The following is a 72,089-nucleotide window of genomic DNA, read 5'->3' as shown; positions in this document are numbered from 1 at the left end:
GCCACCTCTTCTCCAAAAAACTGGAGAAAGTCGTACCTGACAACTCTCCCAAATAAAAGTGTTGGAAGCTCTCTTTGCAGCAGGTGAAGGAAAACGTTAGTTCAGGTAAGCAATCTGTCACAGATCTGACACAAGCTCCAGCATGATAAAAGAAGGCATGAGACAAGTTGTCTATGCAAGTGTTTGTACTGTCAGCCAAATCCATTCTTCACATTGCATGAGTTACAAAAGAAATGGGCAAGGTCCAGTTTTGCTAAGCGATGCATTTTGATTGTGATAGTGTCACAGTGAACATTTCACTTCAGTGACACATTTGTAAAACTTGAAATCTGAATTATCTGTCTTTGCTGCTTCTTTTCTATAACAGTTTCCAGTGTCACCTGTGTACTGGCTTTAACAATCAACATTACCTGCCACATTCTAGGGTCACTAATTATCACTTCGTTCTGCAGTTTTACAACGCAAAACAAAAATCTGAGGAAAAATAAAAAAGTAGCTTATGAACTCCACAACTAGGGTAAGTTTTAATATCATGTATTAGTTTCTTTTCATTAGATTCTAGTGGAGACAATATGATTCCAGGAATGTGTTTGGTCCAGAAGTTTCAATGTCACTGAAATCCTAATCTTTAGAAAACACTGAAAGATGAACTTTGACTGTATAGACCTTTAAATAAAAATAGCACTTTTACTAATGTATTCTTCCCAAGTGCCTGCTTCTTCCTAGTATGTTTCCCATCCTAATACTGTATGTTTTTGCAGCTGGCAGTTGACACTGCCAATGAGCCTTTATGTTCAATGTTATTTAATATATTCCCATCAGAAAGCTATTTTTACTATTCAATTTCAGTATCTTCTTGAAGTGTCTTGCATGTAATGTTCATATTTTAATTTGCATTTTTTCCCATAGGATAAGTAAATAAAGATTCGAACAACAATACTGAAAGACTTTAGGCTTGTTTGCTGAGAGAAAGAATTTTATGGAATGGCAAATGGCTTTGTTTTACTGAAAATAAAGGAAACAATGTAACTTTATGTTTCAGACAACTATACTGGAGATAACAGACACAGCAGCATCACAATGGGACATTTGCATTTAATTTTATAGGTATGGGTAAATAACATGCTCTGTTATCATTACAAATGGTAGGATGAAAAGTTCTCAAAACATTTGTCCCATTCTACAGAACAATCGCTTAAACAGGTAAAACTGCCCCTTCAAGAGGCAGTCTGCATGGATCTGTATGCACATGCCATTTTTCCATGAAACTGGCATTTCTGGGCCTAGCATTACATGCGGTGGCTAAACTGCCACCCATTTTTCTCTTAATGTTTCAGCAGCATGCTTGTGAGGAATCACACATCACATAGTTCTGTGTTATGCTGTCACAGGGTGATGCAGTGGGAACCTTCAGGCTCACATCTGGACAAAACACCAGCCTGGTCTACGGCTCAGGACCATTCTTTGTGCCAAGGGCATTCGAGTTCAGTGCTCTCACAATCCCTTCTAGATTTTCATACATACAAAACTCAAAATACCTAGGAAGATGGAATCGGTTCCACCTGGGAGTACAACAGTGGCACAGACTACAAATGGTTCTTTCATTCACACTTCAAATATACTTTGCTCACGAAACTGTAATTGGAATTTTGTTCATATTGCTCACAAAGCTCACAATAGCATGGGCTGATTTACAGTGTTTGAAGAGTGGATACCATTTACATATGTTCGCTCAGGACATACCTGCCATTGCTGCATTACAGTAAGATGTAAATACCCTTTCTGTTATAGTCTACTAAATAAGCATACTCTGTCCCTTCCCCTGGACTGAGAAAACTTTTATTCACACACAACCAGTATAAAAATACTGTGACCTCTTTAACAATCTTCAAGCCAATACTTTCTGCTGAACTGGAAAAATAATCTTATGTGGCTACAGAAATAATGTTTGTGTTTTATCAGTGGTGTTCCCGCAAAAGGCTGGATTATCTGTTTCACATCCATTTAAACACAGGAAGGTTATAACAGGGCAGACAGCAATCTGCACTTTATTGGCTGGGAAAACTGACCTCATAAATCTGATTTGATACATCTGTCCTTTCAGCTGTCTGCATATATGCCCATGCATCCAGTTGGCCATGTGCCTGCTCAGTGGTAGATCAGCTTCTGTGGCTACTGCACAGAGGATTTTCCATCTTCCCTCTCTGCTACAAAAATAAATATATTGAAGGAAGTGCAGAAAGGAAGACATGCTTATGGTTGCTTGAAGGTGCTTAAGATACTGTTATGATGAACAGTCAGGAAGCCATTCAAACTGCCTAGAACAATGCTGATTATGTCTATCCATCTATTTCTGTAAGCAGACACTGATACTACCCTCATTGGAATAGTTTCTGAGTACTCTGGAGAACCTAAGAATGGAGTACACCACTACACAATGTTGCAGGTCATCTCAACACCTTACAGCTCCCACTTCAACAGCAAAAGATTGGTATCTACCACTTGAACCCAGTTAATAACATCAAACTCTCAAAGAGACCAAGTTTCAAGCAGGGAATGAAGGATCAGAACTGGCACTGTGTAACTACTAAATAGGTATTATGATGTAACAGCTGTTCCAGGTACATGAATTTGCTGAACTGCATTTATGGGAGTGAAATGTTTCAGTTTGTTTACCACCAAAGACACATGAAGCCTGGCGCTCTGCAGCCCAGTGCAGATACATAATAGGGAGCTTTTTGGAGGGATTCACCAGCAGTCCCTTTTTCCTCCAGTGTTCTGCCCATTGCATGATTTAGGACTACCCATACAGGCTTACACCATCTGTTTTCCATCAGTAAACCAATTTAATATAATTAGTGAGTATAAGAGGAAAAAAAAAGCACACATTTCGCTCATCGCCTTTTCAAAATGAAGACTGTCAATCTATTTAAATAAAAGTCCCTGTACCAAGAGGCAGTTTCTGAAACAGTTCATACTAGCTCAAGAACGTGTTCGCTTCTTTCTTTTAACTTCCACTAGTCTTCAGAAGCCTTGATGTGAAACTTCAGAAGTGCTGCTATTATACTCTACTGGAAAAGTGACACTATATGATAGAAGTAGGAATAAATTAAAAATTAAATATTGTAATTTTAGAACATTTCCCTCCTGCCTTATATTTTCTTTTTCAATAGACACACGAGTAATTTAATGATTGACAAATGTTTCTGTTCCTAATATCTGACTTCGTTGCTAGATGTATCTAACTGCAGTAAAATACATAGCTAAGAAGCCTGGCATCTGTACTGATTTACGCTTGTTTCAGACTCAGTTGTTTAACTTCATAGTGGCAGAGTAGGGGATTAAAAAACAGATTAGCCTCCACACTATGGATGGATTTGGCAGTCCAGCTGCTTAGAAGGAAGGCAAGGAAGAACAGGTTCATGCTATCGATCCAGTTTTCTGCTATGTGCTGAGAGGATACAGCAGTTTGATCTGATTTTACAATGACTCCACCTCTCAACAGCTCTTCTAGTAGTACAGGATAAGGTAAGAAGATCATGGGAACAGCAGCTGATAGAATACCCACCCATTGATTTCTTCTCCCTGCTTATTCCCTGTGTTTTAACTGAATTTTGTTGTTCAGCATTGGTTTCAGCCTGTGCTTTCCAAGTCAACTAGAGTACAAAGTAAAGCAATGGGAAAAATCAAATTCTTGAATTTTGTCCAAATGGAATTGGACAAAAATAGACTCAAAGATTCTCATTGCAAATTTGACTCTGGAATGAAGGTTGTGTTGGGTTTTTTTCTCTGTTTTGGGTTTTTCTCCTTTTCACTCAGCTCTTCCTTGCAATAAGGGCAATGTGAAAATGAGAATGCTGGGAAAGAGAAATTTTCTTGTTCCCAGCAAGCAGGTTAAAAAATTAAAGGAGCTGGAGGCTTTGGAGAACTCATTTTTGACACAGAAGTCACAGAAGAAACTTAGCAGAGTGGGACAAGTTTCTGTCAGTCACCTCTTACATAAATACTTTGTCCATCATGCTAGAACTTGGTTTGCAGTCTCGCATCAATGCACTATGTAAATGCTAATAATTTTAATGCTGGACATATAAAGGCATTACGATGTTAAATATAATTCTAAAAGAACGGTAGACATTTAAAAATAGAGATGAACAGTTCACTTCTACTCCAGTACTGGGCAGAGTCTTTACACGGCCTTCCCCGTGCTCAAGTTAAGCTTCCATCAATAACAGTGTTTTCTACCACCTTGAGAACATGGTCCTGCATCACTCTTTCTTTCTGCTTTACCTGCAAGAATCTAGGAGTGAAGATTTACAAACACGGATGATGATTTGTTTGACAATTTACTAACAACCAAGACTATGGACGATAAGCTCCAATTCAGTACCTCCCTATTCGCCAGTGTCCCATGCAAACTGCAGGTAACTAACCTCTTTAGGAGAGCTGCCACAAAAGCATAGTTTCATTCCAAAAGGTCAGCATGTGAACAGTGCTGTGCACTCTTTCAAGAGTGGCTAAAGAACTGATAGGCCACACATAAACAGAAAATACATGGCTGAAAAAAAAACCCACACTCACACGAATTTTCACACTGACCACAAGGCTGTAGAATGACTTAGTGCCCACTCAAGAGCTGCATGCATAAAACCAAAACTAGAGCTGAAGAATAAGGGAGGCACTCTTTGAATATCCTTTAAGTTACCCTGGACCTCCAGAACTCCTTAGTAGCTGTTCTTTATAGGAAAACATTAAGCATATGTATTACGTGAGATTTACATTTGAGTTCTGCTCTTAATATAGTAACACTTATAATTACTAGGTTAATTTCCCAGAATTACTTTAGCCATCCAATGGCTTGCATTTGGAATGATACAAATTTTGGAAAAGCTTATGGAATGACAAATGCAACGTAAAATTGTATTTGCTTGTCCTGAGGAGAATAGTAAGAAATGGAAAACCCAAAATACCAACTCTCCCTTCTTGCATAATAAATAATAGTTTTAAGACATAACGTGGTTCAGCATTTCAAAAGAATCACAGCATAGCAGAAGAATGGTGCCAAGACACATCGCAAAATGGCAAGAACTCATGCAGCGCCAAGCCTTCAACACTACAGATCTTGGATATTCATGCAGAAGCCAGGCATGATGCTACCCATAAAGCAGCTACACATCCACGTCTAGTCACTGACTACACTGCATCGTCTTTCAGAGTACAAGAACGAAGGCAAAACGAGGCAAGAGCCTTCAGCAATACTGACTATCTGCACATTTTTCTTAGCAGCCATCACAGGATGGACAATCAAAACTCCTTTTTATGGCAATGACTGCTCTAGTCTTATCTTCATGTTTGGAAAGAGGCTATGACATGTGCATTGCACTAAGGAAAGGAGCAATAAGATCAATACCCAGGTTAGAACCAGTAACTGTCTCTTGTGTGGGGATTATATGGTCTAAGTGGGGTTCTTCCTGTCTTCCAAAAAGGGCCCACAGGAGTTTCATAACCCAGGCTCAGGATGAGCAAGCCAAAACACATGCCTGCTCCCACTGCCTCCAGAACAACATTCTCATTGAAACACTCTGTACTTCACCAGACGGGAGGCACTGCTGGCAAGGTAATTAACCCATTGATACCAGGCATAAAATACTGTGCAAATCTCATAGTGGTAATACATCCACTTCATCCATAGTCTCCAATTCTTCAACAGCATGCAGAGTAAGGTTTTGTTTGCTGAGCACTACATGACTGCATTATATAAAGCTGCTGCTAGCAATATCAAAACATATTAAAAGTTTAACTAAGACAATGTGTTTCAGAAGAATTTGCTTTCTTTGGAGCTGGAATGTCCCCATAAATAGGCATGATCTGTACTAGACTGAGCTGTCCAATGATCTGCAAACACTGCACATCGTGTCCTGGAGTAAACCCTGCTTTCTTCAAACCCAAATTGGACTCCTCCTGTGCATGCAGAGAGCATTTTCAACTAAACCTGCATTTTTATTTCTACTGTTAACTTTCACAGATGTAATTTCAATTTATAGTATCGCAAGCCTACTGACAATGCCACCAAGCCCCTTCATGGTACCCCGGGGGGGAGGGGGGAGGGAAGTGTCCGTGAAAATCATAGCTGTTCCCATTTTCAAGGCTTCATCCACTACCCTGCTTTGCCCCAAAAAAAGGTTTTTCTTCCTCAAGTTCCTGCCTCTTCCTGCTAGCCTGCTGAAAATACTATTATTTACGTAGATCTGTGCAGCATACAGAAATATAATTCAGCACATGCACATTTTTAATTTCTCCCTGTGCCATCACAGACTTGTGGTTACTCGCAGCCTTCTGATTCTCCTGAGTGCCCCTCTCCCCATCCCACCTGGCCTCTCACCACTACTTCACCTCATGCTCTGCAGCAGCCCACATCTCTGCTACAGCTCTTCCACTATTTCTTCTTAAAGCTTTGTATTCCCCAGTCTCTCCCACCTCGCCATTAATACTTGTGGTCCCGTATTAGCGCACAAGGCAAGAAAGTCCACGACACGTAAAAGTGAGTCACCTGAGAGCTTCGCTGCTGATACAGGTTGAGGGATTTTAATTTTGCAGACTCTGAGAAGGATTTACCCAGCAATATAGAAGTGAAAATCATAGTGAAGACGAGACAACGTCCATATTATTGAAAGAAAAACTCAATGTATGAGTGTTACAGTTCTTCCAGGGGCTGACTCAATGCCTAGTTTTCCTCATAGCAAAACTGAAAAGCTGTGCCTTCATTCAGTTTTCAACTTAGAATACTTCTCACACACAGTACTACACCTTTTACTGCAGGACAACTTAACATACATAAGCACTCCCACACTGGCTCAGTCCAAGGGTAGTTCTGGCCTGGAGTTCTGTCTCCAACAGTGTCCAGAAGATGTGCAGAAAACAAGTGCAAGAAACAGGGCAAGTGCAGAGCAATTTACTCTCTGATACACCCTCCCAGTTTACTGCCTTTTTTAGTAGTAAAGACAAGTTGCAACACTGGCAGGGACTCCCAGCTTTTTACACTTTCACTGTTTCTGTTGTTGTTACACAATACAGAGCTCAGGTCCTGGAAGAGAAGTATGCTATGAAACACTTTTAGAGCACTGCATTAAACACAATCATTTGCACTTCTTTTCGGCCTTCCCCCAAAGCCTCTTTAAGATTTATCACTAAAGACAAGAAAATACTGGACACAGAGATGGTGAAGAGTAAGTCCATCCTCTGAGTCTTCCAGTGTCAGGGCAGGATCCCTCCAACTGAACTCATTCTTTAAGCTATTTTAAAATGCCCCATCCTCAATAGTCAAATGCATCACACTCTGAGTTTGATGTTAAGCCTATGTTCCTAAATTCACAGCAGAACTTCCCACGACATCCTTTGAACCTCTTCCAGATAGTAATGAAGGGACTATAGCTGAGTGCCGAAGCTGAGGGACAGTCATAGCTAGACACTGAAATTTTTCCTTTGTGTGTGCACATATACACACAGTGAGAGAATACTTACAAATGCAGGGGATAACCCTCATGCTTTAAGATAATATTCATATTCTGATATCTAGCAAGAGAAAGGCAGTTTAAAAAACTATTAGTGACGACTGCCTAAAAAAATGGGCTCCTACCAAAAGAGACAGAACTAGCTTCTCTTAGGAATATGGAGTGGTGTTCAGTAGGGTGGACCGGTGTTCAGCCTGAGACATAATTCTGAAAAAAAACCTGCAGTCAAGGTCTGATCTTACTGCCGTGAAAGTAGAAAGGCCTCGTCAATCTCTGCAGAATTTGAAGCAACAGAAAAACTAGGAATCAGCCTGAGAAAGTGATAGCACTGCTCTTTTCAGTAATAAAAGCCACTGCAGAAAAGAGACATTTTACACTTCATTGTTGTAAATCTGGTCTCTAGGTTTGGACAGTTTCTTTCAATCATGTTATACAAGCCTATGTATCCCCAGACAGCGTCGGTCTCTTCAAGTACATTCTTCTTTTTAATTAAAAGACCATTTTGAAAATCAAATTGCCCTGTGACAAGAATAAATGACAGAACAGCAGCTGTAGTGATTGGCTTTTAAGGATTTGCATAATACAACACTAATGAGCTGAAATATACTCTTTCAGAATATCAGAATGATTTCTTCACATGGGCAAAGGGGTTCTTTGGTTTTTTATGAACATTTAGTGCAACAGCTGGTTTGACTACTGTGGACGTAACAATGGTTTTATCAGATGTCATGCCTGCTTGCAAATGTCAGACATTTCAGAAAACACGTATGCCTCAGAAATCTCCTACACAAACACTGGGGCACCTCTCGTCCTCATGCCTCATCCGCACGCATCCTCAGCATCCACATGCTGAGTCTATGTGCATTTCTAGTCTCAGGAAGAGCATAGTAGAGTTAAAAAAGGTTCAGAGAAGGGCATGTAAAGAGATTAAGATGATGAAACAGCTGACTTACGAGGAGAGGCTAGAAAGACTGCGGCTCCTGGGACTGGGCAGGAAGAAGGTGGGACATGATGGTTTACAAGAAAACTTCTGGATATTGTTGCCACAAAATGTTGTGGAAGCAAATAGTGCCTGCAGGCTGAAAAAAGAACCACACAAGTTCACAGACAACAGGTTCGCCCAGATATAAATGGAATTAGGGTAGGGGTGTGCTTTCAATGTCCCTACTTCAATGACTGAGTAAATATTATCTCCTGCTGCCACTTCTGGGAAAAAAGTGCATTTTTTATTAAACTAATTCTGCTGTAGTCACTAAACACTCTTTTCTGTTCCTAAAGCTTTAATGGAAAAAAAAACCCAAACACCAAAATCAGTACATTTACCACAGAATACAGACTAACTAAGTTAATGCTTTCAGGCATTGATATGTAAAGTGTGAGCAACAGTACTGTTTTCAGTTACTGCCATGCAACTGTGCTAGGAACAGAGAACCATGTTTTACAGCAACTCCTAAGTGTGCTCCTCCTTGGAAACACAGAGAAGCACTGGTCAGGGAGAATCCTGCAGATGGGATTCTTTTTCAAAGACTGAATTAAAATAAGGAAATTAAATCTTGAATGACTGGGAGGCAACCTGTGGTTGTCCCCAAAGTATGCCCTCTAGCATGGTAACTGATTTATGGTAAAGTACAGGTAGCTTGAAGACTTTTACAGGGTGTGTTTGAAGAAGCTCGCTGATATTGTAAAGCTTGTCCTGGTACAAGAGCTTGGACAAATCCTAGCTGAACTTTAAAGCAGCCAGGTAATACCTGTTATCACAGAGTAATTGCTAAGTTTACCAAATTACTTTTTTTACCTCAATTCCATAGCTTGGCAAAATTTTGCTAGTTAGTACTTCAGTCTCCTCTGTTGCAGCACAAACGTTCCCTTCAAAACTTTCAGCAAAACTGGTGTCCCTGAGACAGAAGTTTTAGGCAGCATGCTTAAAGAAGAAGAGGTGGACCAAGCAAGCTGGACCTCTTATGACTGTGTTCAGACCGAAGACCAGGAAAAGATATTTAATGAAAAGCCTAATTGTACAGTTAAAAAAAAAAAATACATCAGCAACTTAAACGCCAAAGTGTTTGTCCCACCTCCTCCACAAGATTTAAGCAACGAGGCAACCTTCCCTGATAGCACCAAGTTCTCCTCTTGTGGTCTACTTTACGACACAAAGGCAAGGGGCACCCTGAAATGTTTTAGGGCACACTGAAAAAAGAACATGCTTCTGTGGGAGAATCTTTGGCGCAGTGCTCATAGTTTCTGTGATGTTCCAAAGCCACTTGCTATTCAGGGCCCCTGAAGCCTCCCTGAAGAACAAGTGCAACATGCTGCCTTGTGGGGATTACCTGTCAGTCAGACTCTGACACACATCATATTCAACGTGCCTGTGCCTCTAGTGAGACCAGCTGCTGTATATGATGATTCAGTACCGCAAGCCTGAAAGAAGGAAGAATTCTGATATGATCTTATGTCATTTGCCCACTAACATGGCAAAAAGGATCAGATTATAATACTAATCCTCTGTGGATGTAAAATCTCTTAAGCGGCTGCCAACTGCCAAAGGTCATGAGCAAAGTATGGCTGGACTGGCAAATTATTCTCATTATCTCGGTGCGCATAATGCACATGTGATGAAGCCAGACTTTGACAAGGAGACATCATTTCTATTAGAGCATGGCAGAAGAGCGGTAGAGAGCAAGAAGAGAAAGCATGAGGCCCGTTTCATAGATCAGAGCAGAGAGGAGTCATTCTGCACCAGAGTCGATAATGCCCTCTGGTCCAAAATCCTTTGCAGCAAGCAGAGGAGCAATGCTGGACGCAATGGTTTCTCAGAGAATCTGCAAATGATAGCCTCACTATCCAGCAACAGGTGACATGTCCAGACCTCCTGAAGAATGGTCTCATTTCATGCTGATACTGGGTGAGTGAGTCTTTAAACAGCTATGAGCTTCACTGACAGTGCTAATAACCCTCTGAAAAAGGATATCGCTGTCAGACTCCGTGGATCTTAGAAATAATGCTAGCACAGTGTTAGCAGCTTATAACCAGTCAAAACAACTCCAACCCGAAAACAGTGGAAGCATGCATTTTACTAGCTCTTGAAATGCTCCTGTCACAGAGATGAATATGAAAGGTACACCAGACCATGTGTGCTCCTTATAAAACTGCATCAGAGGAGCTTTTCTCCACAGAGAGAGACCTCATACAAAAGTCCATAACTATTGAACTCTGACTGACAAACTCTTTATGGTTTCCAAGGAGAATTCAGACTTCAACTCAAGACTGGTTCAGCCAAGTGCAAAAAGCTACGTCCCAGGAAAAAATTTTGCAGCTCCTAAGCATAATACCTGAAAATTTTTTATCCTCTCACAGAAGAGCATGGAATAAACATCTGAGTGCTGATTTTCAAAATCCATAGTTCCTTGAATATTTTAAATAGCACATACGCTCTCATTTGACCCTCACTGCCAACCAACAGCTGAGTGTTAATATAAAATGTATTCCAACAGAAGTGCAGGCCTTGTGTATTCCAGAAATATTTGTAGCTATTATATCTTTCCAAACAACTATCAGACAAAACCTCTGCTAGGTCTGAAGAGTAATGTTTTTCTCATAGCTCTGCTCTGTCTATATGTCACTGTGATTAGAATTATATTCTCTATCTGTAACAGCACTCGAACAATCAACAGACATTTCACTTTTAGTAAGCTCAGGCTTTTGAAATGTTTTCATTTACAGTAAAACAGTTTCTTTCTACTGCGCATTACAAAGCTAACCAAAAGAGAACGAAGTTTCATACAAATCACTTCCATAATTCACCATAAACGAATATTTCTAACCACTGCTTTGTTTGAATTGCAGTGTATTGGAAATGCATCATGTACAGATCAATTTTCCAACACACTCCAGCTACATTCTGTATATGTTATTGACTCAACTGTGCAGTCACGTGGCAGAAACAGTTAAGAAAATATTTACAGGAGACTGAGTCCTACAGTAAATCAGTAATGAATTTGTTTGTCTGACCTATTTATTCATGATCCATAAGTGAGCTTTAGCTTTTTTCTAGTAACTTCTACCATACACATAATAATATAGAGTAATGCTACAAAACTAACAAAGACAAAATTGACCACTTAATTCCTGTATCAATTTCTTCATTTTTTGTAACTCAGACAAGAAGAGAATTCGCATTGTGATCATTCCTTCCAACCTCTTGATTGACTTCCACTTAGCCAAACATGTGTAAGCTTCCTCCAGATGAGTATTAAGGGAAAAGTTTAATATCTCTTCACATTCAGTTTAGCCTTAGGAAGAGAGCTCTCAGACAAGTTTACGCATGATAGCTATCATCTATTTTCTGGAAATTTTTAAAACTGGAAATGGTAAATATTCTTTTAGGTAAAACAGACACTGTCTTACACTTCGAATGCCTCTTTTGAAATGCTTAAAACTTTTCCTGCATTCACATCAAAGCACCTCCAGGACAGCTGGCGGAAGTAGGTTATTTTTGATATGTCTTTTTTTATGTAGTGACTTAGTATTACAAGTAGTACTTTTTATGTAGTGACTTAGTATTACACACACATGTAAATACGTGTCTCTGAAGAAAATAAAATCATTAACCTCATCCCATCTCCCTACACTTTTAAAGGATCTCTGAAAATTGTTTGATGCTTTGTGGGCCCCTTTCTCAGTGACCCAACACCTCTCTGAAGTGCCAAGATTTTAGGAACAGCAGCTGTACTCACCTGTGTTACTTTCAAACCCACAAAGATTTCAGAAATAAATGAGGACTTTCATAATTTTGGGTAGCTTTTTTCTCAAACAGTCCTGCCTCTAAACAGAAAAGCCCAGCCACTTCTTTTCAAATGCTTTCCATGAGACCTTCAGCAGCCAAAAGACACTGGCAACAGGAGGAATCCACCTACAGTCTCCATGCTCTCTTACCATCCTAAACATACCATATAAGCATAAGGCACTTTTTTTTGTACATTGTGCCTCCTCCACCCTCCAGCTGTCTTGGACAAAAGTGCCACTGTGGAAGGAAGAGGCTGTGACGACCCACAGTTGATGTTGTGGGGCTTAGGGCAACACCAAACTCAACCTAGCAGTCAGAGCAAACAGCCCTACGGTCAGGAAAGCACAAAACATTTCACTGTAGCCATCACCCTCAGCAGTGCTGCTCTTCATTTTGGTCTGAGCGCTTTTGTTTTCCTGATATGAAATGTGTTACTGCACTACATGGCAGTACTCAGGCACACACTGCATTGATTTACTGTTAGGAGGAACTGGAAATACTGTTTAAAGAAGCTCATACAAGAGATCACTGGAGAGTTGAAATTACTGTAGTAGAGACAGAGACATAACTGGATGCAAATCTGTAGAGCATCAGGATTCATTAGGTCTGTGCTCACAGAACCTCTCTTTATGCAGCTGCTTCTCTGATTCTAGAGCACATCTTTTCCTTACTCAGCCTAACATTACCAGTCCCTCATCTTCTAGGCAGTGACCTGCCAAAGCAAGAAAATCCTCAGCTCATGGAGGATAAAAGTTCAGCAACCATGCACGTAGTAAGACTTTCTGCTTTAAATCTGTGGTTCAGACCACTGCTAAAAGAGGAAGACACATGGCCTCTGTGCAATGCTTTCAGCCAATCAACTCGGAGCATAGGTGTCCACCTGGGATTAGGCATTCTTTCGTGCACTGCTCGTGTGCCTGTAGGGCCACACCTACTCCAAAACCTAGAAACGGTGTTTGTTTGCGTTACATGGGAACATAAGAAAAGAGAATACAAGCTAGTGCTTTTTCCCAGGGATCACCGTAGATGTCTTGCTTGCTTGCTTATATCAGACTGTTAGTGTAAACTCAAGAGGTACAAGAATAAGGTACAAGAGGAGGCTTTCTTCAAGACAGAAGTCAGTGCTTGTCATACAGATTAAGTACAAACACATTAAGTACAAATTACTGTGTCCAAACAAACTTTTGTGACCATAGAAAAGAAAGAAAGAAAAAAGAAGAGAGTTTTTTAAGAAAAAAACAGGCAGCTCTTGTCAAGAAATCAGTTGTAGAAATGCTGAACACAACTGTGCACTAACTTTTTAAGTAGAGAGGAGAAAAAAGCCTATCTTTTTATATCTCTGTTTTGATGCTGTTTGATGCAGTCACAATGGCCTATAATGCTCTTTCAAATTTTCCAGCACAAAGTCCTAATCTGAGGATATTATAATGAAGCGAGACAAATGCTCAACGCAAGAATAGTCTGGCATTTCTGCAATGAAATCCGAAGCTGTGACCAAATCCCAAGGTCAAGTTCTACAGGCATAACTTTCAGAAATTCTGATGGCTGGCTATGTAAACGAAGACATCACACTTTGGCCTGTGACTGCTATCAAGTGTAGAAAGCATTTTTCTTTTACAAAAACAAAGCAATCTGCATAATCCTGGCAAATTGGGAAGGTAATCTTAGCACTTGCATCAAGCATTTTTTGCTGCAATTTCCCTAAGTATATTTCAGGCAATTTTAAGTGCACACTGATAACTGTAAATGTAACAAATGTAACATGTAGGGGATGTTATCACTTCAGGTGGTCAGAAACAAGTCTTGGTTCTTTGTGAATAATTCCGACGGTTGCAAAACAAGGGACTCCTGAATAGTCCCTTTAGGCGCCTGGGCCTTGGGAGAACAGGTATGCAAACTACAGAGATAAAGAGGCTGCAGGATAATCTGAAGACCCCCGCCGAGAGACGCCAAACAAACATGTGCGACGGACATTACCATATATTTATGAATTCTCGGAAAAGCCATTACTATGATAAACATTTCTTGGAAATGTAATTAATATGTATGTTAACATAGCATAAATACCTAGTAACTGTGTCTCTGCGGTGCACACGTTTGGAGGAGAGATCCCCCGTGTGCCCGGCGCCGCAATAAAGAATACCTGCTTAATAGTCTGCCGACTATTGAGTCTTCAATTCCGGCTTTTCACGGCATCAACACCACCTCCAAGAAACATTCTAGCACTGAAGCCACTGTTCTCTTGGGCGCTGTGGGAAAGAAATTTAAGGTTTGTCTACTAGTTTTAATAAAATATGAAGGTATGCTTGCTTCAGGTTCAGAAAGCAGCCTGTCCATGTGGCAAATAAGAAACATTATTATCTCAAAGCTACTTTGCCTTCTGGCTCTACGCCTCTGTGTAGAACCTTCCAAACATCTTTCCCTTCCCCAAAAGATTCTAAGGACAAGTCTCTCCAGATGGCTGCCCTCTTCTGGATGGAAACAAAAAATCTTTGATTATTTCCACATAGATAAAATGCAGTGGTCTGCTTTTCAGTAGAGGACAATGTAAATTTTTTCCTTGTGTCTGTGTAACCACAAAGGTTACACTATGACAGAATGAGAACTATGACATTTTAAGGGGCTGCTTCATAATTCTCTACATAGTTAGCCAACTTGCTTTTTGTTAGTATCTTATGAAATTTTTCACTTTTGTGTTTCTTTCCTATATTTATCAGTGCTTAAAACACGCTGTTGTTTCCTTGTAAAGTACTTAATCCTCCTCCACAAACATAATGGAACACATTTCCATATCTCTTTGCTGCTTAAGGTAAGCTTGTTAAACACAGAATATGACGGCCGTAAGGGCTCCTGTATCTTTTCCTCTATCCCAAGTCAGGGTCAAATATTTCTTTGGTGTTCTAGATGAGTGTTTGGCTGACCCCTGATAAAGACAGCTGATAATGGGGACCGCACAATTTTCGCAAGGAACCCAGTCCACTGCTTCACCAGTTAACTATTAGTGCTCCCATAGTTTTGTTTACAGACTCATGACATGAGCAAAGGGCTCTACGGATGATTTTCAAAAGGACACATTCATGAGCAAGCTCAGAGTTTCCTTCTGTGAGCTTTCATCTTTAAATTGAGTGCAGGGATTAAGATGCAAAGTAGAAAGGCTGAAGACAAAACGTCCCTTAAAACGGGTTTCAGTTCTTGACAGTGGAACCAGGAAGTTGGAGGTTTTTCTCAGTATTATGCATGCGTAGTCATACAACCAGTGCACGCTTTGAAACTTTCACTGCACATCTGTGCAGCACTGCATGGACTAGGCACCAAGCCAAGGGCTGAATTCCTACGAGTCTGTGCAGCTCCCACACGTTTACAGCACTAGGACCCAGAGGGAGCTTAATTTCTGTGAGTCAGTGCAGCTAGCTGAGCCCTGAGAGCAGTGAATGAGGCTGGAAAGGCAGAGGGAATGTGAATGGCTTTTCTAGCTTGGGAAAGTGTCTGCGGACTTGGGTGCTACAGACTACAAAACAGCTTGGACAACACTTCGGATTCCCTGTACGCCCAGCGTCCAGTGATACTGCTCTGAGGTGAGTGACCCCATAACAGTCAGTTTTCACAAAGCAAGTAATGTGCCTGTTGCAGCAGTTGTGGAAGTTTGGTATCTTCAAAATTAGCCACTGTGGTTTTGCTGTACAGTGATTTTTGCTCTCTTGAGGAGGAACAGATCAGATGTCTGAAATACAGAGTGCTCGCTGCTTAAAAACAGCATTTGCAAGAAAAGCGTGGTCTAGTGAAACTGAAAATTGCATCTACTAACGCAGGTTAAACTGCATGCACATCTGGAAGGTGTTCACAAAGCATTCGTGTTTATACTTAAAGCTTGAAAATCATCTTTATTAACAACAGCTTAATCTTAGAGAAACATAAGTATTCTTCGCATTCTTTTTATCCAGGTATATGAGAACTTAGTTTTATTTGCATCGCACAGCAGTTACACCTATATGAAAATTCTTTACTCTTTGTTCTGAATATTAAGGCTTACTTAACACTTTCCTTTTTTTTCCCCCTATGATAATTCTGTGATAAGAACTCCTTTCTTTCTTTCTTCAGTAATAGAAATAAATACGAATTCCGGTAAACCAAAGCATGACTGGCCCAAGGCAGAAACCTTTTAGCTACAGGCAGAGCAGTAGTTTATTAGAGACTGTGTATCCTCTAGGACGTCGACTTGGAAAAGCTTACAAACTCCCTGCTGCCTGCCTGTTAGTCACACGATGGAACTGACAACGTTTATTGATTTATACTGGGTGATAACACTGTTTTATCTGATACGTGAGTCAGAGACAAAAATGGGGATCCCAGTCAGGGAGACAGAAGGAACTTGTATGCTGAAAACAAAAAATGTTTGTGCTTCAGTTGCTTTCTTCACTTTAAATTCTCCTTATATGCTCAAGAAGTTTTAGAAAAACAGCGAAAGTGAGCGTGCTTGTCAGGCTGGTTTTTCCAAGTTGTCACAACTTCCAGGTTGCATTGTAACTCTTAGACAGATAATTTATGGATGTTTTCACGCATTAGAGTATCACAATAAAGTCTTTTGGGCACTTTTTTGCCAAGCCAAAATAAAATCTGACAATTAACTGCAAAAAGATAGAGAGGAAGCTAACTTGCCTGTATGTTCATACCCTTTGTGCTTCTGAGCTGTTTCAGACATTATGGAAAATAGGCTTTTTAAAATAACCCTGACAACTACCATGTCAGACATTTGTTTTAAACTCAGAAGGTTACAGTATTTTCTGCAATTTCACAGAGAGGTTACAATGACAGAATAAAGAACCAAATAAACTGGAGTGTTCACATAAGTATGATAAGAAAGATTTGTCATTTAAATATATTAGTAATTATGAATCATTTTCTAAGACATCTCAACCAGGTCTGGAAAAGAGCCCTCCTGATGAATCTGTGCAGCAGAGTAATAGTGATTTCACATCTCAGTGAATCCCAGCCACTCACCCTAAAGGGATCTGTCAGTCTCACAATAAGGTAGTAAAGGAAGTAACTGTGGCTTTCTTTTTCTCATCCTCTTAGCTGAACAGTGTCCATTTTCTCAATCAAAAGCTTAAATTATTTTTGCAGATGTCTTCATTTAAGTTCAGTGGAGAATTACAAGCACAAAAGATCATTCTGTCCCACATGCTAAGTAAACAATTGCTACATGGAATAACTAGGCAGTCTATGTAATCACCATAAGATGTTAATTTTTAAAATCTGGTTAGAAAAATACCTAAAATATGTGTTCAGACTAGCATTTTCAAGTGTTAAAATGTCTTTCTTTAACAGCATCCCAAAACAAAGGTCAGATAGAATACATTTAAAAACTAGATCATTTCAATCTATAGAATAAATCCCACAAATTCCCCTACTGCTCCATGGCTTTGGCTATAAAAAAATGTTCCTTTAAATGCACATTCTATTAATTGGTTTTCTGTTTCTTTACATAATGCTTTTAGGACTAACAGAATATTGAATACATATTAATTAGCATTAAGTGAATTAAAGGCATATGGAAAAAACACTGGTAGTTTTAGGAAGTTAATGTAATTCTGCCTTTTTTTAGCCTGTATTTTAAGAACAAACTCTGCTGATAAAAAAATAAAGGCTTAATAAAATTAATGCCTTCGTTCCAAAAGATTCAATATTCTCATACCAAATTCAGTCCAATAAAATCTAGTGAAACGCAACTCCTTTCAAACCCGCTACAGCAACGGTGACCTCTGCTGGCAACTGCCCTCTCATGAAAAGAAGTTTTAAAGGCTTATTGAGAAAGTGATCATGAACTAAAACATTTATTAGATCAGATAATACACTTAGAGAAATGTAATGTAACACCTCTTCCTACGAAACTTGCCTCATATTAAAGAAAGTGAAAGGTACACATAACAGTGCTACTACAACTGCATTTCTTGCACGGTAAGAAGGAAATTGTCCCGATGCCGATTTTGACTTGAGCCCGGTCACAGAGGCCAATGTATTTAACAGCATTTCTATGACAGAAGCATCTCCCACTATGGGACAGATGTCCTATGGAAGGCGTGTTGCTTTTTCTCCTGAAACAATGCCCTTTGTGTAGCTCTGCTGAATTAGAATCAGAATCACAGAATGGCAGGGGTTGGAAGGGACCTCTGTGGATCATCTGGTCCAACCCCCCTGCCAAAGCAGGCTCACCTAGAGCAGGCTGCACAGGACCGCATCCAGGCGGCTTCTCAATACCTCCAGAGAAGGAGACTCCACAGCACCTCTGGGCAGCCTGTTCCAGAGCTCTGTCAACCTCGGAGTAAAGAAGTTCTTCCTCGTGTTCAGATGGAACTTCCTATGCTTCAGTTTGTGTCCACTGCCCCTTGTCCTCTCACTGGGAACTACTGAAAACAGTCTGGCCCCATCCTCTTGACACCCACCCTTAAGATATTTGTAAGCCTCTTGAAGATCCCCTCTCAGCCTACTCTTCTTCAGGCTAAACAAGACCAGCTCCCTCAGCCTTTCCTCACAGGGGAGGTGCTCCAGCCCCCTCATCATCTTCATAGCCCTCCACAGAACTCTCGCCAGTAGTTCCTCAACTTTCTTGAACTGGGGCGCCCAGAACTGGACACAGTAGTCCAGATGGGGCCTCAATAGGGCAGAGCAGAGAGGGAGGAGAACCTCCCTCAATCTGCTGGTCACATTCTTCTTAATGCACCCCAGGATTGGCCTTCTTGGCAACCAGAGCGCACTGCTGGCTCACGGTTAACGTGTCATCAAACTCATTAAATATTTGCGCGTGTGTGTATTTATACCAAAAATTATGTGGCCAAACAAAGCAAGATCCTTTTTGCTGTTGCCAAGAGATCGTAGTACCTATTAATGTGAGTTATGTGCACTCTCATCTGCCTGGTTCCTCTAATACTAAAGTTATGTAACTTAGTAACTTCGTGGAAAGAAAATCTCAGACCCTCGATATAAACCTATACTGTCCTCACATCCTGAATACTGCTTGTAGTTCTGGTCATCATTTACATCTCAGAAAAAGAATAAAGTAAAACAAGAAAAGGTGCAGGATGATGACAGGCCTGGAACATTTTCCGTATTTAGAGAAACTAAATATGATTAAATTATGATTTCTAAGTCTGGAAAAGAGATGACTGTCCTTAAGATGTTTAATGGAAATCACTGTTGTCTTGTCTCCCAGTTCAAAAATCCAGGAGCAGGAAATAAAACTAGCAGGTGGCAAGTTCAGGGCAATCGAAAGAAAGCAGTTCCTCTCTCCATGCATAATTGAGCTATGGAACTCCTTTCCACAGGATATTGTAGTTTGCATGAGTTAAGAAAGTAATCAGACATACTAAAAGCAAAGACACTACCTGTGGTTCAGGATGTCTTATGATTCAAAAATAACTGCTGAGTGGGAGAGGACACCAAGAAGACAATCACAATGTGGTTGCCCTATTCGTACACCACTCCCTAAACATCATCAGCTACTGCAGGAGGCAGAATACTGACCTGGATGAACTTCTGTTCTAGTACAGACAGCCCAACATTCTCCTCAGTGTTTCAGCCTGTCAAACACTTGACCTACCCTAGCAAGAAGAAAGGTGACTATGTAATATTTACCATGGATTGCTAGTTTGCTGATGAAAGAATGGTGATTCTGGCAAAACGAAAAGGTAAAGAATGCATTCTTTTTTATTTTTATTTTTATTTTTATTTTTATTTTTACTTTTATTTTTACTTTTACTTTTATTTGTATTTTTATTTAAGAGTCAGGTGTAGGCATGTGGTCATCTAAGTTACCACTGCAGAAAGAGATTAACACTGAGATTTACAGCTCTTCAGGCAAATCAATGTCTAAATAGATTATGACTGAGATACTGGAGGAAAGGCCTACGTAAGTACACAAGTGGTTGATCTTGTGAAATTCACTGAAATATACTGCAAATGGGAAAACACCATTTTATCTCGTACCTTTGTGGCCTGTTTATTTGTGGACCTTATTTGAAAGTCATTATTGAACTCAAATCTTTTCTAACTACTTTCACTAAAAATATTATACATGCATCGAAGTAAAAAGTAGCATGGGAAATATTACATCATTAATAACACTGACAATATGCCTTGCACTTTGAGAACTGCACCACCCTGCAAAATGCAACAGTCCAGAGAATGGCAATGCAAATAGTGAAACCTGAACACTAAAAACCGTTGGCATATTCCAAGGTAGAAAGGCAGAGACATGAGAAGTCAACCTGACTTTGCTAACCTAGCCCCAAATGTATCTGACTTGCTATTGACGCATTACATGTGTTTTTCACCCTGTAGCATGCATAAAGAAACACTACAATTATTCAGAACTTCCTGTGCATGAGCGTGGGATTTTGGGCCCACAGATTTTGCTTCTCTGAGATTATTAAGTACTTGCAAATGAGTTACTATGTACTGGAACACTAACACCTGACACTTATAAACAATTACGGGGACACAGGAGAAGGGATGAAATCCAATTTAATGGATACACAAATGAAGACATAAGACGCTGACTGCATGGCCAGAGAGTTGGGATGTCACCAAGGACATACTGAGCTGGCTACAGCAATTCACTAGTTGGCACACCTCTGAATGCATTAGCTCCAAATGAAGCACACTGCACAGTTGCTTTCATGTGTTTAGAAGAATGAGAGGCAGAAAGATACAGTATTTGACTACCTTCAGGCAAAACGCCTGTGTGATTACATTCATGTGAAAGACATTTAGATTACATCATTACTGTACAGCAGGAGAAAATATGCAAAGTGCTGCTCAATATTTTGAGCCTCCATACAGCTATTAAGATGAAAATTGCCGTATGCATGTAGAAATCAGGCCCTGATTCCTAGGCTCCTGCCTTTACAACAATGCTTTGAGATTTTATGGCATAGAAGTTGACACTATCAGACCTCCCAAATCAAGATCTATCAGGCTCACATTCTCTGTTGCTGGGATCAGTTTTATCACATGAACATAGCTTCCACATTTCATAGTGGTACTCCCCAGCAGAAACTGTGAGATAGTGATAACACATAGCAAAAATCCTGAGGAATTGCCTGGCCTGGACTTTACAACACAAACCCTAACAGAGTCTCCTCTCAGTCTGACAGTCCCTACAAATATTTTCTGAACACAACTCTGATCACTGTCAGAAATCATACCTGCAGTAACTGGAACACTTGATGTAGTTCAAGGTTTCTTTTGTTCAGGGATTTTCCAAAACTGAACATCGAACACAGACCATTAAACCGATTCCAAAAAGTCTTTCCCTAATTTATGTTCCTGGCTCCAGAATCAAATTTCCTGTTTCCATAGGGTCCATAACAATGTGCTAATAAAAGGTCAGATTCTGCTCCCATTGACTTGTTATGTATCAAAACTCCCACTGACTTCAGTGGGAAAAGATTCAAGCACAAAAACAGAAAAAAATCAAACAGAAGGTAAGACAATTTCTTTGACTTCATTTTGGGCCTTGGGATACATATCATTGAGAAAATCACAATGACCGTTTATGTCATGCAAATACGAAGTTCATTCCAGGAATAAAATGTATGAAATGAATGAATAATCGATAAAAGGAATCTGCTTCTTACACTCCAAGTTGGTCATTTATTTTGAACTGCCATGTTTGCCAGAAATGTTGTTGTGTTAAAGAGTATCCAACAAAAATTGTTTCCGCTCAGTTAGTTGTTAACTGCTCAGAAAATTAATATAAGGTTAGACTGTTTCTGACAGTTCTGACCTACACTGAGTAAATTAGCCTAGCATAAATACTGCTGGGAAGCAGATTATTTCTTCGACAATTTTCTACTTGCTAAGTATGGCTTTGCTAGTCTAAAAATTATAATTTTGATTTTGTCCTATTCTTAATAGTTTCATATTTTTTCCTGTCTATTGTATAGGTATAAAGGTGACACAGATTTTTTTGTGGTCTGGTTCACTGACTTACTTTGATTGTCTTTATTTTCCTTTTTTACACAACCATATGCGATCCAGGCTCCTTAAAAAAAAAAAAAAAAAAGGAAGATTTCTTCAGAAATTTTTGTGATGGAAATATGCCAAGCACCTCATTGCTATATATTACTTTGATTATGACATATTTAACAGCTCTGGTTCACAGAATATGCGGGGTTTTATTTTGAAACATATCTTTTATTTTTTTGAAGCCTTTATGTGCTGGATGACTCAGGTATGAAAAAAGACCTGTGCTTGTTCACAAAGAGATTTGCCCTGTGGTGAATGACACAGCCTGCATTTTCCAAAATGCATCATTTCCTGCCCATTATTTTATGATCCTTTCAAGCCGCTCTGTGTACCAGCCCCAGACCAGCAAGGTGTTCAAGGTGCATGCATTACCACAGCCATGCAAATTGCTCATTTGAACTATTCATTGCTTAACACGTTTCAAGAACAACTGACAATTCTGATGAAGGTAACTATAAATTCAGCCCTACTTAGGAACTGTACGTCCACTAATCATGAACATGATTACACTGCGGCCTTTAGGGAGGCTCAGCAGGGCATGTCAGCTGTAGTGGGTCAGCAGCCAAGAATTAAAGCTGTGCAAGCATGGATGTCTTTTGTCACTGCAGCTGTCTATATCCTCAATTTTCTGGTGCTTTCATATTTCAGACACAAAATTAACATTTCTACACAGCAGCCTTTCAACAATGGCATTTTCCCCCATTAATAATGGGCAAGGGGTCACAGAATAGTCATCTCTGAAAATGTACACATTTTTCATCTTATTTAGATGTATGAAGCAAACTTTCTAACTGCAATTGATGGTCTGCTACACTGCAGAGTGTGCAGGCAGCTGCTGTTGAGAGTTCTGTGACTTCATAGGACAATTTGCTTCAGGGCAGGATGATCTACAAAAGAAAGGGCAATTTTTTTTCAAAAGCAGCTACTAATTTCCAGTTGCACTATATTTGTGTGTCATATTTAGTGCACACTGAGCAGGTTCCGACACATCTGAAAATTAATATGGAGTTTGGGAGCGCAACAGCTTTGGAAATTCAATCCCAGGAGCTGAACATTGGGCATTTAAAACCCAAGATCCACAAATAATGTGTTCTATGCAGCATTTGCTAAGAGAACTATGCTAACTTACATTACATTCTGTATCAGCTTCTGTTTGCATTTCTGCAAGTCCCTAGGAAACAAACTGTACATGCTGCTTTTGTGTTTAGTCCACTTGTTCCTAAGGTTTTAGTAAGTTAGAAACAAACAAACAAAAAAATGCTTTCTAGTAATTCACATTTAGCAGAGTTTCATACTCCATTCAAATTTTACTGCTGTTTATCTCTACAGATTTCAAGGAATCAAGTACACTATGAGTGTGCAGTGCTCAAAGCCTATGAGACAAATAAATACGCATCTTATCTTAAGGGTATTTAAATATTCTGAATTACATTAACACATTAATTCTTTTGAACTAAATATGCAGTTGGGTACAGATTGTTGCTTTTACATTGTATAGCTACATTTCGTTAAATTCAGCTGATTTTCAGATTCTCTAGAAAGGCAATGTATTCGCAAGTAACCATTGACTTTATTCTGTTTTATACTAATATATCAAGCTTCCATAGGTTTGCTTGGTCTTAATTTCAGTAACCCACGTACAGGCTTATTTCGCTTCCATTTTCTACCAGACACCTTGCTGGACAACAATGTTGCACGCATGCCCCACATGGATAAAGGGAGTACTCCTTACTGTCTACCCTGCCCACTGACAGTGGTAATGCTTTGCTCTCCAAAAGTTCAACCTTTCTGCCTGAATTAAGAAAAACTCTTAAGAGCCTTTTGTGGTCAACAGATATATGTTCCTTATGTACTGGTAAGGAAATTCCACATCCAAAATTAATAACATAGAGGGTATCTTAAATTTTCCATGGCTTCCTGTCTTTTTTTTGTGTGATAGCACTTTATGAACACAAGTAGAATTATCGACACCACCTACAACATCATGTTTTACAAGTTTGTTCAGATTGCTGATCACCAGAAGATGTCACATTTGTACACTTTCCTTTTTGCTTCTGATCTCCTAAGAATTCTTAATTAGCAGGAAAAATAAATGCATAGTTACATGAAAAAGTGCATACTTTTTTTTTTCGCCATTATTGCTACCATCTTCACACATCTAGAAGAGGACTAAGTTTTGTGTTGGACCTTCAACATAGAAAACACTTCAAAATGACAAACATAAACAAATTTTTGTTAAAAAAACCCAGTATACAGAACTAATTAAGAAAGCCAGTTATACACGGTTCCCTGAGAGGAAGATGGCCTTCAAATATTGAGAAGTGTAGAATCAAAGAATAAATCAAATTGGAAGTGACCTCAGCACATCATCCGTCCAGCCTCCCGCTCAATGAAGGATCTAGGTACCGTTTACTAGAAGAATATGATTGGGTAGTCAATAACAAGCAGCCAACTTTCTGCAATATTATTTTCTTGGATAGATGTGATCAATGCAGAATTCTGGGGATGAGCAGAGCACAGCCATACAGCAGCTCTTTAAGGAACTCAGAACCAAGGAACAGCATTATGGGTGACATTCAGTCTCCTAGGTAAGACTGGAGCTCCACTGACAAAGAATGATGTCCACGTGATGGTAACGGCCTGTATTTATTACTGTTTTGACACCTACAAGATTTTTCATATGAGAAGCCACCCATTCTTTCATTAGTCAGTTTGGGGGGTTGTTTTAGGGGTTTCTTCTTTGCTTTTCCTTTCCAGCTGGCTGCAGTTCACAGTCATCAGCTTTGGTATTGTCTCTTTTTATCATGCTGCCTTTGACCAAAAGTTCGGGTTAAATGCTTCCACCACCTATACAAAAGATACCTTTCACAGGCTAGATTCTTTCCTCACTATTTGGCTGCTGTATTGGGGATTATGCCCAACGCTTCAGCTCTCCCCACTACCATATTTTTGGACTTAAGCAAAACAGCAAAAGTCCAAAGGAGCTTAAAATCATGGGCAGATTCAGAAGGCTCAGATGCCTGGTGCCTCTTCCACCACAAAAACTAAGTGCATCAAAGGGAAACACCTGATGACAGGTTCAAAAACAACAGAAAGCAGTTGTTCGCACACCATGTAGTTAAGCTGCAGAACTCCTAGTCTCAAGATATTTTGCTGCTAAAAATGTAAATGGATTCACGGAATAACTAGACAGGTACGTGGAAGGGAAATATACTGGAGATTTTAAACACACAGAAAACCGCTCTGGCACAGAAAGCTGATCATCCAAACACTGCAGAAGGATAGGAGAGTGGCTGGGCAAGTACCACTATATGCTTATCTTGCTCTTAGACACTTCCTTAAGGATCTTCTGCTTGCCTCTGTCAGAGACAGGACTGACAATATGAACCTCTCATCTAGTCCAGCACAGCCATTCTTATGGATTGATAGTACTGATAAACTATTATGGAACATACAGGTACAGGTTTGCCCTAACACAAATTCTCTAATCAAATGGACCTCTAACACCGTAGCTTTTATTTTGGTCAGGAGCTCTACTATCCCGCATTTTCATCAAACGTGCAGAAACATATTATCTTTAATATATTATCTTTATGTAGAAACCTATTAGCTTTAAAATTCTAACCTTATGTCAGATATGATCGACACTCAACAATTTCAAAGGTCAGTGGGTCAACGGTTCACAAGACAGTGTCATTTCACAAGTGCCTTTTCTGTATTAAAACAACTAAAACTAGGTGATGCTCTTTGTTGAATCCAGTTTTAAGTCTACACAGCAACAAAGAACTGTATACTCAGTTATGTATTGCACTTGTGTAGTAGCTCGTTTTATTTACAGAAATGTCAAGCCACAGAAACTAGGCATGCTTTTATTTTCCATGTCAAGAATCCTTTCCATTCCTCTCCTTGTTATTGGTGTTTCTTATCAATGCCATAAATATTCAACATCTGTGGTTTTGTTCTGCCTAGATCCAAATCCTCCTTGCCCCAGTCATTGTGCTAAACTGTCCCCTCATAATTTTCTCAGGCACAGGCTGTAAACAGAAGAGTGTAAAGGTTCACTGCTCAGGCTCACATTCCAGGTCACTTTATATGTGCCAAAAGTGTGAGTTTCTGGCTTTGCCAAAGGCATGCAGAATCACATGATAATTAGAGGGACTTTGATCCATGAGCTCTCCCTAGATGCACATTCCTGCACCGTAAATTGCCTTTGTGAAGCCCTGTGAAGGACTGTGCTAAAGACCACTTTTTTTCTCTGTGTGTTTGAGGGAGAAAAGCATGTGGCCCTTTACTTCGCACTTCTCCCACTCCTTTTCTATCTGAAAGCAAAGAAATTAGAAAACTATTTAATGAACTGTGGAGTTTCTTACCTTTGTTCAATATTTCCATTTTTTAAAAGAATTCAAGTAATTTTAATTCAGTCTTCAGCACTTGACCCATGATTATGCCATCACTTGAAACTGAAAGGAAATACTTTCTAAGAAAATAACACATTTCCAATGCCACAGAAAAACAGATGTAATATTGTTGGCCAGATTTAAAGTTCACCCCTCTACCTTTGAAATAAAACAAATTTACAAAAGCTTGTTTCCAAGTGACATATATTTAAACTCTGACACTGTGCACAGAAACTAGGTACACACCTAATCATCAAAACTTCCCTCTGGTTTTGATTTTAAGCAGGCAGAAAATGATCTTGTAAGGTGTACACCTTGATAATCTGCTTTGAACCTAATATTAATCCAAAAAACACCCCACAGAAGAGTGGAAATATGCTAAATGCAAACATAATACACCTCTTCAAAAAGATTTTAAAGTCAGAAACCTGCTAGACATATTTTTTTAAAAAAATCTTATTTTTCTTGTGTTAGACAATCTAAAATTGTCGTGTATTCATCATCTGATGAAAATTGTAGCAAAAATAGGCAAAGACCAAATAAAAATCTATACCTAACACCATGATTATGACAGCAATCTGTAGAGTTCCACTCTTCAACAGCATTTAGGATTTTCATACCATAGATCACATCTGGCTACAAATGTCATGTTTTCTCTCTTTCCACTATGTGCTCACGCATACTACCTTTCGTACAATTCAGAATAAAATTGCTTTCCTGTAACTGTTATGATTGTTCCTGACGATTGATTCAACAGACAAAAGCATTAACAAATAATACTGTAATAAATATGATGAAGTGCAAATCAAATATCCAGACAAAGGAAATATGTGGTTACATACAGTGTTAAGTCATATAATGACAGGAATTTCAAATATGTCAGGTTATTTGAACTAATTGATATCAGCACACAAAGCATGGAAATACAGATGTGAAATCAGACTTTTCTTAATGCTTTTTGTGGAGCTAGAGAATGTGTAAAGTCCAGACACAGTATGTTGTGCTGCCTGCAGAAGAGTGCCAAAGACTTTGTGAATGTATTCACTTGGTACTTTACCTACTGTGCAAATTTTTACATTTCCTAAAAGATGCAATTTCTGTTTTTCACTATGGGAAAATATTTTTAGCTATTCTGTTCAGGCAGCTGTTCTCATTCTGTCCTGCACACTGCTGAGTGATTGTACTAAACTGAAACACAAACTAGAGTCATAATTAGGTGGGCAAAGAATTATGCATTTTATTATGCTTCCTCTATTGTGACTAATGACTAGACAACAAAGGCCAAAACTGTATCAGATAGCTCATGTGTATCCCTAGGAGGTTCCTAGCTGACCACAAGTTGTAGGTGCAGTAATTAAGCTTTGGAGTAAATGTGCCAATTCTTTACGAAATCCAAATACTGTTCTTCACAGGGCTGAACGTAAAGGCAGAAAAAGAAGCAATTTTTGGTTTATGTTACCCAGCACAGAAAACCAGAATTTAAAAGTAGTATTATAAACTCTGAGTGAGTCAGTAACAAGTTTTACTCGTTCATAAAATGTCCAGTGTGAATTTGGAATGAGAATTTATATCCCTTTCCACCTTCCACACTTACATGGGGGAGCTCTAAATTACCTGTTCTAGAAACAATGCAACATGGATTCGTGGTAAGGCACAAAGCAGAGGAAACAGAACTGAAGTCTGAAGAAGAGCTCTGACAAAACCCTTTAACCTCTTTCTCCTATTTCCTTCAGCTTTATTTCACTTTTCTCCCAGCAATGCCATCATTCAACAAATCATAAAAAAAAAAGGAAAAGGAAGAATCTTCCATTTCCAGCATTTGTGTTGAGTGAAGCCTTATCAGCATAAGACAAATTTATCACCTTGATCCACTGAAAAAAAAAAGAGAAAGAAAAGTAATTGCTTACCCAAGATTCTACTACCTGCTTTGTAGTCTGTGCTACATAGTATAATACAACCAGATGAGAAAATGTTTACTCCAGGTGCATGATTTGCAGCCAGATGTCTGTGTTCTAACTTTCATCTTTATATGATTGGTAATTAAAGAAGACTACTGTGTCATATTGTATTGGGTCACAAAATTATTATTGAATATATTAACTGTGACATCGTATTAAGGCATTAAGTGTGCTCGGAATTTCCCATATTACAAATGTGATGGAATAGCTTCACATGACAAATATCAAATATTCATCACAGCAAGCAGTCAGTAAAATTGTGCAAGCATGTTGGTGCAGGAAAAAAGATGATTCATTTACAGATGTGCTGATGATAAATTTTTCATTATTGCACACAACATGGGGCATATCAGGAACCAAACAAGTATTTAAACTACCACCGTTATTTTCAACTGGACAAACTCTTGCAAAAAATTTGGCATAACCTGTCTTCAGCTCCTATTTGAAACAATCTTTGCTTGATGAAAGAAACAAAACTCACAGAAATATCCTTTTGGGATTAATTCTCTAAAAATAATAGCTGAAAAACATACTGACTTATCTCTGAAATACTTCATTTCCCTTCCAGGTGTGATTTTTGCTGCTAGTAGTAATATTTGCAAGAGATTAGATAGCTTGGCATTATTTATCCTCCTAAAAGTTTCTAAAAACTTGTTCTAATTCCTAGAGGCTCTGCAAATTATCTGTCCTAGAAACAAGGCAGCATTGCAGCATCATTCAGAAAGAAAAATGTGAAAGAAGGCAGGTGCCATGTTCCAATCTGTTAATCTGTACATTACAGTGCCACCTAATGTAAACCTATAAAATGGAAATAAAGTTCTTCTACTTGGAGAGAGCCCTAGTGAAAACTCCAAATTATTGCAAAGAACAATGCAAGTTTTCAGGAAGCAATCAACTGCTTGACTGAGAATATCCCTACTTTTTATTCTATCTAAACCTCTTGGGTGGTATTTTGAAACATCTGACTGAACTCAGTCACTCAGTCTTGATCATGGTTTGGCATTTCTCTCTGTGTAGGCCAATCCATAGGGAATGCCATTCATACCAACACTGAAGTACAGCAGGATGAGTCAGCTGATTCATCAGCTTTCTTTTTTTCTTATTAAGAAGCAAGTATTTGGCTTCCCCAACTACTGAAGTGATCACTGTCTAGCTCATGTTATAACTCACATAGTTCTGGTCACCCCTGCCTCACTTTCTAAGAGAAGGGAAGGAACATGTAACCTACGATCCATTACACAGCTATATGACTGATGAACACAAATAGCGATACTGCACCCAGTGTTTTCTATTCACCATAAAATCCTTGACATATGGGGGAGAAATGTTTCCATTCCTGTTGCTTTCTGATCACGATTTGTCCCTAATTTGGAATCAACCATAAACTCAGGGTTTATGGGTTCTGACAGTGGTATCAAATGCTATCTAGACAAGTAGCTACTGAAACTAGATCACCCGTGTTTTGCTAAATAAATTTAGCTGCTTCCTTAGCTAGAACATAACACAGAATCTGCAGATGAACCATGTGTCTAATTTTCAATCCAAAAATTTATTGAATGTATTAACCAAGTTAACGGAAGAAAAAAAAAGCTTCTTGTAAAAAAATTAAGTAAACCTGAAGCTTTTTTGTTCTTTAATAGGTAAATCACAACAGAAATGCAGCCAACATACAGGCAAAGTATGTGATCATTGTCATTAAATGCCTACAACATAAGTGGACTTCATGACACAGTTAAACAAATCTCAGTTCAAGGCACAATGATTTTAGATAGACAAAGAACCATCGCTCTCCCAGTTTCCCAATAAGCAGGTCTCCAAGCATGGAAAGGTTGCCAGCTGCGGGGAACAGTTTAGAAAGTTAATGACAGTAAAAGTGGGTTTCACTGGAGATGGTAATCCTAACTCCAGTAAGCACTGCCAAAGGCGTGACATGAAGAAACAAGTACTATTTCAAGCAGACTGCAAAGCCAAGGCAAAGATTAACATCTGTCAGAATCAGCCACAGATTAGATTCTTAGTGATCCCTGAATGCCACAAGAATTCAGAAGGGCTAAAAGGAAATTTGAAGAAAATAATCATGTATCTGTGGATCTGGTTTGTAAATTTAAAATACCTTTCCCTACATTTCAGCTATGTATTTTCAAACAGCTGTGTGTGATGTAGCTCAGTATTACCAGGCAGACGAGGTATATCTTCCAACTTACTCACTGCCAAGCTTAGTCTTGTATGAAAAGTAGGGACAGGGAGCAGTTTTGTTGCTGTATTTAGCACTGCTGTTACTAGCCTCCAAGCTATTGATTTTCATGCTCAGGCTACGTTGCTGTGGATTTTGTTTCTGCCTTATCCGTGTCTATCCCCATTAACAAGATTAAGACTTTGTTCACGTTCTTCCAATTAAAATGCTGTAATTCTGGGAAGAGATTCCAAGTCTTCTTTTAGCAGGGTAATCAGTATATCTGCTAGTTCAAGTTACCTTTTTTTAACATCAAAGTCTGCACAAAGGCAGCACTCTTCCATGCAAGCCATGACTCTTTATCCACACTGGTTCGAATAACATGCTGCATTTTATAACAGTGGTATCAACAGTATTTGTATACCATAGCTAGCTGCAGACATGCCTCAAGCTGATGAGTGTACAGGTTTTGGAATTGCCATCCGTCTCAGTAGTTTAAGCAACCAAAGGCTCTTCACATCTTGTCATGCTAGGAACACATGTGCATTTGTCTGCAACATTCTATTCCTTATTAAACTGGAAGAAGCATGATCTGAACTTCAAGCTGTATTGCACTTACCAGCTGTAGCCTTCAAATACTATTTACAAGTTATTATTTCTGTAGCTTCTCATTCCTATAGCAAGTTACCATTCCATAACTTTGAGAAGTATCTTCTCCCACTCTGACTCCTTCCCCTGTACCTTCTACAATGTATGTGACAGTACTAAAAGAAGTTTTTGTTTAATCAGCTTCTGCAAGATTGTTTCGATGAATGTAGGGTGAGAAAACTTATTACAGCAGTTAGTCATCCCTGTTCCACCAGTTCACCCATTCAATCTATTGATTCTTCTCACTATGGAAAAGGAAAAAACATTCATACTTAATAGAACACAAGACAGCAAGGAAAACCATACGCTGGTAAACACAGTAACAGCAACCTTCTAATCCTGTCCTACTTTTATTAGAATTCCCACATTTCAAACTCTGCATACCAGGCAAGTCAGTGAACCCCACAGAAAGCTGAAGTGTGAACAGTGTAAAATCATGCAACGACATCAGCGACTAGCATCACTTTGCAATTTAAGCATTCGCATTTATTCAGGCCAAAGACAGTTCTAGAAAAAGTCGTAGAAACGTGCAAGTGCACAATTAAAAGAGGTGCATCTTCCCCACTATACTTTTCGACTGTAGCAAAAAAATGCATTCAGCAAACAGATGATGCCACAAAACAGAAAATGAACATGTAAGAACACTACAAATGTTCCTAATGCAAGTGTGTTGCCAAATGCAGATTTATAAGAATTGCTGAGGCTGACAGGTTAGTCCAACTCCCTGTTTCCTGTTCTTAAGGAGAGATTGCTGAAGCCTGATCTTCATTTGAACTTCTTTGCACTTTGTTCTTTGCTTAAAGCATTCCCATGCGTAAGGGCGCCCCGTAACAGTACGAGGAAGGATCAGATCTTTTCTTTACAAACACTTTTCTGTTTAACTGTCCTCTTGCACAGAATAACCATATGACCAGGAGAACTATTCAAAGACATAGGCATTTATTTCAGAGACAGCTGCAGACTCCCAGCAAGGGAGGACATCTTGCACTCTGTATCCTTGTCTTCTCTGCATATTACACTGATCGTCATTCAAGCTTTGTGTGCCGTAAGGATGTTGCACAGTGGTCAGGCTCCAGAGGCCACCGGTTCAAGATCCAGACAAACTCTTTGCCACATTTAAATTTCATCTTAAATGTCATTTCACCTTAAATGTCTGGGTGGGGAAGAAAAACCTCCAATCTTAAAACATTCACAGCGGCTGCCTCCTCTCAAATTCAATACAAAGACAGAAAACTCCTACTCCCCCACTGCTCACTGGGACTGCGCCCAGAAGCCCACACCATAGAGCAAAAATATGGAGCCAGTTCAAACTATCTTTGCTCTCTGGGAACATTAGTCAGATTTTTTGTGCAGCAGCTGCCTGACACACTCAAGATGCTGGGAGCTTTGCACAGTGCAGAAGTTTGGACTGTATTTTTCTGGCCTCACAGGTTTAGTGTCAGGGTTTCACCTAAAGCAGAGCTGAGGTTCTCAAAGTATCAGAATGAAGTAACCTCCTAAAACAAGTCACTGTACTTACTTACGTAGTACAAGGAAATGCAGTTTGAATTAGTTTTTCTGAATATGTATTTTGTTGCTAATGTACAGAATCTACTACATTTTGTTAGTTACCTCTCTTTGTGGTTGCCAGCAGTCATCCAGCATTGCAACCGTGTGAGTCACTGTGCAATGGGTTAATGCAGTAATGAGTAAATACCTTCCACAGAAGATGAAAGCCAAGACGCTGAAGAGGACAAGAGAGATAATGTGTACTGCAGCGAAGATTGGGTAGAGCAGCAACTCTGAGGCAGCTGGTCTCAGCGTATGGAAGGAGCAGGCACGGAAACTTGCAAGTAAAGGAGAGGACACAGTCAGAAAGCATGTGGACCAGACAGCACTTGGAGGTGGAGAGGAAAGAATAAAGAGTATATCAAGACATGGGCATGACCAGGGGTAGGACTGAGTTCTACAGAATATGAGATTTTACCAGCAGGAATGTATTGCCTGGTCCTTGAGTGTGCTGCCCAGCCAATCATTACTCAGTCAGCACAACTGTTGCACAGAACAGCTGTTCTGTTTAGATAGGGAATGCACAGGTCTGTCTGGCCCTGATGGAATGATTTAGTGCAAGCGCATATCATGTGTTTGCTGCTGTACCACTTAGTCATGGTAGCAGTCACAGGCTGGACTTTGGATGGTAAACCCATTCTTCTACTGCTTTTTAATCCATTCACTCCATAAAGAAAGGTGCAAAAAAGGATTACGGTAAATTAAAGAGGAACTGGTACTCATATGGATTACAAACACTGACAAAAACACACTTTTTTTTCTACCACTTGAGGCACACAAACACACACATACAAAAATACAATGAACAAATAAGGACAGTGAGACAAATTAAAGAGTGCAAAGAAATAGGATCTGTTTCCCAAACATCCCGAACACTTATGCAGATCAGCTTTGCAATAATTTACTCTGCTGCCAGATAAACAAGATGATCTTCTAGGCTGAAAACAGTCCAGAACACAAAACATACGGGAAAAAAAAATGGAGGTATGCAGCATTTTGCATAATGTCAGCATATTTATACAGAAACCATACTTTAATCCTAAGTAAGCAGCAAGTAAAAACATATGAAGTATGGAAGCACATGGGTGAAAACTCCAGCAGCACCACAGTTTACAAAACAGCTGTCTCTTTATAGAAAATTATGCAGCATCATTGCTTCTGAAGTGCTAGAACTCAAAGATGAAATCCTATTTGCTTGCTTCCTTTTTCTGATCGTGTCCAGATGAGACAAACTATTAAAACAAATGGCTTAAACGTCTAAGCAACAGTAAGAACATCGTGGTTTTCTTGGTAAACTACCCTAGATGTCAGGAGACTTATTTCTGCTGTAAGAACTACTTGTGCTTCCAGAGAACATTACAACAGTTACACAGATGATACTGCAATCTGATAACTCTTTCAGTGTTTCTGTGGTTTACTTTGTTTTAATTGGTGGTGTTTCCAGATTTTTTTGTGGACAGCTCTACCACAAAACCGTGTTCTTAGGAGATTTTACCCTCTCATTTCAAAATTGCACCAGATTTAAAAGGGTCTTGCTGTACAGAGAAAGAAAACCATTTTTCCACCTCTTTAGTCACTTTCAGTTTTTAAGTCACCAGAAACTACCAAAAAAGTCTCCAAAGTTGAAAGGTTTTCTTGCACCCAACTAAACTATTTGCTTAGCCTAGGTGGCAAAACCCACCATATTTCACATCTCTGTAGTGGAGTATTTAGGAATTCTAAGGAATTTATTCTGAACACAAATTAAATGGGAAAGGCAGGTGGAGTACAAGAGTTTGAGCATCACTACATCTTTACAGTCTTCAGAACAAGCTCAGGCCTTGCAATAAGAAGATATACAAATATCTGCCCAAATCTTGGCATGTCATCTCACGTGTAGCAGGACGCAGCTCACTGCTCCCCATTGCTTATGTCCAGTAGTCACCTAGAAATTATATACTTCTCAAATTTACAGGATATGTCAAAGAATACATAAGTCAGACCACTAATGAGCAACAGCCTAGTTACTTAGTTTTTTATACATTCAGTTCAACTTCAGGCATGTTGATTTAAAAACTATTAACGTTTTAAGTTAATTAGAAGTATTATTCCCATACCTTCTGTGGACTTTTAATAAAATGAGTTAAATGTAGTTGCATTAAGGTAGGCACAGAACGAATGTGACTGCTGTGGGGTCAAGGTCCATTTTCAACTGCAATAAAAATAAGGAAGACAATTCTAAGGCTCTGATTTGAGTCTTCTTGTCACAATTTCTGTACTGTCATGTAAAGTAAATCATTAGAGAGGGAATTCAATCACTAAGAAGGTAACTGAATTCCGTAGGTATCATGAAGGTAAAACAGATTTAGAAATAGAGCAGAATATCCTAGAAGTTTTTTTTTTTAAAAAAAAAAGAGGGCAAAAGAGGGCAAGGGAGAAAAGAAACGTAGCTACTACTTAGCAAGAATCCTACGTTGTTCTTCAGGTTCTTCACTTGCTGCAGAGGTAACTTCTACTGACAGACCATAAGCTAGTGGTAAGGCCCATTTGATTAAGTGCTTGTAAATGACTTGACATTTTTGGGTGGAAAATCCTACATATGCAAAGTAGTATTCTGTTTCAGTATTGACTATTTCTTCACTACCTCAGAAATCTCGGCATGAACACAAGAGCATCTCTGTTTCGTAAGCTGGGAGTTTTATTTTGCAATCCTTTGTTTATATCCTTAAGGTTTTTTTAATGGAAAAAAATACATGTCATTTTGAACTGCTCCAGCTACAATATTTTTTATCAAGTGCAGCCAGATCTTCAGCTTCAGTAGAACATAGCTTTTAAAGTTCTCTCAACTCTAGCCTTCTTTGCTGCATCCTTCCTGTATTTTGACTTACCAAGAACAGACACACTTCAACTTCCCTTTTGTATTTTCAGAGTTCCTGCCCCATTAAAAGATCATTGATGCTTTTAAAATAGTTATAAAAGCAATGGAAGATTTGTAGAAGACAAAATTCCTTTTTGATGTAAAGAATGAATAGAACAGGAAAGCCTGAAACACACAGGCATCAAGTATTAGAAGTCATGAGTATCTTTGCCATAATTTCTGGATGGTCTTTGCAATTATATAATGTTCTTTACCAAATTCAAGACCTAGAGAAACATTATAGATGATGGAGTCTATCTTTGGGAATCTAATCGTGACATATCAGCTCATTTTTAATTTCTACCTCATTTTTGAAGTCACCACATTTTAAGCATTATACTACATCACCTATCCAATCACTAAAAATCTCATTTGTTTCAAATTTCTTCGTACAGTGGTAGAAAAGTGAAAAAGGATAACAACAATGAAAATTACGAGCTTGAATAAAAATTAAATGCTAGGATTGCTGTTAGGATTCAGCTGGTTCTTATTAATCAGGCTTTGGACAAGAATCAGGATTTATATCCCCTTCTGAATAGCTGGAATAAGATCACTAGTTGCAAAAGTTTACTGGCCCTTAAAGATATTATATTTTTCTGTCTTAACTACTTTTGGCTGTAAGATGGAATAGTAACATTGTAGTCTGATTGCCCTCATACCTTCTTTTCCCAGACCAATTCCAGTTTGATGTTGGTAGTTTCAAAAGTCTGAAATTCCAGTTCTTTCATTTCTGGTCACTTTGTATCGGAAACCTCAGGACCAAATATAGCAAGCTAGACAATTGGCAGAACCAGCCCAAGATCCGTGTGGGAAAGGTGTAGAGGAAGAGAAGGACAGGCCATGCACCCACCCTCACGTAGTTCTTTTGGACTTGCTGTTTTAAGCAGCAACTAGGGAATAACTGCTTTGCTTGTGTTTGGACAGGAACTGTAGGTGAGCAGCAATCATTCATGCTGGCTGGTAGTTGGGCAGGATAGAGGCATCTGTTTCCATAGACCTCAAAGACATCCAGGTTTATATGGGTGGGATGGATTTATCCCACTTATGCTGCGGTGGTTTTTACGTCAGTTAGTGTCTGAGATCTTTAGTCATCCCTGTGCTGATGAATTGGGATTTAGGAAATCCTGCAGTCCTATAAAATAATATATACAGTTTAATATATACGTATATACAGTTTAATATATACGTATATATACGTCCAGCAGGACAAGGGAGGTTCTCCTTCCCCTCTACACTGCCCTGGTGAGGCCTCATCTGGAGTACTCTGTCCAGTTCTGGGCTCCCCAGTTCAAGAAAGATGAAGAGCTACTGGAGAGAGTCCAGCGGAGGGCTACAAGGATGGTGAGGGGACTGGAGCATCTCCCCTACGAGGAGAGGTTGAGGGAACTGGGCTTGTTCAGCCTGAAGAAGAGAAGGCTGCGAGGGGACCTTATAAATGCCTACAAATATCTGAAGGGTGGGTGTCAGGAGGATGGGGCCAAGCTCTTTTCAGTGGTGCCCAGTGACAGGACAAGGGGCAATGGGCACCAACTGAGGCACAGGAAGTTCCGTCTGAACATGAGGAAGAACTTCTTCCCTCTGAGGGTGACGGAGCACTGGAACAGGCTGCCCAGGGAGGTTGTGGAGTCTCCTTCTCTGGAGATATTCAAGACACGCCTGGACAAGGTCCTGTGCAGCCTGCTGTAGGTGACCCTGCTTCGCCAGGGGGGTTGGACTAGATGACCCACAGAGGTCCCTTCCAACCCCTACTATTCTGTGATATTCTGTGATATTCTGTGAAGTCTATATTGAAAGTTCCAAAGTAATCATCACATGTCAATCATTAATTTTAGGATATGCTTTATAGATTATAATAAAAGGATGATATACAACTGCAGTATGCTCAGGTAACTTATTTCTAGCCACCATTTTTATTTCTAGCTCACTTAATTTTACCAGCTTTAGGCCACTGAGGCCACCGACTTCAGGAGAATCAGATTCACATGCTCCTTCTAAGGCTGTTTTCTCTCATTTATTTTCAGAGAGATTTCTCACTAGTTTTGATAAGTGACCATTAATTCATTTTTCCTTCAATGTATTTAAATAGATTTTTATCCTGACAATTTCTACATCTTTTATTTAATGACTGTCAGTTTGCTATCTTGAATAGGACAAATCTTTCTATTCTGTCAGGGTGGCTCTGTGTACGTTTAACACTGTACTAATGGCCGATCTGTCACAATAAGAGCTGCATCCCATTGCAAATTTTTACTGGTATGAGCATTATGACCTGAAGATCATGTATTGTTTTCCAAAGGAAACCACATTTTAGATGACTGTCGATGACTCTGAATTCCCATGAGCGTATTCTACATGTGAGAGCATCATGATGCCAAACATCACACTCTTAGAAACAGAAGTCTTGATAATGTTTTAAAACTCAGGAGTTACAAAGTGAGCCTTTTAAAGTTGAGTTCTGTCTGTCCTGTGTCATAAGTCTCTGTCACCTACTGCAAGAAACCTGCAACTACATGTTGCTGCAGGCTGGATCTCTCCCATCAGGTAGCTTCACTCGTCACCCTGTGCTCTGAGGGAATGGAGTGTCAATGAAGGTGATGGGCAGTAGCCTTGTCTTCCTCTTTTGGGGCTTCTCTGCAGAAGCCCTAGCAACTGAAATATTTATGTACTGGTTCAGGAGGATAGAAGTGATAAAATCAGGTTCCTGCAAATAAGCCATTCCTATTACTTACACCCTAATAAGCATAAAACAAATCCTAAGCAGTGTTTTCCAAAGCCTTACTCGTTTCTGATTTGGTGAATCTCCACCCTGCAGCTCAAGACCTACAGTGTTATTTTCTGTTATGTACCCAAAATGGACAGATGCATCATGGGCTATCAAGCATTCTTCTTATTACCCTTGCCTAGACTAAACGTGAGTCAGAAATCTAGAGGCAGATATTTGTTGCATATCCTGTGATGACGATGATCATGGTGACTTGATGCATGCTAACTGCTGCAGGGCAGCATTTTTCTCAGTCTACTGCTCTCCCTAGAAATACTCAAAAGAACATTTCAGTACTGGAAGCATTTAGAACAAAAGGAAGTGTATGAGACACAGGTAGTTTCCAACTCACTCTTCAGCATACGTAAAGCCCTTATTTACAGGATGAGTCACTGCAGATATAATAGAGGAATGAAATCTTGAGCCCATTAGAAATTCCCGTTTTCTTGCTCATCAGCTAAGATCAAGGGAAAGCTGAAATGCAGTGCCTCTGACACTGCTCTTAGTCATAATGGTTTAAGGATTCCCTTCAAGGCCTCTCAGGTCTCAAAATTTTTTTCCCTGAATTGCTACTGCTAAATTTTAATTCATATTTAATTTAACTCAATTTTAGTTCAAATGTTTCAGTGAGGCAGATGTGCCAGCAGATACCTTCTATTTAACAGCAATTTCAGCATCAACTGCCCCCCTCATTTCTCTCTTACTACCAGAAGCAGCGAGACAAAACTAATACACTACTCATTGCTTATTTTGGTGACCACCATGATCCCATTTGCTGCGTAGAAACCAAGCATATCATCCATCATTGCAAATAATATCAGAAAATAAGCAGCAGTTTACTGGTTGCAAACCGTCTGCTACCAGTAGCCCTAGCACAGCACACACACTCCATACTGTGTCACTGGAGAGAACTGCACAAACTCCACCACTGGGTCAAACCCTGTATAGTATGAACAACTTCTTCTGACAATACTGAATAAAGCAACCACTTCTCATCTCTGAAATGCACAAGTCTAATCAAATACTTTGGGGACTCTATTGACTCATTCAATACACTGAAAACTATTATTTCCTGCTATTATCATGTTGGTTTTCTTCTATTTCCTGTACTCTGAATTACAAAATTGGTAAATTGGATGTATGTTCTCACAAGCCTAACCCCTTGTTCTTCCATGCCTTCTGCAAGAACTGCATGAGATTTGAGAGTAACCAGGTTATTTGCACTAGGGAGCTCACGTCTGAAATATGCATCATTTAATCAATTCAACATACATCAACATTTCTGTAATCATGAACACAAAAATATTCAAATATCCTTTCTGTTTATATTTTGCACATCCCTAAAATAAGCCAACAACTCCAAGAATGACAGAAAACAACATTCCAAATCTTATCATGCTTTAGATTGCAACATTCTATGCCTATGCTTATTGCCTTTGTTTATTTCTATTTAGAAAATAATTTACTTGCTCTATCTGATTGAGCCAAACTGGCCATCAATTTACCTTTTCTCTTACTAGCATAGGAGCTACTTTAATGGAATCTGGTGAATGTGCAATCAAAAGGCTGCACTGTCTTCTCTATTAAAATGAGGCACTAAAAATATTCTGTACTACAGACCTTTTTCCTAACACTTACAGATAGTAATAGCACATTGATAGCCCAATTCACTTCTAGTACTTCACTTTACCTAGTCAGGCACTACTGGAAGCAGCAGGATACCCAAGAACCTCAAGACCTACAAGACAGACAGGTCTTATATATTATCACTGGTTTCTGTGCTCTAACAGCCTGATCAATACTCTGTGTGCAGCAAATAGTAAGTATCTAGGATAAAAACTGAGACATAATTAAAGCTTTACCAGTGCATTATGGATGACAACCAACCAAAAGACTTGCCAAAGCATTTTGGAAAATTTTGTTCCTGCAATTCAAGCAGCAGCACAGTTCATGCAAGCTGAGGATGCTCCCACCTGTTTAGTACTATGACGGCAATTAAGTGAGGTGATCAGAGGTGTCCTGGTATAAAATCAAGGCTTGGTCTTAGTTTCCGCTTCATGCTGGTAGAACAGCAACACAGCAGTATGGCTTTAATTACCGATTGCTCCACCAGGTTTTTATCTATGTTCCTGGTCTTTCAAGTCTCACACCCTGAGATTTCACAAAGCAATAAAATCACCATATTTACAGAACTGTATAATGTTAAGACAAAACACTCAAAGGAAAAAAAAATATGGCACTCTTCAAGGAAAGCAAGAATACATTCCAACCAGACATGATGGAATTACACACTTTTAATACACAAACTAATAATGAGGAACTTTTCCCTGCCCGCCCCACCCCCACTCACATTTAGTAAAAGCATGTGGCAATAAACACCCAGATCACACTATCAGCAAAAGTTAATTGGAAAATTAACTGGGCTGAAAACTGAAAGGTTTTCAGTGCTGAACGCACATCCTCAGTCCTTAGAGTTCACTGTAGAAAACTCTTCTGTGTTTCTGAGTGGAAAGTAAGCCATCATTCTGTAAAAAAACACATTTTCTTAACCTGTAAAGTTTGGTGGCTGGATCTGAATCATGTGCAACTTAAAAAAAAGTAGAAGTTTTATCTGTTGAGTGAGGTGTTATTGAAAACGGTTGCTCCCATGTGTCTCAACAGACTGTGTATTAAATTCTGCCATAGTACAGTCTGACTATTAACAACCGAATCCCCTTTTTTTAACTTACAGTATTTGGGGGACTCAGCCAACATACCAACACTAGGAAGGGATAAATCATCTCTGTAGAACTTTAAGAGAACTGCAAGGTAGGGACTTGCCCTAAAGGAGTAGACTGCAATTTGATAGTAGCAGTCATTCATTGTATTAGTGAAATATTTGTAAACTAAACCTTAGTTTATCACTATCAAAAAGTGTTGTCTGACTGTCAGCTGGCCTAGCAGGGAAGCTTTATATACACTTGTGGCTAAAACTTCCATTGTTTTTCGTCATGACAAAAACATTTTGCTTCACCTCACAATGACTGTTCTAAAGGCACCATGCTGTATAAAAGAACAGCATTATTGTTGGAATTTGAGTACTGTTTCTAGCTGAAACAAGGCAGTACAGTGAGACTACAATTTCTGCTGGAAAATTACTAGAATTCATGTTCCTTTAATACTTAAATATATCTTAACTGTGCTACATTGGCAGTAAAGAAGAAAGCAACTGTTTCTCTTTGTTCTATAGGTATGAGAAAACAGAAAACTGTTCTTAATCTCAAGGATGATTCTTCTCAGAGTGATCTGAGTGCCCTCGGACTGATGGATTCTGGGAAGTTCTTACAAGCCCAGAGCAAAACTTCCCTATTGGAAAGCAGTCTGTTGTTCATGATACGATGGTCAAATGTAACCAGAAATAGGAAACATTAGAAGACCATGAACTTTCTGAAATGTAATTATATGTTTTTCAAGTAAATTTCAAGTAGCAGGTTTTCATTTGTCTCCCCTAGCCTTTCCTACTGAGTCAATGAAAGACCAAAATCAATCCACTTGAAACACAAATGTAAAAATACCCCTGAAATGTAGCAGAACATGGTGTTGATGTTTTGCCAGTGACCATTAAGTATACACAATATTATTCTGTGAAAACAGCCGATTTTAGAACACATAGCTGGAAGGGACACCCTGGGTTGGTTACGTGCAGTCACTTCTGTTTAAAATATACCCACCAGAAAAGCTATTTAAAGCATTAGGATTGTGACAGATGTGCAGAACAAGTACTTCTGATTTGCTCTGACAGAGCTGAATACCTAAGGGAGGAGTTTATGTTAGTTAAACGTCAGCACTACGGGTTTGCTGGAGTTGGGCTAAATCAAGCTTCCATTTTTTCCCCTTCAGAAAGTTTAAAACAAAACTTTAACATTCTTGAAGTGAGAAGCTGCATTGTTCAGCGTCCTAGCGAGAAAGAGGGGGTGATGTCCTGGAACCCAATCTTCCATGTTGTATTCGCAGTTATACCAGTAGTAGTCATGAAATGGAACTACTTCAATGTAGTACACCATTTTTTCTCCCCACTGTAATGACACTTTATCAATGCTTCCAGGTTTAAAGGAGCTATGTTTCTGTATTCTAGCAAAAAGAAAGGTGCCACAATTCCACAGCAGAGAAGCGTCAAAACTATAAATTGCTCTCGGAATTCAAAAACTCTCACACATATCTTTACCTGGTTTATAACCCAGTTGCTAACTGTCTGCGTACTGCAGTCTGAAGTTGATCTGCACTGAAATCAAGAGTTATAGGTTTTGGGGTTTTACATGGAACAGATCTATACAGAGGTATGGCAAAAATTTAAAGCACTGCTATTCTTATTGGAAGCAATTAATTTACTACATTTATTACATTTTCAGTTATAAATAAGTTTCCAGGCAATGCACCCTTTTCATCCATTCTACCTCAGGTTCTATGGGATAACTGTTTAAAAAAAATAGGAATTCCCTACATATACTTGTTTTGTTTGGCACTTGTGTTGCTTACAGATGCCTGTAAGCAAAGAGGTTTTCAAGACACAGAACCACTTGCTTTTTGATGCAATCCATTTCTCCACTCTTACCTTAAGCCCCTCGTAACACTGTTTTTAGACTGGTCAGCTTTTACTAGCGGCGTCTTTATCACGTGATTGCAAAATAAGCAAAGAAATAGGGAGACTGATCATCCATATTTCAATTATTACCTTTTTCAGACAGCCCTTAGATCAGTTGGTAAATACTGTATTTGTTTTACTGCAAACCCTTATGAAGCATTCATGTGCAAATAGCATTTTCTATATTTATAATGTGCGACTACTCCCACTACATGCAGTGAGACTAAGAAATAGGAATGAAGTGGGGGTTTTTATCCCACAGGTCTGTAATCCTGACTGCATGTAAATTCCAAAGAAATGCTTCAACAGGATACGTTATTAATCCCTGGGAATGGTAGGTAGAGAGGAATAGTATACAGATGCTGTCTTCCACATCATTTGAATAACACTGCATCATTTACTGGATTCCGCCAGAACTGGGAATCCGGGAAGAACTTAAAAAAAAGCCCTGCTGAAAATAAACTCATTTGTGGTTAAAAACCAGCCAGTTGGAACTGAAGCAGTGTTTTCTAAGGGTGGCAGAACAGTCGGAAAAGTTGTTGGATTATTTTTGGCAATGGCCAGCATATTATAGCTCTATCACTAAACTGTCAAGAGTCCACTCAAAGGTTTATTGCTTTATGAGTACATTCTTGCAAAAATATAGCATACTTAGTCCGGTAGCATGAAGCTTTGGATTTCAGACCTTTGTTTGACCTTTCTGACACATTCTATTACTGTAACTAGCTTAACTCCTAAATACTTCAACCACACAGGTACAGCAGAACATAAGCCATGATCTACAGACAGCAGCAAATCCAAAGAGTGGCCAAATCACTGCAGAAGTGGTGCACAATGCAATACAATGAGCATGTAACAGATCGGCTCCCGTGCCCTGCGCTGCTTGAAAATGGGCTTGAAGATTCCAGTTAGATTTTTTAAAATTAATAAGCTTGTATTTGGATCTGGGTAAGAGTCAAACCTAGTGGCTACAGTTACTGGAAAGCAGCTCTCTTGTGGACAGAAATTGTACAGGTGTAAAATGAATCCAGTTCATGCTCTGGCATTAGCAGCATGTTCTCCTTAGCAAATACACTTGAATCTCCACACCGAATTTAGCAGGATCTTTTGCAGTGCCGGAGTACCTTATACAACCCTTATTTACCTTATTAAATGGAACAAATAAGATATCTAAATATTTAAGTTAATAAAATACTGTTACTATCACTTTCACTGGCACACGTGAATTTACAGTTGGAAATGTACTCGGCTGAGAAGGTATCAGGGTGCTAGATTTAACTGGTGAAGGAAATAATGGGGTTTTTTTATTTGAGGTCTATATGACCACTCACAGTGTAGTAATTAAGACTGGAGTCATTTCTGCCTTTACAGTAGCCAGAGGACAAGCATTTAAGTATGCACCCCCATGTGACTGCGAATTTTGTACCTTCAGTTCTTCTCGAATTATCAGCCATGATCAAGTAATTCTCTGCCAACAAATGGCGATCTGTGATTCTCCTTCTGATTATCTACTGAATTGACCAAGAGACTTCCCTGCTGTTGTAGCTGTTGCTTTCAGCCCACTGCTATCCTCTTCTTCACTAGGCTTCAGCAGCTACCCTTACCTTCTGGCCAATTTCTCCTAAATCTGGAAGCAGGTCTACAGTTTATGTTACCTCAAGGAAGAGAGTATCCCACCCAAATAGCTCATCTGGACCCACTCTGAATCACATACCAACAAAACCACAAAGTTTAAGGCCTTTGTCCTGGGAAAGGTCTTCAAATTCTCTCCTAAGCCAGGAATGCTCAAGTACGTCTCTGGCCCTCACCTGATTCCTGCCTGAATACCACCAAAAAAAGGAAGTCTGCCTAGAACAGAAAGAGGGTAACTCATCATCTTTTCACCTCACCTGTGCTAGTTTGCCAAAGGTCTTGATTAAGAGATTACTTCAGGTAAGGACATACTTGATTCACCCCCTTAAATTTCATCCTAGGCTTGTCTGCAAGTTTCATTTCGTACAGCATACTGATTTTCTGTTTTTTTTCCTAAAATTGAAGACACTCAGTGCTGAGGCTGACCAAGTTCTCAGCTTTTAGCACACAGTATCTTTTTGCTCTAGCAGCAGAAGAGCCTTAGAATTTATTTTTTTCTTTTTCCATGTGTACATGAAAGATCTCAGGCATCACCTCTTCAGTGAAACAGGCCCTCATCAGTCTCTTATGAAATTGCTCATGTGGAACTTATGTTCCAAACAATCACCAGAGTCCAGTCACTATTGCTGGACAACCTGTGAGATGTTTCATCGCTCCAGTCCGCTGAGTTGCACACTTCTTTTTTCCTCCACTCACACTAAACGTCATGCTACTACGAAACAGCCCAGCCAACTTTCTAACTGTGTTGCTTCACACTTAGCTCAAATAGTGATGGGGGAGGCTACAACTATCCTGTAGGTAGCTAGTATTTCACGTGGAATATTACAGTCACTGACCGTGTTACCGCATGCATTGATAAAAACTCAAAAGAAGAAACAAAAGTTACTTTCCACTGGCTGTTCAGAATGTACAGTATTATGCATGTTGGCAACCCTTCTTCAGGGTCTCTAAAGGACTTCCAGTGTTTGGGGCACCATAAGAAGAGAAAGCGTGGGGCACAAACTGTGTAACTAAGATGTGTGCATGCATAGCAGACTTGTGGATAGGGCACAGGCAGGTTCATGTCCCGCAGGTACTACAAACGTCTCTGGTTTTCAGTGCTTGAGTATTGACAACAGGAGTGCACCATTTTGAAGTACTGTAACAGAAAAATGGCACAGGGTTGGCAATAGCATTGTTTAGACCAATCTGGACAACCAAGCAGAGCAGCCACTGAGTTTTACATCGCCTGCATTTACTGGCACACAACTTGCAGTGCCTTTACTGGTAACCAGACTTGCTTCCCAGATAAAGATGAGGGGGGTCTGAGCCCTTATTTGTCTACCGCTACTGTGCAAACTGAGCTCAGATAGTGACATCAGCAGCTACTACTTCACTATGCTGCATCACTCCTAGTTTTGGTGAGCCTGGAAGACGTCCGAAAGGGACTGGGAGTAGTGGATTGTTAACCACAGTCTGGTAAAGGTGCTGAATAAAGGTAGCTCTGTCTTACAATGTGTTGCTCTGGAAAGTCAAGAACTGCACTTTACATACCGTCTACGGTTTACCAGTGAAAAAGAAACAGCTCAGAGAGCCAAGCAAATGGATTTGTCCCTGTACTCCTGCTATCAAGTGGAAAATGGTACTGAAAACACTTATTTGCTGGCTAATTATTCAAACAAATACTTCTACTTCTAGTGGAACGCAGAATAAGCAACTCCCAGACTCAGCTACGCAGTCAAACTGGCCCGATGGCATGCTGCAGCGAACCCCAGCTCAGCGTCCGGATGAAATAAAGACATTGCTGGGGGAGCAGGTTTTTGTGCAGCATACTCAGAGGTAAGCACAATACACGCACTCGTCTCAAAGCAGACTGAAATCGCCTATTGTCAGCATCACACAGTAGTCTGAACAGCTATACCAGAACAAGTGTTTAAACTACACTTGACCAACATACCAGCAGGGAAGCATTGTCATCTTGAACTTAAACAAATCATTGGTCTGTTTTCTAAAGAATGAAGACAAGGGCAATTTGCATTTAATACTCTTATTTTTGGAAAAGCTTAGTTCTTTCATTTATTAAACAAGTTGCTTCACTGATACCTGCTAGCTAGCTGTTGTGTGGCTAAAATGGGAGTTTCCACTTACGGTGTCTTCTTTATTCTTTCTCCAGACATCGTGTCTTTTGTGGGGAATGTTTACTTATAATGAGAGATGGTACACTTAGAAGTCACAGTTCTCAGTAAACATCCTCTGGTTTAGTACAGTTTTTGTATTTTTGGCATTGAAATGCCTGTGATAACGTTTGTGGCCAATGTTACAAACAGATACCCACGTACTACCTGCACTAGAAATGGCAGCTGTGCATCTCCCTGGAAGTTCAGGTGGCTGCACTTGGCATGCACTGTGAACACTTCCAGAAAGCACCATGAAAGGGTCTAGTAACTAAGTATGTGACAAAGCTTAGAAACAACCCCACTAAAGGGCGTGTAAAATATCTGTACATGTCAGCAAGAAAGTCTGCAATCCTCACAGTCTAAGGCATACCCATTCTTTAAATGTTAACTTTTTTTGCTTGTTGTCATCAAGTCTAATCCACTTCTTAAATCTGTCAGTTTCTATTCTCCGCTAATTTAATAATTGATGAAAAGATTCAATTCTGAATCTTCAGGAAAACTACCAGGTATCCCATATACATTATGTCTGTGTCAAGGCCACATTCCCCACAGAATATTTTACCACGAGCAGAGGAAATACAAGCCACATTTAAAAAACAAAAAAGAAAAAGACGACAAGCAGGTGAGATCTTTCTGATTTTGTGTTAATGGCCTTAAAGCAATAACCTTAGCATATGCAACAGAAGAAACTCAGAGAAGGGACATAAATGTAGCTGTATTTTAGAGCAGTGAATCTTGTGTAGCACAAAACTAGAAACAGCTCTTTGCTGACATTGCAATGTCTCTTTCCTATAGAAGGAAATAATAAAAAAAAGGGGTTATATATAAACACAATAGGTTGAGGCTGCTATTGGAATGTGTAAATTGTGCCTGGATTTTGTTCTGCAAACCTTTTCTATTAACATTTCTGTCAGGAAAGCTAACTCTTTAGAGATGTAATGAACCATCTGATTTTAATTTGCTCGTAGAACAAGGGGTTACTCTCCGAATCGTGCACAGCCAAGCTATTGAGCTACACCCAGCTCTATTTTCTTATACAGATGATGACGACTGCTCAAGCACGAGCAGCACGTGGGAAAGCAGCAACTCTCAGCCTTGTTTTAAGCAAGTTAAAGTAGCTTTGGAACAGGAAGGTTTTCTCTGTGACAGAGATTTGAGTCTCCTCATCACCATTTTGTCCCCAATTCTTCCAGCCCAGCTGTTGCACAGACAACTGCTAATGTGGCTTTTGGGCTTTCTCTTCTTTTCTCCCATTGACGCAGGGACTGTAGCATCTTCACCCTCTTCAGTCACTACCTTCACTTGGCATCTCCTGATGATTTTTTAAATGCTTGCCCAGCCCTGCTCAAACACAGCTGTTTATTTCATTGCAGCTCTTGTCTGAGGTAAGACTATCCACACAAGATCCTATGGGACATCTCAGCGTTCTGCATTTTCTACAAGATTGTGCTCTAGCAAAGCTAAAGCCCTGGTTGATTGCTTTAGTGCTGCTTGGGATTCTAGTCTGAAAGAGCTGAACACAGAGCGGGAACTTCAACAGTAACTGATCCACACCCAGAAAAAACATTAAGACGTGCTGGGAAATCACAGTGGAACTGCAGAACCTGATTCCTCTTTTACAAAACCCTGTTTGTCCAGTCTATGTGCGGCTGCCTGCCTGCTGGCTGGACACAGTGTAATTCAAGGCCAGCTGAGGCACGTCAGGCAAAACAAGGCAAAGAGACAGAAGGAGCCTTGCTTGGTAGTTTTTGTCTGTTTATACCCTGTCTCTGCTTACTAAGTCTTCACAGCGGAAATACAATGTCTGCCCTTAACTGCAATTTCAGATAATTTTTGAATGTCTCTTATTCCCATGATGCCTGCTGCCGATTTGTTAACCCAACAGATGGCTGAATTAAGTCAACACACGGTAGTTACCTAACAAGGTATCACTGCTGGTCTTCTGGTATAAAATTGTTCTTAGCAAAGTTTTAGACAGTTGTCTTACACTTCTCCACACCCAAAAGATGTGCATATTCTCAGGGAAGGAAGACTAGCACTGGCACTGGATCTGCTATGCAGTGATATTTGTGGAGCTTCTTGCTCATGGCAGTCGGAAAAAAAGGAAGGCGTTTCCCTGTACATAATTCCCACTACTATGGCCACAATGGTTTTAGCTATGCTATACCTAAGATGCCAACCCAGAACTAGCCTGTCATCCACAGTGCTCCTATGCAATACCCATATTTGTCCTAACAGGCAGCTTGAACATGGAAAAATCCCATCTGCCCTTGTGACAGGTGATACTTGAGCTCTTCTAGGCAAGAGCATTGGCTTTATCTGCCCAAAATCAGCAATGTGGTGTGTCCTGAGAGGGCAGATGGGATAGATGGAGGCAGCTGGAGGCTGCTGAGCCAGGCGGAGTGGTGGGGCCTGTCCACATGGCAGGTAAGCGTGGCTGTTGAGTGTATGATAATAGGACAATTCACTGGGGCTCTTCCCTCCTCTACAAGTACCAGCTTGGTGGTCCCCACCCTAGCCCCAAGGACACCTCTGCAGGCAAATTAACTGAACGGGCAGCTATTTTAGCCAAGGCACTGCTTCTACTCTCGCTACTCTGCAGGGTATTTGCAGCCAAGAGACCAGCCCTGGCCAAAATCACTAGAGATTTTACTCCTGGGAACATGCTGTCGCCACATGGTCTCCACATTAATAACACCAAACAAGTGCTTCATAAACAGTGTTCTAATAACAAATACCAGAGGAATTAATAATAACCTAGCTATTACTTTCTAATGTTCTCACTTTATTAAGACCATTTATGCTGTCTGAATGAGCTCTTCCGGAAGAGCAACATCTGGCACTCACACGAATACCTGACGAAATCTGTATGATCCTGGGTATCTTAAAAATTTGTCAGCAACGGCATCTATTTGTGCCAGCATGGCTTACAGTAACATTATGTTTTTCTTTTGTTCTAGGTGCATAGCGTAATGTCCATGCTGTACTACACTCTGATTATAGCTTTTTTGATCGGCACACAGGCAGCTCCAAAGTCAGAGGACAATGCTCCACTGGAGTATCCTGCAGAACACTCCTTGCTCAATACCCACCGGAGTAACAGACACCACATTCCCCAAGGAGCTCCACAGACATCCCATGGCCACTCTACTTGGACAACAGGTAGAAGAGAAGTTATGAATATCACCGTGGACCCAAAATTTTTTAAGAAAAGGCGTTTCCGGTCTCCTTGGGTGCTGTTCAGCACACAGCCCCCCCCAGTGTCAGGGCAAGGACAGAATATGGGATTTCTCAGCAGTACAGGTTCGTTCAACAGGACTGCCAGGACCAAGAGGACCACGCATCCTGTATTACACAGGGGAGAGTTCTCAGTGTGTGACAGCGTCAGCATGTGGGTTGGGGACAAAACCACAGCCACTGACATTAAAGGCAAAGAGGTGACAGTGTTGGGAGAGGTCAACATTAACAACAACATATTTAAGCAGTACTTTTTTGAGACCAAGTGCAGAGACCCTAAGCCAGTCTCCAGTGGGTGCCGAGGGATCGATGCAAAACACTGGAACTCTTACTGCACCACAACACACACCTTTGTCAAAGCGCTGACAATGGAGGGCAAGCAAGCAGCCTGGCGATTTATTCGAATTGACACAGCCTGTGTGTGTGTGCTCAGCAGGAAGTCAGGGAGGCCCTAAGACGGATCTAAACCCCATGACAACAACCTCCTACCCCCCTACCTCAGCCTGTAAATTATTTTAAGTTATAAAGGACTGCATGGTATATTTATAGTTTATACAGTACAGAAAGAACCTCATTATTTATTAAACTCTTTTGGAAACCTTTTGTGTTTTGCATTTTGTTTATTGGCGGAACTCTTCAAAAGATATTCACCTTAGTGTCATTCGGCCTTACAACTCTGAAACGTTCACAGAGCCACTGAACAATCACTGCTCGCCATTCTACAAAAATAAAACAGTTTTCACACATATGTCTCTCTTCCACAACAAACCAATTTTCTTCACAAAATGTGTCAGTTTACTGTGAAAATCTTGTAGGTTTATTTTAAATTGAAATGTTTTGTCCAACTACCAAGAAACTGAAAAAGACCCTTCAAAAGTCACTTCCAGTTTTACTAATTACCCATAAAGCTATTTATCTCACATAATTCATCATCTCAGTGACCTCTGTGTAGAAATACTAGTTCTTCATGTTGCTAGCTAAATTTCTAAATAAGACTTCTAGCGCATTATTAAAAATTGGCAAATTATTTTCACTGCAATAAGAACTGGTTCTGAATTACTTTGGAACATTTGTCTGCACAAAAGTAGAATCTAAATTTATGTATTTTTGCATTAAAATAGTATTTTACATCTCATTACTCACAAGCTATATTAGTGATGGGGTTGCAAATGTCGATATACATATATAAACAAAAAACAGTTCATGTCACATAAATAAAATTTGAAAATTCTCTCAAGCTAGTATTTTGGCAATGGGGACGACATAGGACCAAGTCTTTTCATGCATGATAAAAGAAAACTTAAAAAAAAAAACCACTTAGGCTGTGTTTTAGCAAGAAGCCCTAAAATCACCCTATGCTCATAATTTCTGTGCTTTGGGGAACATTGGTTTCTGGAAGTCCACAGTGGAGTCTGAGGCCTGTGATGAGTGTTTCAGTCACTGCACACTGAATAAAGCAGCAGTTTCTCTCATTGTTTCCTTTGGAAGAGCAGCTGTGATCCGTTGCAGAAACTCTTTCAAAACAAGAACTACTAGGGTTTTCAGCTTGGTTTCTTCCAAATCCTAGAGGGTATACGTTCACCCTTGCCTCCCCTCATGCACAGTTATTTCTTTAATGAAAAAAGCAGACCTGACATTTGCGTTCTCCATGTAAATAACAAAGGGCAGCAGTTCTCTAGAGAAAATGTGTTGTGGTAAAATAGCGCCAGTGGAAATAACCAAACCTAGGCAAGGCTTTCTGGTATGATAGTGCCAGTCTGTGTCAAGTAGAAGGCACTGAGACAGAGACTATTCCTCATAATCACTGCTATGCCACTTTTCAGCCCCCTCTAGTATGTGGTTATGGTGTGGGACAGCAATATTTCAGTGAGAATGTTTTGCTCTCTCCAGAGCAACATATTTGCAATATTTGTATGAATAGTCAGTTATGTGAAAGGTCAAGGAGAGGGCAGGCTCCTGACTGTCCCGTGTCCTCCAAATAATGACGACTTGTTCTGGAGCATGGGGAGACAACGAAGACTAAGGAATGCTTATAGTGCAATCATGTAGGCATCAGATGCTCTGACACAGTAGCAGAACACAACTGCAGCAGCAGTCACCTGCCAGTCATCACAGGAGAGATGGAGGGAGATCAGTGAAACACAGTATTCTGAAGCAAAGAAAAATGTGGAATTGGAGCAGAGTGCCGCCTGTGCTCTTTGGCAGCCTTAAAGCAACAAGACCAAAGTCACATATCTGCTTTAGAAGTGCTCTTTACCACACATGACACAATGCAACTAGCGAAAAATGAAGCTGCTACGCATCCAGGACTTCCAGGTTTACGGAGACTGCTATTGTTTTACCATTGACATAACAAAACTGCAGTTGTAAGCATCTCATGAATGCATTTGGTAATTCCAAACATGTGTAAGACTTGGCATTTCTTCAGGAAGCCCTGAAAGTGATGATTTTGTTCTTAAAGCAAACTTGGGAGCCAACATTCCTTCCACATCCATCCCACTTAAGAGTTCCTCTGATTACACCTTAAAGCACATTCTTGCCAAGAACAAGGTACTACTACTACCTATAATATCCTGAGGGACAAAGAGCTGTCATTGAAAGCTCTACAAACAACTGTTACAAATCTGGACCTGGATTAAAATTTCTATGAATAAACACACAGCTGTTAGTTTAGGGGAGGAGGGTTTATTTACTCTTGTAGATATCGATGCAATCTATTCCACATTTATCCCTTCAGCTGATTTTTATTCTGTGCTCCCAAGACTGAAACTAGACTAGTGGTTCATCCTTCACAACAGTGAACTATTTTATTACTAATATTTCTTGCCTGTTCATAAAAAAGGTCTAAACAGGGAGGCTGGAAGAAGGAAAAGGACAGTTTGACACATTCACACTTGATCTGATCCCACTGTTAATTGCAGAATAGGGAACTCCAGACTTAGAGCTACAAACCCAAGCCTGTAACTTAAATTTTAAGGGTGTACTTAATTTCTCTCCCTGCTTACATGTTTTTTTACACCTGTGAGACAAGTTGATGTGACCAATGATCTTCTGAGAAGTGGTTAAGTATTTCAAGACATTAATTAAATGAGAACTTGGGGTTTTATGATTACAAAATAAGAAGAATCTGGAAAAGTGCATTCTTAGAGATTTATTGCCATATTTAAATTTTTGTATCAACTGTGCGCTTAGATGGCAAGACGAGGCTCCATTTCTGACCACAGCTACACAAATCCAACCTGTGAGATTCCCCCTGCAGCACTCAATCTTCATTCTACTTACAGATGTTTGCGACACGTTGAAAGACTAGGATTTAAAACAACAGTAGTCCTAGCTGTTCTTGCAGTAACTGGCATCACAGTTCCCTGTTACCTCCAGCAAAAGAGAAATATTCTTGATAAAGCCCAAGCACAGAGTTTCATGTACTCTAAAGTGGTTAGTATCATACGACAAGGATACCCTGAACATGCAGAAACGAAGTATGGGACTGATTGCCTGGACGTATACGGAATTGTTATCTCTGGACATGCCAGCAAACAGATGAGACAAATATCTGCTAGAAATGTTTCTGCATTGAGTGAGATGCAAGGACTATATGACTTCTGGGCTCCCCAGTTCAAGAAAGATGAGGAGCTACTGGAGAGAGTCCAGCGGAGGGCTACGAGGATGAGGAGGGGACTGGAGCATCTCTCATACAAGGAGAGGCTGAGGGAGCTGGGCTTGTTCAGCCTGAAGAAGAGAAGGCTGCGAGGGGACCTAATAAATGTTTATAAATATCTCAAGGGTGGGTGTCAGGAGGATGGGGCCAGACTCTTTCCAGTGGTGCCCAGTGACAGGACAAGGGGCAACAGGCACAAACTGAAGCATAGGAAGTTCCGTCTGAACACGAGGAAGAACTTCTTCCCTCTGAGGGTGACGGAGCACTGGAACAGGCTGCCCAGGGAGGTTGTGGAGTCTCCTTCTCTGGAGATATTCAAGACCCGCCTGGATGTGGTACTATGCAGCTTGCTGTAGGCGACCCTGCTTCGCCAGGGGGGTTGGACTAGATGACCCACAGAGGTCCCTTCCAACCCCTACCATTCTGTGATTCTGTGTGATTCAGTGACATCTGCCAAAATTTGCGTGCTTCCAGACAAGAGTTAAATTAGAACTCCTTTTGTTGAAGTCATGGTCACAGTTGTCACCCATCTACATAAAGTCTGAGAAAGAACTTTTGAACATCTTCAATTATATATATGGACTCTTAGACTACAGTTAAACATGGCCCCATACTTTTGCAATTTCAAAACATGGATGAAGGAGTACAAAACTCATGCAATAAGTCACAAATGCTACCGGTCTACAGCACAGCAGGCTGGTTTAATAAAATCAGAAAGAGAACAAAACCCAGGAAAGCATTTTTCATACCGTTTTCGAAACTCTAGAGGCTTAGCCTTCGAAACTATAGTGAAGTCAATGACATCTTTTGTAAAGACTTTCTGATTATCTCAAGAAAAATTCTCTCTTACCATCCTACATCAGAGACAGGTGAACTGTCACGGAAAATTCCTCTAAACAAACACATTGTGAGGGTACCTTAAAAGGCAGTGTTTCCCACATCACACTAGCAACTCAGCCTCAGAATGCAATGTCTCCAGGAGTTGAATTAGTGTGCGCATTTGTCACTGATTATCCTGACTGCTTTCTGCTTCTTTGGGCAACAACTGGTATCTTAAAAGCAAATGGCTACATCAAGATTTAATCAGAAAACTAACTTAGTGTCAAGCTCTTGTTAACTTTTTTCTTTCCCCAGAGAGAAAATCCAGCTAGAGATGCCTGAGATATCACCTCAGTTGCAGTGACTTGATCTTTTACATCACTAGGTTACAGTAGATTGCTGTACACAATGATTTCTGGCCAGAGTACAAAAAATGTAACAAAGCAACCTGTCTTTAGTTTGCTTTTCCGGAAAGTACACCCATGAGGAACATCACACCAACATATAAGAGTGATAGAACTTTTAAAGATAGATTATGCAGATGAGAAATACCTCTTTTCAGTGTTGAAGTAAATAATTTTACAAATACTTAACGTGAACTGATCCAGTGCTGCTGTTTGGGAAGCTGTGACAGCCATTATCATCTGTCATCATAGTTGTTGTGTGAAGTCTGCAGCTTGTATCTTCCGGAACTGTCCTTTATCATGGTTAGCTTCTTTCTTTCTGTTTTCTTCAATCAAGCACATCGTAGTCTACCATTTTATTGTCTGCAACTCACGTTATGATCAATATACAGCATCCTGCACTGCTGCAAAGTCAGGCACAAAGAGGCTCGAATGCCTTGCTTAAATGCCTTTTTTTTAATACACATTCCTGTGTAATGTCAGTGTTATGTTTACTGATTGAGAAACTGTGCTTTCAACGGTGCCTTCCCTCAGTGGCTTAGAGTTACTGACAAAATGGCAGTATGCTACAAACTCATTTACTGGAGAAATGAGACTGATGGCAACTACAGCAAATTATAGTAAGAGGTTATACAGTAGAGCAAAGGTGGAAATCTGTTTTCTTATATGATTTTCAGGAAAGAGGAAAACAATTACAGGATTACTGCTCAGCAGGAACTTCCTGGATTCTAAATGAGATCTCACGTGAACAAACCTATACCATAACTTCAAGAGAAGGGATGAGGGACTGAAGAGCCAGGTGACGACATAGCTCAACTTACACTGATGAAACACTGTTAAAGACACCCAAAACGGCTTATTTTGCTGTTGTTTCCACTATATCCAAGGAATGACAATAGCATCCGTATTTGCATAATTTGTTTTCATTTGTAAGAGCTGCTGATTCAAGACTACAGTTCAGCATGGAGAGTTCTGCAACAGAATGGACTTGATAACCCCGCTCACTTATTTGTATAAAGTGACAATAACTGGAAAACCTGTCAGGAAGGATCTCTACAAATAAGCTTTGTTCAACGTAACTGCTAGCTTGCAGCACGCTTCATTTCTCAAGAGCACCTCTGGTACCCACAGCTTCTCCACTTCTTTTGAAACAAGTGCTACACACTGTTTGCTAGACTTCCCTCTGACTGTTTAAGCAGTCTACCACGTTTAATTATTTATACAAGCCTGACAACCAAGTGCCTCCCTAAAGATGAAGTGCCTTCATTTCTTCTTAAAGCCTTACTTACAAGCATTGAAAACAATTATGGCTAAGAAAAAGGAAAGCTACTTCACAGAAAATAAGATCAACTAGAGGGACTGCTGTGAAACAGATTTATTGAAAGAATTGCATGACCGCTATTACAAGAATCTGAAATTCATCTCTCTAGATTCTGAGGAAAGAAAAACAAGATCCTTCTATTTAAAAAGCAAATCAGACCAGACCTGGTTTCACCTTTAGCCAAATGCCACATACATGACACTAACGATTTCACTACTGCTATTTGGTCTGACTAAGGAGTGCAGGTTAAATTTTGCCTAGAGGACAACAGATGGTTCTCTAGAAAGATGAAGAAGGTGTGGACCATAATCAGTTTCCATCACCTAACAAGGGACTCCTCCTCTCATCACTTCTGTTATCCCAGTTTTTGTTTGGTGGTGGTTTTTGTTGGGGGAGAAAGCAGGGAAGCGCATGACAACACATGGCTGAAATCCTACTGGTTATGCAATCATTCCCACTACTGAGTTGATACCAAAAGCCTGGAATGCCAGAAAGCCCATTCTAATGCCTAGATGTGAAATCAGGTTCTATTTCACTGGGCCTTACCTTGATTATTTTCACCTGAACTGCAATACAGACAGGAAATTTTGATATTGGCAGAGGAAGAGCCAGGTTACGTAACAGTCATGCTTTCACTATATGCTTCCTTTCATACCTTACATGACACTGCTGCTTCATTATCTAACCCCTTACTTAAACATGCGATTAAAGAGAAATGCTGTAGAAGCCACACCCCTGTCAGCTTTAGTAAGCAACATCTTTCATTAGAGCAATTACAACCACTGTCACGGAACTTACTTGTAGGGCTTGGAATCACTGTGTATTGTATTCTCACTTTTCTCTGGCTGTCTTCTAGAGGAATTATTTGCTCTAGAAAAGTCAGCTTCTCTATGCCTATAAATAAGGTATTCTGATATGGTATCTCTAGCATGATATAGCAGTCATTGGACTTGATATGCAATCTTGAATTCCAGCTTTTGGTCTGTATAACCATTGAAGATTATACACTGACACTTCGGTAGCACCTTTCAACCAAGTTGCTTTATGAAGTGAAAAGAAACTAGCAAAAAACTAAGGAACACAATGTCGCAGCCCAAAGTGGAACAAAACATGCAATAACCACTACACTGCAGTTTAATATTTACAGAAAACAATGCAGCAGAACACCTGGGCACAGGGGGTAGGGCTGAAACTAAGAAAATACAAGATGGAATTATCCAACTTCCAATCTGACCACAAGACAGTGTCCATTAGTTTTACATAGCATAAGGGAATCATGACAGGACCAACATCTCATTAGAGAAATGGATGTTCCTTTGGTTTGGCTGGCGTTAAAGAGCAAAACAGCTCCACAATGGTTTAAAGAAGTGGTGACATTAGCTGCACAACCCTAATGCTAACTTACAGAGATGTACCTTCCTCAGCCCAATCAGCTGACAGCTTTTTGATATTCCTTTGACTTAAGTAAGAAAAGGTAAGGTTAACCTGCAGCACAGAACAGAAGACAATATCCTAAACATGACAACAGCAGACAAGATGGGGCTCTACAGGTAGGGAGCTCTGCTTGTGAATTCTTAATTTCTCCAGGACAGAGTTTTCTGACCAGAGGACCATCTCTTTCCTATGCGCACAATTCTACAGCAGATCCCAGGCATTGGCCTCAAATTACCACGTAAAATACCTTGTCCTTATCCTCCCAGTGACAACTGTTCCTGCAACAATATTTTTACTTTCTCAATCTAGTAAGCACCACCTCCATGTTCTATGAGCTCTCCTTAGAGTTCTTCCAAAATTCAAACAGCACCAAATACTTCCCGATGCAATCAGAAATTCATAGCTTTTGAAGGGTTTCCCTAACCTCTCCCAGAAATTTAAGAGGAATGATGAAGCTGCAAAGTGTTACTGCATATCTTTGTTTGGGAAAGCCATCATTTTGGTACCTGTTGCCAAGCGATATGGACACTACAATGTGACTATAACTAAAGTCACTGGGGAGGGGCAGGAGGTTCTTCCAATGTGCTTCTACCAAACTGTTCCAGAGGACAAATTTTTCTGGCTTTACACCTAAATAAAACAAAAAACCCTCAAAAACACCCATGTCTAAATCAGTTAAATAGATTACTGCTTTAAATGCTCACAGCCCAGGTAGTCAACCGTATTCTGGGCTGCTTCAATAGCAGCATAGGCAGCAGGGCAAGGGACGCGATTCTGCCACTCTACCCTGCTCTGGTGAGACCTCACCTGGAGTACTGCGTCCAGCTCTGGAGCCCTCAGCACAAGACAGATATGGACCTGTTGGAGCAGGGCCAGAGGAGGGCCACAAAAATGATCCAAGGGCTGGAGCACCTCTCGTATGAGGGCAGGCTGAGAGAGTTGGGGCTGTCCAGCCTGGAGAAAAGGAGGATCCAGGGAGACCTTAGAGCAGCCTGCAGTACCTGGTAGAGGTCTACAAGAAAGCTGGAGAAGAACTTCTTACAAGGGCATGTAGTGATACAACAAGGGGTGATGGCTTTAAACTGAAAAAGAGTAGATTTACAGTAGATGTGGGGAAGAAATTCTTTACTCTGAGGGTTGTGAGGCACTGGCACAGGTTGCCCAAAGACGCTGTGGATGCCCCCTCGGTCGAAGTGTTCAAGGCCAGGTTGGATGGGGCTTTGAGCACCCTGGTCTGGTGGAAGGTGTCCCTGTGCATGGCAAGGGGGCTGGAACTAGATAATCTTTAAGGTCCCTTCCAACCCAAACCATTGTATGATTCTGTGAAATGAATATGTTTTTTTCTTTTGAAGCACTGCTTTCAGCAAGTACTGCCAGCCAGCATTAAAGCACAAAAGCCACCAGACTTACTCTGCAAACTGGTGTTTCACTTAATATTCAAATTCAGCTACTGTGTGATGGTTCCTTCTGCCTGGAAAAAGCAAGCGTGTGTTGAATGCACTGACTCATGGACTGTCTCTTTCGCATCACTTGTATTTACATAATCCAGCATACATAGTGGTCCCTCTTCAGGCATTTAGCAAGATCTTGCCCTTAAGTTTGTGATCCAAAGGATGATCTTTTGAGAAATGAAACATACAATTGTAAAGCTATGCAATAACATTCAACCTAGATAATACCTTTAGACTCTGATGAATACAGCGCAGATGCTCTCGGCATCTCTGTGAAACACGCATCTGCTGTTGCTACTGATCACATGCATCCTCTGGGGATTTTGTTCTGGTTTCCTTTTTCCTCTTGAATCATTTGATTTGGTTAGATTCCAATTCTACTGCAAAGAATCCAACTCTGAGAACAAGTTTAGCTGTGGCAGGAAGCAAGGAAGGTGCACAATCCAAATTCCCTTGTGAGACACGTATTAACCAATAAATAACAAGACTTTTATTACAGGTTCTAATTAAAACAATACTTTTAGGATTTAAGAGTTAAAGTGTACTACTTCCAAAATTCAGTTTGATATGTTGCAGTAACATTCAAGCTCTGTTCATTTTCATTTCATATTGACTTGATGCACAGTAAAAAAAAGGAAGGGGAAAAATGCGTTCATGTCACCAACTACAAATGACTGCTTTGGTTCTAGGTTCTTCACACAGACTGGAACTCAAGTTTCTAAGATAAAATGCACTGTGAGTCATTAGACACCATGGGATGACTTTTTAAGTGGGGTGGAATGTGCTGAACACAGGAAAGAGCCACTGAATAGGTAAATAATGCAAGAGTGTATACAATTCACTAGACAATGTCCACTATGTCAAACGTGTAATTGTAAGATCCAAGTTTTTATTCTGTTCTCCCACACAAAGTTAAGAATACTATTCGGAAAGTTGTGAAAAACAATTTCCTATTAAGGTAGTAAAAAACAAAGCAGACAGATTTCGTACAATTTTTTCAATAGCTTTTGTTAACTGACAATGACCATATGAAATTTTAGCCATAAATATTCTATAACAAACAGTGCAGCTGGAGGCTTAGGTTTAAAATATTCTGAATCAGAACAGCTGTATGTAACTAGATAAGATGAAGAACTGAAGGTGACCAGAATGCAAAAAGTGTATGAAAATTCCCTCGTCCTCCTTTAGTTTCCTAAGACTATAGAATCAGAATAGACAAGGATAGCAAACAGAAGATTTTTAGTATCTTAGAAATAAATTTACATGATTACTAACATAGGAAAGGCAGTATCTAATGGGAAAGTGCTGTTCTAAACTGGGACTGTTTACTGACTAATGATGGAAGTCCAGTTCTCTCATTCTAGGAAGACAAGAGTTCTTGAAGTCCTCCTTCAAAGTGCACTCCCAAAGCAGATCATTTAAGCCAAACACAACAAACTCTGCAGCTTGTTAGTCTGAAGCAAACAACATTTCAGATGTCTGACTGAAGCAAGTTATTAGACAAGCTAAGTTCAGAACTGTTAGGCACTAACATCATTTTCAACAGCAATCTAACATGTATCTCTTGCAGAGTTATTTGACAACTGCATTATTAGAATTACTACACACAACTATCACCGAACTGTAAAAACCAGGCAAAAAACCAGACAACATGCAGCTACATTTTGCCACAAGACTGCCAGCTACTAGCTGATGCAGAAAAGACATCTATAACAGACAGTATCATCTTCTTGCTTCACTCCTTGCCATGTTAAGTATAGTGGCCTACACATAGTGCAGCTTAATATGTATTGAAGGTACTGTTACAATTAATGACTAATTGTTAAAATATGAAAGAAAAGAAAAATCAATGTTTGGTTTAATTGCACTTGACAACTTTCTGTTCAAGTTTTCATGCTTCCTCCTTGTTACTGCCATAATAGTGCCCAGAGATAGGAACCGTGGCAATAAAGCTTCTGAAAAAAGCTAAAGGCTTTCTGCTGTGTCCTGAGTTGGATCAGTTACACTGATTACAATTTCCACAGCCAGCACAAGGAGAGTGGCACTACGAAAATTATGGCCGTACATTCCCGGAGCAGCAGAATTCTGTATAATCCTGGCACTTCTAAGAAATGCACCACCTTCCACCCAATTAAGAGAAATCAAGAGATATATCTTTCTGAAAATGGAAGAAAATGGTGTCCCCAGAAACTTAAGTTATAATCAACCAAGAAATTTCCTTCAAATTCGCACTTGAAATACTGAATTGCCCTCTATTTCACCAATGTTAGAAAGACATTACATGCCCTTATTTTCTGACTTGTTCACAAAAATTCTCCCAAAAAATGTCTGGTTATAACATACAGACTGTCTTACCTACAATGGATTTGGGACAAACTGAAACAAACGATATTTATCCCATCTTCCCTAAACTCAGGTCATCTTCATTATACTGCTAAGACACCATGTAATGTAGGTGAACAGATGACTCATCCAGTGATTAATAACTTCTAATACAGCTGTCAACTGCAGCAAGGCTTAAACATTGACTTCTGAACATCAAAGCCATGCAAGGGCAAATAGGCATATACAAATTAATAAATTAGATTTTGCACATTGGAACTGCTCCTAGATTCTTCAGCACTAGGCTGAAAAATTATGTTTATTGTAAGAGTTTGTTCCTTATGTTCATAACAACCAGTCATTCTTCAGATAAAGTATACATTCACAGCAGTCTTGCCAGTGATCTTACACTGCAAGACAAGTCAACAAATTTTGCTTTTCTGTTAACTAGTTCTAACAGGATCTTGCATTTGAGCATAAAAGGTGATTCAACAAACATTTAATACTGTCACTTTCTCAGCATTGCCCTGCATTTACTTACAAACTGCTGTTTTTCACTAATGCTGACATAATTAGGAAACAGCTGTACTACTAAGCACCCAGCTGAAGCTAACAACTTGAAATCAAACAGGCGGTCTTGCAGTTTGCATGTTCCCATTTTGTTTTAGCAAATTTTCTCCAACCCATTCTTATTTCTCTTTTATTTTCATGCACTAAATTTTTTTGTGCTCAGGATCTAGCTCATTATTTTTGAAATGTTCCTCAAGAGCTGCAGCTCTCATTCTATTTTTGCCTGTTTTTCACTACACTTACTTACTTCGCACCTAATCCCATAAATCTTTATTTTCTATTCTACTGCCTCTTTGTTTCTCAAACTGTCACCCTGATTAATAAGGCACAGAAAATGCCATAACTCACTCACCAGGCAGATGACCATGCACTGTGGGGACCGGTCAATCAATCTGGGCCTTCAAAACAGGTATCATTCCTCACCTAAAGGATCTTCCTTGTCAATACCCTAAACTGAAACAGCAGTTGGATGCAGGAGCAACCAGGCCACAGTTTTAGCTGCTTATGATAAAGTAGTAGATGGAGGAATGAATGCACATTTTACCTTCCAAAGCTCATACAGAACAGGCTGCAACAACGCCAGCACTCCTGCCAACATGCTTCACACTTTGCCTCACAGAGCCTCTGTCATCTGAGTACCTTAGATCTTTCCCTCAAATACTTATTAAATGCTGTATTCTGCAACTTGAGCATCAGTTACAGTCAGAGACAAAAACATCACTCCAGAGTGTTCAGAGCAACCCATGGAAATAGTAAACTTTCTCAGACATTTGCCCTGTTCGTGTGAGAGCTCTGCAATTCACTCCACTGGAAAACTGCTAAATACACCCCTTTGCAAGGCTGATCATTTTCAGATACCTTCTAGATGTAATAAAGTTACTATACAGGAAATGAACAATGATTTATGCTGATCTGAGGCAGGACTGAAAATCAGCAAAAATGTGTACACTTACAGCATTTATTCTATGTTTGAGAGTTTCCTACTGGCAGTCTTCATGTAGGTACCACATGTCAAGCAATCGCTGTAAAGCCCCAAAATACTCTTTCAAAGAAACTGTACATTTTTCAACAGGGTTTTTTTGTGGGGGTTTTTTGAGTGTTTTTTCCTTTCTTTGTTTGAATAAATAAAGTGGCTATAAGGATTAAAAAAATGTTTCTGGGCTGACTCCAGTTGCTTTCCTGGCTTTTTTCCAATGATGTTCAAATCAGGGGTTGTTCAAACTAGCAAACAGTAGTTTTGCGGTTTACTCGTACAAAAAATTGGGAGCTCTGGTATTTTTTTAGCACATATTACTAACAGGGTTCAAGAGTACCCACTCCTCTGTCATGTGGTTCTGGCTGTGCATAAACATTGCTTTGACCAATAGGGGCAAATTTAGATACTTCCCAGAATGATTTGTTGCATTCTCACGACAGTTGCAATCCCAAACTGGATTAGATCCAGTGGGAAAATGTTTAGACAAAGTACTGCACCAAACAACACTCCTGAGAGATGTGCCTGTGGTCTGCCTATAACAGAAAGCAAGGTTACAGAAAGACATTAAAAAATGTCATGCTATGATTGTATGTTTCAGAGTGAATGACCTATTCACAGAGAGTACTACTCCAAAGAGATTTCAGGCCAAAAAAATTGAACATCCATCAAATGTGCAGTCATGCTCGTGATCTCTAATACCAACCATTTGGTTCAGCTCTGTGTAATTTAAATATCATGACAGTCCAGAAATGGAAACCAAAAAACAAAGGAGGTACGTGGGAAGACTCGAAAAGGAAGCTATCATTTAACCCTCTCCTCCAAACACTCTCCCTCCTGACCCACTAGATTTCAGCTTTCAAGAGTCCTTTGGAAATACTTAGCTAAAAAGACTGTACTCCTCATTCAGTGACCAACCACGAGAAGTAAGCATGCAGGGACAGCATGAAACTGGAAGCAGGAAAACTGTCTTAGCACCTCTACTACGCTGCACTAGCCAGAGTATAACCAGTAGGTTGAAACAAGCAACTATTCCCCTATATATAATAGCTTCCACAGCTAAGAAAGAAAGAAGAGAGAGAACACTGAGATCAAAATCACCACAGGGAAGTACCAAGAGTACACAGTCACTATTCCCAAGTAAAAACAGAAACTCAGTGAGTGGCTGGCTTCAGATGCCAGGCATAGCCAGTCTGCCACCTAAATAGTTTCACCACCTCAAACATTTCTACATGCACTCACATTTCTTACAGATTTTGTGACAGATTTTCTTCCCATTCACTGCAGAGTTATGCTGGAACAACTGAAGTCCAAACACGGCTCCTTTTGTGCAGTCAGGAGCAAGACGGCATGGTTGGGAGCAGAGAGTTTATGTCCATCACAACTTACAATTCTGTCATAATACTAATGGCTCCTTTAGTGTCTCAAGTATTTTAGAGACTCAGCTCTGACACCAGCTTAAACTACAAGTTCCACTATGAACAGAGAAAACAAAATGATAAAACACTTCTACCAAAATATTTCTGGCAACAAGAACCAATGAGACAGCAAATGTAGAAACTCCACTTCCTTAACTACAGTTCACCTTCTCAACAGCCTTTGCTTCCTCAAACCCCAACACTTAAACCTAGCCTATGCCTCTACTCATTTCTTCTCTCAGCTAGTTTGGAACAACATTTCCAAGCAGTTGCTTGGGGATTTTTTTCTCCTTTCTATTGCTTTCTGCTTTCTTCTTGTATTTGAGTTATTCGGACTCGTTCTACTTGTGTATGTTCCACTCAAGGCAATGAAGTTCTTTGTGTAACACTTCTCAGAACATTTCTACTCTCAAACGCATTTTTGTCTTTGCCTTCCATTTGCCTGAAGACTACTATGCAAGCTGCATAGCCTCGCATTTCTAGTCCCTTCAAGTGCATTTTATCAGCTCTTGTTCCTCTTATTGCTACAGCAGATTGCTCTGAATAGCAGTTACTATATGCACATTCATACAAACACAAAAATAATTATGTCTGTAAGTTTGACACACATGTTGTTAGAAGTTCATTAAAACCACATTCTTACAGTCATCTTGTGAGTATGCTTATGAATATACTTTCCAACTCAGCTGACACCATTATTTAGCTTTCTTACACTCCTTGTTTGCTATAATGTTACCTAAAGCTGTTTAGAACATAGATGTGAGAAACTGAAGTCATCTGGAGACAGCTTCTTGTCTGCCACTGATCACAGGTAACACTACAAAAACTAATTCACTATTACTGTTAGATGTAGTGCTGGTTACTTTCATTCACATCTTTGCTGTGAATGCACAAAAGATCCTCTGTAAACTAAAGACTAATCAACAGCAAAATATAAACAGCCAGAATAGATAGGAATGACTTACTAGTTCTTAAACTGTTACGTCCTTCATTTTATGTTTTTTCTTGGCATTTAAATTCGCTTCATTTCTAAGCCAGAAGTCAAAGTGAAATTTCTTGTATTTATTTTCTCAGTGTCATGGAATAAGCAGAATGGCATGGTGCTACTTTATGACAAATCATGTTAACTTACATTAGAAACAATGGCTTAGACTTTATCTGAGGTGTATTTTGCAGCACTAACAGCATAAAGCTGAGACAACTTTTCTCAACCTGGGAAGCTGATTAATTGTAGTGCCTTTGTGGACAGTCTGGTCCAGAAAGGACATGCTAAACTTCAAGGTCCAAGGGCAGAACAGTTCATTTTATCAGGGTGGGAAAAGAAATCAGAAAAAAAAAAAAAACACAGACAAGAAATAGGGGACCTCTGAGCCAACAGCAGCAAAACCAAAAACCTTCTTAAGCTTGTCAAAAACAGTTCCTACAGCTTTTAGGTCCCAAACAGGATTTTGGTATTACTGTAAAAGTAGCTAAGCCACTATTTAGCCTCTTCCTTTTGCATAAATGTAAGACACCAAGGGAGCTGGGAATGAACAAGGAATCAAACAAACATTTCATCTTCCTGTATTGGACCACACCATCTGAACTGCCAGCCCTGCAATGAGCTATTCAAGTCAGACCAAAGGTTTGCTATTTCAGCACCCTGTTTCAAACAATAGCCAAAACTGCATGCTTAAAGGAGAAGAAAGACCAGTATGCATACTTGCTTAATAGCTGTTAAAGATCTGGATACAATTTAAGCCCAAAACAAAAGAACGTACTAAAACCCCTGTGATTCTGAGATCTACGAGATCCGAACAACCTGATCAAAGGCATACATCTTGCCACTCGATAAAGCAATACTTCTTACGCGGAACATTTTATCATACAATCTCAGAATCTGTGAAAAAAAGGAAGAATACAGCAAAAGACTGTAGCTAGCAGTTGCATTATTAAATTATCCTCATTAAGACAGCTTCATTGAGAGATCACAGCAAATTTGTATTCATTAAGTTGTCGGCTAAAACCCAGACTAACTGATTTTATTAGCCTCCTGGACTCACAGATCATGGATGTTCAGACAAATCTGTGTCTTCTTGAACAGGCTTAGAGTGAAAGCAATCTATCTACAGTATTACTCATTGTACTATGACCAAAAATGCTATAGTTTCATAATTGAACTGGGGCTTGAGAATATGCTAATCCTACCAGGAGTCTCGGAAACGTGTATCTGGGAAAGACAAATGCACTTCAACAGCGGAAAGTGTTCAGTCCCTTCTGAATTATGCAGAAGGACATAGCAACGGGCATTCAGTTGCATGACACAAACCTCCTGCAGCACGAGGCAAAATGCTACAGAAAGTAATTAACTAAGAGACAAATACACGCCACCTCTCACCATGTTTGTTGCCATGGTCGGCACATATGAAATACACCATTATAATTATCCATTATCATGGACTGCATATATCCTATACCACTATCAGCATCATCACAGGCCTTACATTGTCATATCATTAATATCTCTGTTACCGACCACCTTGAGCTGTATCACTTCACAGGTTACAGTGCCAATGTATATGATGTTATCAACAAATTATGGTGTTTGTTCAACTGACAGGGCAACCCTTTCCTATTTTAACAACAGCGGACCCCATTCACATTGCTGGCAGCACAAACCACCGTGTGCTGTGGGCTGTTATGATACAAATACTGGCAAAACACTAGCTCATACAAAACTCAGAATGCTGGGTGTGGAGGCAGCAAAGAAACTTCCTACTGCCCACTACTGTGGCATGCAGTCCAAAAAACCAGTAAATATTATCATTATATTACTCTTACATTTGAAATTTGGTTCCACTTTTGCTATCTATTCTTTTCATTCCCCTTTCCCTTCCCTTAACATTTCACCACTTTTAATTTACATATAACATTTAAGTTTATATTTCAAAAACCTACATGCTCTTGGCCCCTGAAAAATCATCAAGAAATCACCTTTAAATCCCACACTGCAGACAAAGTATATTTGCTTGTTATATTAATAGAATTCAGAAAATTGCTCCACAAATTCCTAAAAGAGAATCAGTCAAAGTTAGACTTGGCATCTGCACAAGAGTCAGTTATTTTTTTGAATACTTTGACAACACTTTTATGTTATTGTCTCCCACTTAATTCTTCTGCTCATGTATTCCCCAAAGAAGGAAAGAATGGTATTCCTGTTCTCTGAATAAGGACACTTCTTGCTTGTTAGAGTGATTTAATTATTTATTTTCCCTTCTCCTTCTTGAATTGTTGAATCTTTGGATCATGAGGCTTCAAATCCTTCTAACTCTTGCCCTTCCACATGAGGGTACAGAAGTCATCCTACTGCCTCAAAATAAAAGAAATGAGAACAAAATTTACCAGCAGAGGAGACTCTTGCTTTTAATTTTCTTTTCAGCTGGATACTGCAAAGAGAGCCTTCAGAGACAGCAGAAAGCCTGTTAGTTTCCTAAATCTAATTTAGTAACACAGAAAACCAGAGCTATTCAATGCTGGAATGAGCCATGTTGCAATGCATACTCCCAGCTTTGCACGGCTCTACTTTATTTCACCTGTGTGCACATAAAGGCAAAATAAAGGTGAGGTATGAACTGGGTTACTCTCCTATAAAGCTGTTTCTGAAGGAACTCTGCAGCCAATTGAGAACATTTTCATTTTCTTTCCTCCATTTGATCTTCTGCAACATATTTTTCATATTACTCCTTACATTTTACTTCCATCTGGTTTCAGCTTTTGATGAGAAACTTGGAAGTTCAACTTTAACAGCTCAGTGCAGAGACCTGAGCTGCTTCCAGCCTTTTTCCTCCCTGAAGGATCTTCATTCAGTAGTATGGGTCTTTTTACTGTACCTCTGCCCACAGTGGAGGCTATATCCTTATTAGTAAACGGTTTGCAACTCTTGCAAAGAGCCCTAACCTCTGCAAACACAGGACGGTTTTATTATCCTGAAAAAATCTACAAAACAGATTATATTGCTCAAAAACATTTGCTATACAAAGTGTCAATATAGGGAAGCTGCAAATTGTCAGGTTTATCAGACAGGATATGATAACACGTCTAAATGTTAGTCAACATTTTCACCAATAGTATAGAACCAAGAGTACCTCAGGTATCTGAACTCAGTCCAGAATTCACTACAGAGTCACCAAAAACCAACGCCCAAGTTACTGCTCAGAAAAAAGTAACTCAAAATGTTCAGTAATAAGCATTGTTTTAATGGGATATCCACGTCCTTCCCTGTGCAGGATCAAGAGAAGCTGGCAGTCATCAGCTGTGTAGTCAGGTCAGGAAAGTCTGGTGGATGGTCCCATTTCACCACTACAAAAAAAAAATCATCTTTACCTCACAAGTGTTAAAACAGCATACTGCATCAGAACAAAGACTGATCTGTATCTACTCAACTGTTCACAACAGGGCATGCCTGTGAAGGATACAACAGGCAGGCACAGCAACACCTGACATGAACACGGGTGTAAAGACAAACTGGTGATTTGGGAACAGTGACTCCTCCTTAATATCTCAATTCCAGCAGAACACACAGAAATGCTTAATTCTCAAGGACCTGTGAAAATCATGAAATAAAACTAGATATAAGCCAACATCAGAAGCAAGAAAAATCTGATTTCAAACATCTTTTGAACAGCACCGCAGACAATAATTTTGAAAGGCATTCTGAATCACTACCTCCCACATGCACCCATGAAAACTTACTTAGCTAGCCTATAAATGCAGAAAAGACCTGTAAAAAACACATTCAGCTGCTAACCGTAAGAATCAATAAATGGATTTAGACTTCCTACATTTCTGAGCAATTGAAACAGGACAGCTAAAGACAGACAGAAAGCAGTATTCTGATCTCAATTCTACGAAGAAGCAAGCTTCTCCTTCTCCAGGAGACATCCTGGAATCCTCTCATGTTTACAACTCAAACAGGCAAGAGAGCTGAAAGTTGGTCTGGATTGTCCCCTAGTGGCCCCCGCCTTTCTTGGGGAGCAGAACCCAGACCAGGCTGTGGGAGTGCTGCTTGTCACGTTCATCTCAAATTGTGATCTGTCCATAATAAACAGTATGCCTGCCTCCTTGCCTGCAGCATTTTCTGCTCAGCTCGCATTTTGCAGCATCTCCCAAATTCTTCACTACAGACACTACCTGGCCATTTACTTTCAATCCCACATGTGTGATGATGCCTATTCCTACACAATGTATGATCTTTTATGTTACTAATTTCTAGCTACTCTTTAAGAATTTTTCTCTTATCTGCCAGTCATTTATAATTCTAGTTCTGTCTTCCTCCATCTCGGGAGCTTTTTGCAGCTTGCTGTCATTCATAAATCGCTTACAGAGTTTCCATTACATTATCCAGGTTATGCTAAAGAAGATATTGGCCAACACAAGATTCACTGCCATTTACCACAGCAACTTCACTTGATACATCCTGGCATGCACTAAGAAGCACAAGTAACTGATGCAGGCTGTTGTCAGTAAGCCTTCTTTCTGCATGTTTTTCCATGTTCTGTAATTTAATTGGAAAGTCGACAGTTCCAGACATCCTAAGGCTCTTGTTCTACATAGTCAATATCCTCCATGTTCAACCTCAACAACTGGAAGGGCTACAATTTTTTTTAATTAAGAACTCAGGAATGTATTGTTTATGTTTTCTATCTTCCAAATAAGTTCTTGCTCTAGCTCCTTCCTTTCTGTCTAAATCATGTCCCAGATGCATGTGTAATGCAGCCGTTCTGTTCAGGCTAATATTTATTATCCATTGTTCTGTTATTCTTCCTCACTTCTCTTTTTCTTTCCATATTCTGTGCCTTCCCTAATGCCAATTATTTCAGGTGTTTTTCTAATAAAGCTCACGTTCCTGACTGCAGACAGCAGCAGGCCACACATGCAACAGCACAGGAAGCCCAAAACAAACTGTGGTATTAAGTAGCTTAAGTACAATTAACTAAAAGGTTGTGTTGCAAACAATCTAATTTAAGCTAAAGAACAACATCAAACTCAGTGCTGCAGAATTTCACTAAACGTTCATTTCTGTTCTTTATTCCACCCAGCAATACTAAGGAAGGAGCAAGTTTACCACAAACTCCAAGTCATGTTATTTGCTCAAAAAACAAAAAATTTGCAAAAACTCCACTCAGCAGAAGGAAGCGAATTCCTTCTTATGCCAGATATATAAAGCTCCTCCTAGAGAGGCAAACACTATTCAGTCTTAAAAGATAAGCTTCCTTTTCTAAGCAGATGAAATGAGTTGTGCAGTAATACAATAGTGCAATAAAACAATACAATAATGCAAGAACATAGTGAGCACTAATCAGTACTTCACACTCTGGGATGAGTTAGGTAACATGCTTTTATCCTTGCCGACGGCAGGAGGGTTGGAACTAGACTACCTTAAAGTCTCTTCCAACCCAAACCATTCTATAATTCTACACCTGATACCTGTGGCTGCATGTTCTGTAATGAAGTTCCCCACAGATACAGCCGACACAGCTCTGACAGCTGGTTCCCAGCTGACCCTCATAATCAGTTCTAAAATTTAGAAATTAATGAGTTAAGTGTGATACAAGTGTTCTGAGAGTTCATCATAGCCTTCTGGAACAAGAAATTTTACAGCTAAAGTTTTATACAATTACAGAGCAAAACAGTTAAGGAGACATACACAGTGAAGTTTCTTGTGAAGTTACAATAATTATTTTTCTGTTTGATAGCATCTGGGGGATTCCATTAAATGTTGGTAAAAACAAGCTGTTGGTTTTAAAAAGAGACAAGATGGCAACAAGACTAAGTCTTTCCTATCTACTTACCCAATTCTCTTTCTAAAAGGTTATTAAGCATTAGGATCATCCCCACTTATAAGTCCCATTCACATTAACTTTTTTTCCTAGCACTGCTTTTAATGAAGCACAGGGGTTCTTATGCCAGAGACCAACCTAACTACAGCAGTGTGGGTCTACCCATGGCCTTGTAGTAACTGCTAGAACCCCAAAGTGCTGTGTACAGGAGAACCTGTATGTCTACATACAGTGGTTCTCCTGTACACAGCACCATAACCATTCACGAGGTTACTACAATTTGACACCTTCTACTATCCATGTGCTCTAAATTCTGGTTACAACTACACTGCAAAAAAACCCTGCAAGATACTTCAAAGAGGAGCTTTACAAAAGTTAATAAAAATTGGAGGATTCAGGTGCTCAGGGTTTCTACTTATGTGCTCTTATAACATGGGTATACAGGATATACATGGAAAGCAACAGATCAACATGCCTGGAGCAAAAAGTAGGTATGTGTCCCTATCCACTCTGTTCCACTCAGGTTTTTGCAGTGATCTCATTAACAGTTTCCAAGCATA

At 39.7% G+C, this 72,089-nt stretch overlaps 1 protein-coding gene across 1 annotated transcript; it reads left to right on the top strand.

The window, feature by feature from the left end:
• The first annotated feature begins 15,715 nt into the window (after positions 1–15,715).
• NGF (nerve growth factor) lies at positions 15,716–50,888 on the top strand. Its single transcript, XM_075442857.1, has 3 exons — positions 15,716–15,866; positions 46,626–46,766; positions 50,065–50,888. The coding sequence occupies exon 3, from the start codon at positions 50,077–50,079 to the stop codon at positions 50,794–50,796; it is 720 nt and encodes a 239-aa protein (XP_075298972.1). The 5' UTR covers positions 15,716–15,866; positions 46,626–46,766; positions 50,065–50,076; the 3' UTR covers positions 50,797–50,888.
• Positions 50,889–72,089: the final 21,201 nt, after the last annotated feature.

This window comes from Opisthocomus hoazin, chromosome 25 (assembly GCF_030867145.1).
Source record: "Opisthocomus hoazin isolate bOpiHoa1 chromosome 25, bOpiHoa1.hap1, whole genome shotgun sequence".
Classification (NCBI taxonomy): Eukaryota; Metazoa; Chordata; class Aves; order Opisthocomiformes; family Opisthocomidae; genus Opisthocomus; species Opisthocomus hoazin.
The sequence above is the reverse complement of the archived record's forward strand: the minus strand, read 5'-3'. Positions and strand labels throughout refer to the sequence as shown.

Coding starts and splice junctions, on each gene's coding strand:
- NGF (XM_075442857.1), top strand. CDS start 50,077: ATGTCCATGCTGTACTACACTCTGATTATAGCTTTTTTGATCGGCACA.